We start from the raw sequence: 72,089 nt of genomic DNA on the forward strand, positions 1-72,089 counted from the left end.
AATGCTAATACTTTGTTTACAGTATTCGACCTTAGCCATCCTGTCTCAATGTTTTCAAGCGTTGAGGAAATTGTTTTAAGTGTGTGTTAATCGTTTTGTCTGATTGGTTATTAATGGTCTCGAATCTCTGGGGTTTGAACCATAGGTGTGTCATTGATCTCGAAAGAGGTTTGAGGGGCCAGGAACGTTTCCTTAGCTATGCTAATTTTAGGTGTCTCCATGGGTTGTTTGACTGTTTTGGAAGTGCTGATTTCGATGGGGTGGGGATTTAGTTCCTGTAGGTGCCATCCTGTCCAGCTTCCCTTGTGTGCTAACCCTCATTTGCATTCTAAAAGCATGCTCTTGCCTGCTAATCTGTGTCTGTTTGTGATTTTTAGTGGAGAGGCTCTGAGTGTAACTTTAGTCTGCTTCCATATTGTGTGCCCAATTTCATAAAATTTGTTGTCCGATAACACTCAATTACAAAATAAAGGTTGGAATCTTAACAGGTGATCAAGTGTTTGCAGGTGCAGACAATGTGAGTGGAGAAAGGGTTAAGCACAGGTTAAAGAGGCATGAATTGTCTCAAACCAGGACAGTTAGTAAGATTTTGGAAGCCCAGGCAAGTCGTGGGGGTTACAGGTAGTGTGGCTTGAACCCAAGATCATGACATGAACCTTGTGACACAGCCAAAGTTGTCTACCTGATACGCTGCAGGAACGGATGTCCCGAGGCATGATATATTAGTGAAACCATGCAGACGCTACGACAACGGATGAATGGACACCACTCGACAATCACCAGGCAGGAGTGTTCCCTTCCTGTTGCGGAACACTTCAGCAGTCAAGGGCATTCAGCCTCTGATCTTCGGGTAAGCATTCTCCAAGGTGGCCTTCAAAATACATGACAACACAGAATCGCCAAACAAAAACCGATAGCCAAGTTCTGCACACGAGGACAGCCTCAACCGAGATCTTGGGTTCATGTCACACTACCTGTAACCCCCACGACTTGCCTGAACTTGCAAAGTCTCACTAACTGTCCTAGCTTAAGACAATACATACCTCTTTAACCTGTGCTTAACCCTCTCTCCACTCACATTGTCTGCACCTGCAAACACTTGATTACCTGTAAAGACTCACATTCCAATCATTATCTTGCAAATGAGTCTGTGTCTTTACATGCCCTGTTTGTGAACCCAACTCTCCACTCACCTGATAAAGGAGCAGTGCTCCAAAAGCCTGTGCTACCAAATAAACCTGTTGGATTTTAACCTGGTGTTACAAGACTTCTTACTGTGCTTCTCCCAAAATGCATCATTTAACACTTCTCTGAATTAAGTTCCACCTGCCACTTGTCTGCCCATTCTGCTAGTGTCTCTATGTTTTTGTTACAGCAACTAATATCGGAATTTCTCAAGACTGATATCGTTGAAAATTTTGCAATTTTCCTTCACACTCCAAGTCATTTATATATGGGAAAAAAAGTGGTCCAAGCACTGATCCTGGAGGAACACCTGTGTCTACCACCTTCCAGTCTGAAAAACACTCATTTTCCACAACATACTGCTTTCTGTCCTTTAAGGCATTTTTTCATCCAATTTTTTTACTGATTTTCCTATTCCATAAGCCTCGGTTTTGTTGATTATGTTTTTATGTGACGCCTTGTCAAAGACTTTATAAAATCCATATAAACAATATCCAACTTCATCAACCTTCCCTGTTCAATGAATGTAATTTGATCAGTCAAGCATGATCTTTTTACAAGTTCCTGCAGGTTCTCCACAATTAACTCAGAACTCTCCAAATACCTGATATTTCCTTCTCCCTGATTATTGTTTTCAAAACCTTACCCACTGCTGATGTTAAACCAACTGGCCTGTAGTTTTTAGAATTGTTCTTACACCTTTTCTTATCTAAGGATGCCACATTTGCAACTTTCCAAGCCTTTGGAACTTCTCTCATATCATGGAAAGATTAAAGTCTAAGGCATTATGGCAAACCTTTCTGCTATCTCCACCCTGACTTCCTTTAACCATCTGGGATACAAACCATCTGGCTCAAGTGGCTTACCTTCCCGAAATGTAGCCAGCCTTTCGAATACATTGTCCCTTTCAATTTGCACACCAACCATTCTGTCTACCATTTCTACTTTTACTGTATATGTCAGATTCCTCATCCTTATAAAAATCATGTATTCTGGACTTGCCTTGCACCTCTTAAGAATATATCACCCTCTTTTTTCCTAATTGGACTCACTCCACCTATTACCTGCTTAATATTTACATAATGGGAGATTTTTCGGTTGACTACCATTCTCTTCTCATGCTTTCTCTTTGCCAGTTATATTTCTCCCTTCACCTCTTTTCTCAACCTCTGATGTTTGTTGAGGTTCTCACTTGGAAAATTCACTTGACATGCATCACACAATCTCTTTATCGTTTAATCATAATCTCCATCTCCCATGTCATCCCAGAGCATTCTGGGAGAAGTCCTCTACCTGACTCTACAGTAGGTAGAGGAAGAACTTGTGTCAAGGAGTGTCTCCAGCTGCAGCTCCTGGAAGCCCATGTTTTGGAACTCGAATGGCAGCCGGGGACACTGTGGAACATTTGTGAAGTGTAGAGTATCATGGATAGCACATATAGAGAGGTCCTCACACTGCAGATTCAGACTCCACAGGCAGGAAGAGAATGGGTGACCACCAGGCAGAGCAAGCAAGCTAGGCAGACAGTGCAGGAATCTCCTGTGGCTATTGTCTGCACAAAGGATATACAGTTTTGGATACTGTTGAGGGGAATGCCTTTCAGAGGAAAACAGCAACAGTCAAATCATAAGAACATAAGAACATAAGAAATAGGAGCAGGAGTAGGCCATCTAGCCCTTCGAGCCTGCCCCGCCATTCAATAAGATCATGGCTGATCTGTTGTGGCTCAGTTCCACTTTCCCGCCCTCTCCCCATAACCCTTAATCCCCTCTCTTATCAAGAACCCATCAACCCGCTTCTTAAAAATATTTAGCGAGGCAGCCTCCACCACTTCAACGGGCAGAGAATTCCAGAGATTCACCACCCTTTGAGTGAAGAAGTTCCTCCTCAACTCCGTTCTAAACCGCCTCCCCTTTATCTTGAGGCTGTGCCCCCTAGTCCTACTGTCTTTTTTGAGCGGGAAGAGTCTCTCCACCTCTATCCTATCCATCCCATTCATCATCTTATACGTCTCAATGAGATCTCCCCTCATTCTTCTAAACTCTAACGAGTACAAGCCTAGTTTATTCAGCCTCTCCTCATAGCTCAATCCCCTCAACTCCGGTATCAGCCTAGTAAACCTCCTCTGCACTCCCTCCAGGGCCAAAATATCCTTGCGCAGGTGCGGCGCCCAAAACTGCACACAGTACTCCAGCTGCGGCCTCACCAATGCCCTATACAGCTGCAGCAAGACCTCCCTACTTTTATATTCAATCCCCCTCGCTATGAAGGCCAGCATCCCATTTGCCTTCCTGACCACCTGCTGCACCTGCAAGCTGGGTTTTTGCGACTCATGCACAAGGACCCCGAGGTCCCTCTGCACCGTCGCCTGCTGCAGTTTTTCGCCACGTAAGTAATAGTCCTTCCTACCATTCTTCCTACCAAAGTGGACCACCTCACACTTGCCAACATTAAATTCCATTTGCCATTTCCTGGCCCATTCGCCCAGCCTATCTAGATCCTTCTGCAGACTCTCCACACCCTCCGCACAATTTGCCTTTCCCCCAATCTTGGTGTCATCAGCAAATTTCGACACCCTACACTCGGTTCCCTCCTCCAGATCATCTATATAAATGGTAAATAGCTGAGGCCCCAGCACCGACCCCTGGGGCACCCCACTAGTCACCAACCGCCAATCCGAATAGCACCCATTGACCCCCACTCTCTGCCTCCTATTTGACAACCAATCCTCTATCCACGCTAACACCCTACCCCCAACTCCATGTCCCCTGACCTTCTGCAATAACCTCTTGTGAGGTACCTTGTCAAACGCCTTCTGAAAATCCAGAAAGACCACATCCACCGGCTCTCCTCTATCCACTGCCCTAGACACATCCTCATAGAACTCCAGTAAATTTGTCAGACACGACTTCCCTTTAATGAAACCGTGTTGCGTCCGCCCTATCAAGCAATTCCCTTCAAGATGCCTCGCAATTTCCTGCTTAATGATGGATTCTAACATTTTACCTACCACAGAAGTTAAACTAACCGGCCTATAATTCCCCGCCTTTTGCCTGGCACCCTTCTTAAACAACGGCGTAACATTAGCCGTTTTCCAATCTTCCAGCACTTCCCCGGAATCCATTGCACCATGATTGGTTATGCTGCAGAGGGGAGGAATAAAAATTGTGGGAATGCAATAGTTATAGGAGATACATGTAAGAGGAATATACAGATGTTTCTGTGGCCGCAAATGAGATTCCAGAATGGTATGTTGCCTCCCTGGTGTTAGGGTCTCTTGGAGTGGCTGCAGGTCATTATGAGGGGGCAGGACGAACAGCCAATGTTCATAGTACATGTTGGTACAAATGACATAGGTTAAAAAAAGGGATGAGCTCCCAGTATACGGGGAGCTAGGAAGCCAGCTGAAAAATAGGACCTCAAAAGTAGTGATCTCAGGACCTTTGTCACATGCTAGTCAGAGTAGAAACAGCAGGATACAGAGGACGAATACATGGTTGAAAGGATGGTGTGATGGGGAGGGTTTCAGATTCCGAGGGCATTGGGGCTGGTTCTGGAAGAGGTGGGACTTTACAAATAGGATGTGTTATACCGAGGCACGATCAGGACTGATGTTCCTGGAGGGAAGTAGAAGGGGGTGGGAGGGTCTTGTTATAAGAGTTGGGGAGGGTTTAAGCTAATATGGCAATGGGATGGGAACTTTTGCAAGGATTCAGAGCCAGGGAATTTTAGAACAACAGGGAAAGACAGTAAGGAGAATAAAGAAAGTAATAGGCAGAGAAATCAAGGGCCAGAGTCAGATAAGGACTGAGTAAAAAATCAGTAGGAAAGGGAAAAGAAATGTTAAAAGTGCCCACCTTAATGTTTTGTATCTGAACGCACAAAGCATTTGAAACATAATGGATAAATTAGTTGCACAGATAGATATATAAAGGGGTGTGATATAATTGGCATTACGGAGTCATGGCTCAAGGTGAGAAAGGCTGGGAACGAAACATTGAGGCTATTCAGTGTTTAGGAAGGATAGATGGAAAGGAAAATCTGGTGGAGTTACATTGTTGATTAAAGATGATATTGATACAATATTGAGGAAAGATATTAGCATAGATGATGTGGAATCTGTATGGGTCCAGTTAAGAAACAATAAGGGGCAAAAAACATTGGTGGGGATGTTATACAAACCACCAAACTGTAGTGGTAATGTTGATGAAAGGTCTTCTAGACTCAAAACATTGGCACTATTCTCTCCCCAGAGATACTATCAGAAAATTCCACCCCTCATGTTTTTTTCTCAACAAGCTCGCCATCCTCTGGGTGAAGAAATTTCTCCTGAACGGAATTCGAAAAGTTTTATCCTGTATCCTTAGACTGTGACCCCTGCTTGTATATTTCCCACCATCGGGAACATCCTTCCTACATCTACCCTGTTTAGTTCCTGACAGAATTTTATAAGTTTCTATGATATCACCCCTCATTTTCCTAAACTCCAGCAAATATAACCTGAATCGACTCTGTTTACTGCCATCCCATGAATCAATCTGGTAAACCTTTGCTGTGCTCCCACTGTAATAAGAACATCCTTCTTCAGATAAGGAAACTAAAACTGCACACAATATTCCAGGTGTGGCCTCACCAAGCTCCTGTATAATTGCAGCAAGACATCACTGCTCCTGTACTCGAATCTTCTCACTATGAAGGCCAACATACAATTTGCCATCTTTACCCCTGCTGCACCTGCATACTTATTTTCAGTGTCTGGTATACGAGGATTCATTGCACATTCCCTTCTCCAATCTATGGCCTTTCAGATAATAATCTACCTTGCTGTCTTTGCTACCAAAGTGGTGTTGGACTCACATTTTTGACAGTTGGATTTATGAAAGATACTCTAAGAAAACAGACATTGTCGAGAGACTACTGTCAGGAAAAAGGAGCAAGACTTGAAAGGGCTGTAAATTCATTCCACCAAAGAAAATCTTCCACATGTTTTTTGAAGATAAGCAATGCTATCTCAGTTGCAGTGCAAAAATGGTCGCTTCTATCCTTCCCCATCAGTCCCCACTTTCAAATCTTGCACTGGAGTCTGACTGACACAAGGGTGCGCTCAAAAGGACAGAACACTTTATCTGTGAAAATATTCCCATTGAGGCTTTACTCATTACACGGGTAATTAAGTGGACTTTGTTGAGCTCCTGTTTTGGCCTGTCAACAAATATGTGAATTATCGAAGCTGTGAATGACCTCCCTCCTTCCTTTCCCCTGTTGCTACCTCACCTGGGGCAGACTTTGAAGACACCTGTTATTCCTAATGAAGATCTATTGCTCCATTTGCATATCCTGATTTCTATCTGAACTTCAGGGCAGAAAGGAACTGTTCAGTGGAGTGAAAAGATGGATAGAGTTACGTGTAACTCTATGTAATGAGGTGGGTAGAATTAGGGACCTTGTGGTGAAGGATCCTCTTGGGAAGAGTGATCATTGTATGGTGGAGTTTCTGTTGCAGATGGAGGAGGAGAAAGTGGGTTCCCGGACATGTGTCCTTTGTTTGAACAGAGGGGAATATGGTAGGATGAGAGAGGAATTGGCGAATGTTGATTGGGGGAGTGTGTTGGATGGTAGGTCTGCTGAGGAACAGTGGAGGATCTTTAAGGAGATCTTTCTTGGTGCTCAGCAGAAATTTATTCCGATGGTTAAAAAGGACCATAGGAGGAGAGGTAATCAACCATGGATAACGAAGGAGGTGAAGGAAACTGTTAAATTAAAAGCGGATGCATTTAGAGTAGCTAAGAGTAGTGGGCGAGAAGAGGATTGGGAGAGGTTTAAATGTCAAGAAAGAATGACAGAGAAGTTGATAAAGGAGGGTAGGATAAACTATGAAGCTGGGCTTGCGCTTAATATAAAAAAGGATAGCAAGAGTTTTTATAAATACATAAAAAGGAAGAGGCTGGCTAGGGTGAACGTTGGACCCTTAGAGGATGAGAGGGGGGACTTAGTGGTCGGGGATGGGGAAATGGCTGAGGCCCTGAATAACTTTTTTGTTTCGGTCTTCACGGAGGAGGACGTGAATAATTTGCCGGGTGTTAGCGATGGAAAGATGGTGGGAGTGGAGGGCCTGAATGACATTATTGTTACTAGAGAGGCGGTGCTCGACAGACTGGAGGGACTGATTGTGGACAAGTCCCCAGGACCGGATGGAATGCATCCAAGGGTTCTGAAAGAAATGGCGGAGTTGATAGTGGATGCCTCGGTGATTATTTTCCAAATATCGCTGGATTTCGGGGAAGTGCTGGAAGATTGGAAAACGGCTAATGTTACGCCGTTGTTTAAGAAGGGTGGCAGGCAAAAGGTGGGGAATTATAGGCCGGTTAGTTTAATGTCTGTTGTAGGAAAAATGTTAGACTCCGTGATCAAGGAGAAAATAGCGAGGCATCTTGAGGAGAATTGTTTGGTAGAGCAGACGCAGCACGGTTTCGGTAAGGGAAGTCGTGCCTGACGAATTTATAGGAGTTCTATGAGGATGTGTCTAGGGCGGTGGATAGAGGAGAGCCGGTGGATGTGGTCTTCCTTGATTTTCAGAAGGCGTTTGACAAGGTACCTCACAAGAGGTTATTGCAGAAGGTAAGGGGGCATGGAGTTGGGGGTAGGGTGTTAGCGTGGATAGAGGATTGGTTGTCAAATAGGAGGCAGAGAGTGGGGGTCAATGGGTGCTATTCGGATTGGCGGTTGGTGACTAGTGGAGTGCCCCAGGGGTCGGTGCTGGGGCCTCAGCTATTTACCATGTATATAGATGATCTGGAGGAGGGAACCGAGTGTATGGTGTCGAAATTTGCTGATGACACCAAGATTGGTGGAACGGCAAATTGTGCGGAGGGTGTGGAGAGTCTGCAGAAGGATCTAGATAGGCTTGGCGAATGGGTCAGGAACTGGCAAGTGGAATTTAATGTTGGCAAATGTGAGGTTGTCCACTTTGGTAGGAATAATGGTAGGAAGGACTATTACTTACGTGGTGAAAAACTGCAGCATGCGACGGTGCAGAGGGACCTTGGGGTCCTTGTGCATGAGTCGCAAAAACCCAGCCTGCAGGTGCAGCAGGTGGTCAGGAAGGCTAATGGGATGCTGGCCTTCATAGCAAGGGGGATTGAATATAAAAGTAGGGAGGTCTTGCTGCAGCTGTACAGGGCACTGGTGAGGCCGCAGCTGGAGTACTGTGTGCAGTTTTGGTCGCCGCACTTACGCAAGGATATTTTGGCCTTGGAGGGAGTGCAGAGGAGGTTTACTAGGCTGATTCCGGAATTGAGGGGGTTGAGCTATGAGGAGAGGCTGAATAAACTAGGGTTGTACTTGTTAAAGTTTAGAAGAATGAGGGGAGATCTCATTGAGACGTATAAGATGTTGAATGGGATGGATAGGATAGAGGTGGAGAGGCTCTTCCCGCTCAGAAAGGACAGTAGGACTAGAGGGTACAGTCTCAGGATAAAGGGGGGGCAGTTTAGAACGGAGTTGAGGAGGAACTTCTTCACTCAAAGGGTAGTGAATCTCTGGAATTCTCTGCCTGTTGAAGTGGTGGAGGCTGCCTCGCTCAATATTTTTAAGACGTGGGTTGATAGGTTTTTGATAGGCAAGGGGATTAAGGGTTATGGGGAGAGGGCGGGAAAGTGGAACTGAGACACGACAAATCAGCCATGATCTTATTGAATGGCGGGGCAGGCTCGAGGGGCTAGATGGCCTACTCCTGCTCCTATTTCTTATGTTCTTATATGTTAAGTGCTCAGCTAGTCCAGACAGCTGCTTTGCCTGGAGTGGGAATTGAACTAGAAATACTTTCATGGCTCTCTTTTAAAAAACAAAAATTGTACTTTCAGTAGGTACAAAATAAAAGCTTATATTTTGGTGCCCTATTGGTTGAGAGAAAAGAGATCTTTTTCAGCGTTTAATCATTTGGGAATTGCCACCGAAAAAATATTTACATGAATGAAAAAAAGAAAGACTTCCATTTCTATAGCACCTTTCATGACCTCAGGATGTCACAAAACATTGACAGCAAATTAAATACATTTGATGTGTAGTCATTGTTCTCATGTAGGAAACATGTTGCAAATTCACCAGAATAACCACAAGCCTGATTTGAACATTAGGTGGTTGAGTGATAAAGAGAGTTTAAAACCTCCTGAGGTTTGGTTATTTTAAATCCCAAGACTCATTCATATTTTGTCAGCTGTCTTCAGAAGCGGGAGAAAATTGCGTGACTTGCAGTATAACATCTGATCAGAACTCGGAAAGAAAGACCAGCATTTACATAACACCTTTCACAATCCCAAAACGTCATAAAGATTTTTACAGCCAATGAAATGCTTGTGAAGTGCGATCAATGTTATAATTCAGCAAACAGGGTAGTTAAAATTTCCACAAATAGATATGACCATACCATCTGCTTTAAGGACATAAGAAATGGGACCAGGAGAAGGCCATTCAGCCCCTTGAACTTACTCTGCCATTCAAAACAATCAAGGCTGATCTTTAAACTCAAATCCATTTTCCACACTGATTCTTATATTTCTTAATTTCCAAGTGTCTGATAATTTGTTGACCTCAGTCTTGAGTATAATCTGTACTAAGTCGCCATTGCTCTCTGGGATAATTTCAAAGACTCACAAACTTGTAATGCCTGACTCTTTATCCTGTGATTACCACCACAAGTTGTTGACTCTGTCACCAGGGAAAACATCCTCTCACCATCTCATCAGGTGGCATGATGGCACAGTGATTAGCACTGCTGCTTCACAGTGCCAGGGACCTGGGTTCACCCCCTGCTTGGGTCACTGTCTGTGTGGAGTTTGCACGTTCTCCCTGTGTCTGCCTGGGTTTCCTCCAGGTGCTCCAGTTTCCTCCCACATTCTGAAAGCTGGTTATGTGCATTGACCCGAACAGGTGCTGGACTGTGGAGACTAGAAGAATTTTACAGTAATTTGCAGTGTTAATAAAAATCTTACTTGTGACTAATAAATAAACTTTACTTTTTACTTTACCCTGTTAAAACCCTTTACGAGTTTTATACATAGCTCCAGAGATGACGCGCCTCCACCTTTAGGACAGACCCCACAGTTGAAGCTGTGGTGTGCACCTCCTCCCACTGCAGGTAAAATGCTGGTGGGCGATGGAGCCACTTAACGTCCTCAATAGGACCAAGGCTGCACCGGCTGCCCAACACTTCCTGTGCCCGCCCTAAAAATTCAGTCAGGTCGGAGGTGAGGAGCTTCCCCCTGCACATCAAACCTGTCGAAAGGATTGCATCAAATCCAGTCCCCTGACTCGGATTGTGGCATAAACTATCTGGTTTGCTAACATCCTTCAGGGAAGGTAGAAGCAAAATACTGCAGATGCTGGAATCTGAAATAAAAACAGAAAATACTGGAAAATCTCAGTAGGTCTGACAGCATCTGTGGGGAGAGATCAGAAACAAAGTTTCAAGTCTGGATGACCCTTCTCTAACCCTGAAATTCAGATAGAAATTAGGATATGCAAATAGAGTAATAATCTTCATTAGGAATGACAGGTGTCTTCAAAGTCTGCCCCAAGTGAGGTGACAACAGGAGAGAGGAAGGAGGGAGGTCATTCAGAGCTCTAATAATTCACATATTTGTTGACAGACTAAAACAGGAGCTCAACATAGCCTGCAATTAACCGTATAATGAGTAAAACCTCAATGTAGTTCAACTGAGGATTGACCTGGGTTGGAGGGGGTGGCGTACTCATTGACCAGGCTGGGGGTGAATGGTTCAGGTAATGATCAACCAGGCTGGAGTGGGGGGGTTTGTGCAGCGATTGACCAGGCTGGAGTGGGGGGGGGTTTGTGCAACAATTGACTGGGCTGGGTAAGGGAGTTCAGGCAGTGATTGACCAGGTTAGGATGGGGGGTTTGGACCAGTGATGGGTGGAAGGTGCATGTTATCCAGAGGGGGATACCTGTGCAACAGAACAGGGAGAGATCTGCACATGCAGATTTGTGACCTCTGGCGTGAGCAGCCAGCTTTCCAGTGAGCTAAGGCTCTGCCCCCTCCCCCTGCTGGTGGGAATCAGATTGTGCATTATTTTTTGCACAAAGTGGCGTAAGATTGCATTTTCAAACTCGCCCAAAGAAACGGATCTGAAACTGTCTTGTTTTCACACTGGTTCAGCACTTCAAATATTTGGTAAGATTGCCTGTTTTGTATATCACGTACCTCCATCCCAAGCTCAATATTTTCAGCCTGCTTTGAGGTGTAGAACACAGAAAATTTCCCAACCTTATTAATGCCCGTCACCTGAAAACAATTAACTCCCAGTTAACATACGGCAAACAATCCTTTTTCTCCTTCTATCTCACATGCTTCCTTAACAACCAGTACCTCACTTCAAGATCTATCGGTCATTTCATTGTGATAAAGCTGTAATTTTAAATATCTCTAATAAATATCCCCTTAACTTTCTCTGCTCTCCACATAACTGGAATCTCTCACTCTAGATAACGTTTTATTTTATTGTCTCTGCACCTTCTGTAGAAGTATACCAATGTTGATATATTCTTTCTTCTGAGTTCATGTGTTCTTCTTCAGTTCTCTCTACAGTGTTATCCTCTCGCTGCCTAAATATCTTTACAGTGTGAAGTGAGGACTTGATCCAGAATAATTTCCTGATGTCTATTGCTAGGTTGCATTTATAGAACTCTCTTCTTCTCTAATGTTTGTGGTTCAAACCAATATCACAGAATAGAATCACGGAGACCATTTGGCCCATTGTGCCTTTGATAGCTCTGCTGAAAAAGCTATCCAATTGGTCCAGCTTCCCATGCTTTCCTCCATAGCCATCCATTGTGTTTCTTTTCAAGTACCTATCCAAATCTCTTTTGAAATTTATAATTGAACCTGTGTCCAAGCAACACATTTCAAACCAGTTTAGTTGGATCGCTCTGCCCAATTTTGCGTTGTTAATTCTGAATTGGAATCATAGCTATTAGGTAGAAGGGACTCAAGTAATAGATCAGATTGAAACTAAGAAGGTAACATTTCTTTATGAAAGGAAATTAAAACAGTTCCCCTGTTCCATAAATACTGATCTGTAGTTTAACTCCGTCTATCCAACGCGGTGGCATAGCTCATACCCTAATAAAAATCTGTGATTTTCCATTTTAAATGCTCTAACTGTCCCCCAGACTTCCAGATTTCTACCATTGTCTGTTTGAAAGAAGATATTCTCTGGTGCACTCTTAAATGGCCTCGCTCTAAATATAAGATTGTGCCACCATGTGCTGAATTCCCTTACCAGAGGAAATTACTTCTATCTACCCTATCAAACCCCTTCATCATTTTAAATACTTCAATCAGTTCATCCTTCAACCTTCAAAACTCAAGGGACTACAAGTCAAGTTTATGTAACCTGACCTTGTAACCCTTTAAGGCTTGGTATCGTTCTGATGAATCTGTGCTGTATCCCTTTCTGGAGCGATATATCTTCCGTGAGGTTCAGCCAACACTGAACAGTTATTCCAGAAGTGTTGTAACCAAAGGTCTGTACAACATTTGTAATTAGCCAATGAACCATGAAAGGGCTGAAGAGGCCTATCCAAAGCAGATTAAACTGGAAACTTCCACACCTGTTTGCAGGTCCAATAGTCAGAATAAGGAAAGTTGCCTCAGTGAAGTGGTAGGAAGTATTTTTTCTCATTCATGGGATGTGGGTGCCCCTGGGTGGGCCTTGATTGCCCTTGAATGAACTGGCTAGCTAGGCCATTTCAGAGGGCATTTAAGAGTCAACCACAGTGCTGTGGCTCTTGAGTCACAGGTAGACCACAACAGATAAAGACAGCAGATTTCTTTCCCCAAAGGACAAGTAAACCAGATGTGTTTTTCCAACGATCAACAATGATTTCATGGTCAGCATTAGACTTTTAATTTCAGATTTTTTACTGAATTCAAATTTCAACATCTATCAGAGTCGGGTTTAAACCCAGGTGAGTGTTATCCTGGGTCTTTGGATTACTAGTTTAGTGAAAACACCACTCTGTCGCTATTTCCGACTTATTCAATGCCTGGCTAAATGCCACCCAGCATTAGTTTGCTGACTTAGCCTGCAGGAGCACAATGTTGCCAGTCTTCCACGTCATTAGAAACAGGACAAAGTTCCAGTAGCCTCTAGGGTATTGAGGACAGGCCTGGGACGCCTGTCAGTCAGTGGCTGCAACTGATCATTGGCTTCGATTAGGAGAAGCAAAGATGAAACCGGTAATTCCTTTCAAATGTGAGATTCCGCCAGGGGACAGTAGTTCTGAGCTTTGCAGAAATGACACCAGTTTCCATAACAAGTTTTATGCGTATGGAACTTATTTACAAATGTTTTAAATATCTCTGCAGTAGCAAAATGTCTGTCCACTTCCCGGGTGTGAGGATATCTGGGGCCGGTAGGATTGCAAGAGGCGAGAAATCGGGTGTGAATCCAATTTTTTGCCTCTTTTGAGATCTTACCAGCTTGCCCTATCTATTGACCAATGGGACAAGGAGGTAAGATTTCCCCTGGAAATCTCAATAAATCAAGGCTTCATACAATGAATCAGGCTCCTTATTCTATCCACCACTGGCTATCTGGTCATAACAATTGACTTTTTAAAGTTCAGTTTCGTTGACAATGCCAGCATTTATTGCCCATCCTTAATTGCATTTGAGAAGATGGTGATGAGCCACCTTCTTGGGTCACCACAGTCCATGTGGTGTAGATACATCCACCGTGATGTTAGGAACGGAATTCCAGGTTTGTGACCCAATGACAGTGAAAGAATGGCGATATATTTCCAAGACAAGATAGAGTGTGGTTGGAGTGGAATGTGAAGGTAGTGGTGCTCTCAGGTGTCTGCTGCCTTTGTCCTTCTAGGTGCTGTTGGAGGAGCCTTCGTTCTTTGGCTGAAGAAACTGACCTCCAATAATCATAGCCAAATTCCTTAGTGCTTGGTAGGACTCCAACCAGCAGAGTTTTTTCCCCCGATTTCCATTGACTTCAGTTTTGTCAGGGCTTCTTGATGTCACATTCAAATCAAATGCTGTCTTGATGTCAAGATGTCAAGGGCTGTCACTCTCAACTCACCTCCCCTGTACTCCTGAACATTGCTCTTTTTCAGGTGAGTCTAGTTCCCTTTTGAATGACTCAGTTAAACCTACCTCCACCACATTCTCATGCAAAGCATTCCACATCCTAATGTCAGGAAGTAAGGGTCATTTTATTGTTGAATATTAGGAATAGCTTATAGATTTAAGTGAATTTAATTTACTGTTTCTGTATAAGAATCTTTAGTTAGGTTCACGTTAAACTAAGGCGTTTGCATGTGAGGTTTTTTTAGTTCATTTCAGACTGTGTTTCTATTGTGCTTAGACAGTTTACGATGTTTTGATTTGATTTGAAATGATTTATTGTCACATGTATTAACATACAGTGAAAAGTATTGTTTCTTGTGCACTATACAGACAAAACATACCATTCATAGCGAAGGAAATGAGAAAGTCCGGAATGTAGTGTTACAGTCATAGCTAGGATGTAGAGAAAGATCAACTTAGTGCAAGGTAGCTCCGCTTAAAAGTCTGAAAGCAGCAGGGGAAAAGCTGTTCTTGAGTTGGTTGATAACTGACCTCAAACTTTTCTATCTTTTTTCCCAAAGGAAGAAGGTGGAAGAGAGAATGTCTGGGGTGGGTGGGATCTTCAATTATGCTGGCTGCTTTGCCAGGGCAGCGGGATGTGTAGACATGGATGTGAATCTGGTTTGCATGATGGATTGGGCTACATTCGTGACCTTTTGATGTGAAAAGTAAGCAAGAAGTGAGGGAAAGAATGCATTGTTGCTTAGCAACAAATGGCACCTTTAAGAAGAAAGAAGATTTGGGTGTACTTTAACTGAATCCACAGCAGAAGGAGCTTAACAGTAAGAGAGGGAACAGTTCACTCAGCTCAGGCAGAAACAGAAAAACAATGCAATGGAGTAATGGGCAAGAAAGCAAGTTTCAGAAATTAAAGAGCAGCTAGCGCTAGAATCCAGGAAATGAAAAGAGAAGTCCCAGGAAAACTGAAGTTAAAGAGACAAAGGAGCCAGATAAAGGTATTGTTAATTGAAATTAAAGACAGAGCTGCAAAGTGCAGACCAGGTGAAGTTGGCTAGAGAGAAGCCAGATATCTGAAGCAATCCTAAAGTTGGTAACCCAAGTATGGTCTATGAAACAATAGTAGTTCTTTAGGGGCGGAATACCTGTGAGATTGCGTGGAAACTTGAGCACGTAGCAGTTGAAAACACAGGAATGCTGAAAGGAGAGTTGGAAATCCTGAAAGTGGATCCTTACCGAGAGAAAGCATTGTGTAAAAGAAGATTCTAAGATGTGTATCTTCGATAGTGGAGCTTGGGCATATTTATGTGGAAGCTAGAGTCCTGTGAGACCAGTTGGCTTACAGCGCAAGAGTCATCGAGACAGGTTTGTGGACAAATCCACAGAAGTTGGATTGCATGGCACCTGTCACTTGGTTTTAGGGTAGGTTGCATCAGACCACAGTTAGCCGATTCACTTACAGGGACTATGTATTCACTGAGAACATTACTGCATAAGGTATCAGAAAGATGAAGCATGGTTCTAGTTTCATTGAGTTTTTTTGAGCTTGGTGTCGGGGAGTCTGGAGGCTTTATTTGTTTTCGTGCATCTTTAGTTAGATTTTACAACTTCTGAAGTAAAGAGATGGGTTGTAAAGAGGTTAATAGTTTTGCAACTTTCAGGAAAAAATATAACATGAAAAATTCTGTGCTGTTGTCTAGTAGTCATGATGTGGGAATGCCGGCGTTGGACTGGCGTAAACACAGTAAAAAGTCTGACAACACCAGGTTTTAGTCCCACCGATTTAATAATTTAGTCCAACTGACCAAATAAATCGGTTGGACTAAAACCTGGTGTTGTCAGACTTTTTACTGTGTTGTCTAGTGACAGTGGTCCAGAGATTCACAGGGAGGCAAAGAAAGACAGAAGGGCAGTTCAGTCAGTGTATGCATACCAGAAAATGAAGGCAGAAGGTCTAAATTCACCAGTAAGAAATCTGGCAAATCTTTTGGGGAACTGAATTTCGGCTTGCTTTGAAGTTAAACTATAGAGAATTTGAATTGTGTTTTTTTTGTGTTGTCTCAGGGAGAGATTCCAGCTAAGGAAAAAGCAATTAGTGAATGCTGAGTAATCTGCTGAAAGAAAAGCCATTTGCAACTAAGCTAGCCAGAGCAAGAAGCTATGGTGTTGAGAAGGTGGTAAATCTTCACTGGGGTTTTATGTCTGTAACAGTGTTGCTGAGATAAAGGAGTTTGAATCATTTTCTGGTATTGGCATTGAATTTTTTTAACTCTAGTGAAATATAGATAACTTTTCTTGTTGAATAAATGTTTTATTCTTTGCGTTAACAGTTTACTGACAAACTCTTGTGAGGCAAACCAGCCTCCCATCCATTGACTCTGTCTACACTGCCTGCTGCCTTGGCAAAGCAGCCAGTATAATCAAGGCCTTCACCCATCCCGGACATTCTCCCTTTCAGCTTCTTCCTTTGGAAAAAGATACAAAAGGCTGAGCTCACGTACCAACCGACTCAAGAACAGCTTCTTCCCTGCTGCTGTCAGACTTTTGAATGGAGTTAGCTTGCATTAAGTTGCTTTTCCGCTACACCCTAGCTATGACTGTAACACTACATTCTGCACTCTTTCGTTTCCTTCTCTATGAACAGTATAGTGCGCAAGAAACAATAATTTTCACTGTTTTTCCACACGTGACAATAATAAATCAAATCAAATCAAAGATGTTCAGGAACTGACCTCAAAAATTTCTAAGAAAAATGTTAAGATCTATCACTCTGGGATAGACCTGTCTACTATTAACGTTAGCTGGGATTGTAATACAACTGAGAACAGAATTGCACTGAGACTTCCATTCCATGAAGGAACTGTTGCCAAGTGAGACTGTTGCAGATTGCATTTTCAAATTAAAGAAATTCTTGTCATTGCGGTTTGACACAAACGCAAATTTAGAAACACATTTGTAGGACAGCTAAAGAACATTAAAAAACAGGCCAAGTTTTTGATTAAAGGCAACAAGTTGGTGTGGAAGGAGGCCCGTGGTAAGGCCACAGTGATGGAAACAATGGAAAGATTTAATAGCTGTTCTTCAAGTGAGGCTCACTGGATTAAGTGACTTGACGGGGTAGATGCTGAAAGGATGTTTCCCTTCATGGGAGAATCTAGGACTAGAGGGCATAATCTCAACATAGTGGATCACCAAGTTAAGATTCTTAGAGGGTTGTTAGGCTTTAAACTCCTTGCCACAGAGAGCTGTCAGGGCAGCATCCTGGGCCTAAATTTTACTACCCCGCCCATCACGGGAATCGGAGCAGGTGAGAGACGGACATTGGGAAGGGCAATTGGCCTTGGGTGGGATTTGAAGGTTTTAAGATGAGTGAGGCTTTAAAATCCTGCCCCTTGTGTATATTCAAGCCTCGGATAGTAAGGGAACCAAGGATAACAGGGAAAGGCAGGAAAGTGGATATGAGGAATGTCAGATCAGCCATGATTCTATTGAGTTATGAAGCAGGCTTGAAGGGCCAAATGGCCTACTCCTGTTCCTTTTTCCTATGGCCTTATTTCAGCGGGATCCTGACCAAGTCTGCGTCAACAATGTAGACACTGCCATTGCGAGGATAGTCGCTGAAAATTGAATTGCCTCCGTTTCCAGCCGAAATGCTTGTGGGAAAGCCGGCACGCGGGAGCAAAGGAAACGATAAAACTCCAGGTCAGAGGTATCGGTAAATCTAAAGCTCATTCAGGAGCCTGGAAATCCTCAAGTGTGCATGTGATAGATATGGAAACAAGAGTTGGTGTATTGAACAGGAAGATACGGAAAGCAAAAAAAACACGTGGAAAATGGGAATAAAGGAGCTGAAGACATACTGAGAAATTTGGCTGTCATATGAGTACCTTAAAGGCAATCACAGAATATAAAGATAGAGTTGGCTCAAGCAGCATGGGAAAAAAGGTTCAAATATAAAACTGTACAGAAACAGTGACAGACATTTAAGGAGATATTTCATAACGCTCCACAAAAATGTATTCCCTGGTGAAAGAAAGACGCTATGAGAATCATAAGAACATAAGAACATAAGAAATAGGAGCAGGAGTAGGCCATCCAGCCCTTCGAGCCTGCCCCGCCATTCAATAAGATCATGGCTGATCTGTCGCTGCTCAGTTCCACATTCCCGCCCTCTCCCCATAACCCTTAATCCCCTCTCCTATCAAAAACCCATCAACCCGCGTCTTAAAAATATTTAGCGAGGCAGCCTCCACCACTTCAACGGGCAGAGAATTCCAGAGATTCACCACCCTTTGAGTGAAGAAGTTCCTCCTCAACTCCGTTCTAAACCGCCCCCCTTTTATCTTGAGGCTGTGCCCCCTAGTCCTATTGTCTTTTTTGAGCGGGAAGAGTCTTTCCACCTCTATCCTATCCATCCCATTCATCATCTTATACGTCTCAATGAGATCTCCTCTCATTCTTCTAAACTCTAACGAGTACAAGCCCAGTTTATTCAGCCTCTCCTCATAGCTCAATCCCCTCAACTCCGGTATCAGCCTAGTAAACCTCCTCTGCACTCCCTCCAAGGCCAAAATATCTTTGCGCAGGTGCGGCGCCCAAAAATGCACACAGTACTCCAGTTGCGGCCTCACCAATGCCCTATACAGCTGCAGCAAGACCTCCCTACTTTTATATTCAATCCCCCTCGCTATGAAGGCCAGCATCCCATTCGCCTTCCTGACCACCTGCTGCACCCGCAAGCTGGGTTTTTGCGACTCATGCACAAGGACCCCGAGGTCCCTCTGCACCGTCGCCTGCTGCAGTTTTTCGCCTCGTAAGTAATAGTCCTTCCTACCATTTTTCCTACCAAAGTGGACCACCTCACACTTGCCAACATTAAATTCCATTTGCCATTTCCTGGCCCATTCGCCCAGCCTATCTAGATCCTTCTGCAGACTCTCCACACCCTCCGCACAATTTGTCGTTCCCCCAATCTTGGTGTCATCAGCAAATTTAAACATAGAAACAGAAACATAGAAGATAGGAGCAGGAGGAGGCCATTTGGCTCTTCGAGCCTGCTCCACCATTCATTCCAATCATGGCTTTCTCCCCATACCTTTGATCCCATTCACCCTAATTGCTTTTTCTAGCTACCTTTTGAATACATTCAATGCTTTGGCATCAACTACTTCCTGTGATGATGAATTCCATAGGCTCACCACTCTTTGTGTGAAGAAAGATCTCCTCATCTTCACCCTAAATGATCTATCCTGAATCCTCAGACTGTGACCCCTGGTTTTAGACTGCCCCACCATCGGGAACATCCTCTGTGCATCTACCCTGTCTAGTCCAGTTAGAATTTTATTAGTCTCCATGAGATTCCCCCTCACTTGTCAGAAGGATGCAAAATCCATTGTTAATTAGCTCAACACCACCCAGGACAAAGCAGCTAACTTGATTGACATGCTATCCAGATAACTGCCCCACAACCACCAACACATAGTAACAGCTGTGTCTAGCATCTACAAAATGTACTGCAGTAGCAAGGCACCATCCAAACCCACAACCACTAGCATCTAGAAAGGCAAGAGAAGCAGGTGCATGGGAACACCACAACCTAGAAGGTCCCTGCCAAGCCACTCACCATCTTGGCTTGGAAATATATTGCAATTCCTTCATTGTCACTGAGTCAAAATCTTCCAGCCCCCTCCGTCACAGCACTGTGGGTGTACCTACACGACGTGGACTAATGTAGTTCAAGAAGGCAGCTCACAGCACCTTCTCAAGGGCAATTAGGGATGGACAATAAATGCTGGTCAGCCAATGGTGCCCACGTCCCATGAATTAATTTTTTTGAAATGCATAAAGGAAGAATTAGAAATTTGTTCCTTTAGCTATTGCTTGTCAAATGATATTGTTGCTAAACACAGCCTGGTGTTAAGGAAATTATTTTTTATTTGCATGTAAATCACTATTGTCCTATTGGTCAGAAATGTTTTTATTGTGATTACTGTAATCAAGTATGCAAACCTATTATAATCATCAAATCCCATCGGTGCAGACAGAGGCCATTCAGCCTATCAAGTCTGCACTGACTACAGTCCCACTCAGACCCTATTCCCATAACCCCACATATTTACCCTGCTAATCCCCTGACACTAAAGGGGAATTTAGCATGGCCAATCAACTTAACCCACAGAACTTTGTACTGTGAGAAGAAACCAGAGCACGTGGAGGAAACCCACATCGACACAGGGAGAAAGTGCAAACTCCACATGGACAGTCACCCGAGGCCGGAATTGAATTCAGGTCCCTGGTGCTGTTAGGTAGCAGTGTGAAACACTGTGCCATTGTGGCAATTTTAAATATTGCTGATGTTGGTTTTGTCATTGTGTATTCTGTGAACTTGGATTTTAATGTTCAAGTTGTTTGAAATTATGCTTTGATAAATGAAGTCATGGCATCTTTTATGTTCAGACCAGAGGGAAGGCAGAGCACCAGTTTAAAGCTCTCAGACGGAACAGCACTTACTCAGCACTGCAGCCGAGATTATGGACATAGATTTTGATTTGATTTGATTTATTATCGTCACATGTATTAACATACAGTGAAAAGTATTGTTTCTTGTCCGCTATAAGAACATAAGAACATAAGAAATAGGAGCAGGAGTAGGCCATCTGGCCCTTCGAGCCTGCCCCGCCATTCAATAAGATCATGGCTGATCTGTCGTGGCTCAGTTCCACATTCCCACCCTCTCCCCATAACCCTTAATCCCCTCGCTTATCAAAAACCCATCAACCCGCGTCTTAAAAATATTTAGCGAGGTAGCCTCCACCACCTCAACGGGCAGAGAATTCCAGAGATTCACCACCCTTTGAGTGAAGAAGTTCTTCCTCAACTCCGTTCTAAACCGCCCCCACTTTATCTTGAGGCTGTGCCCCCTAGTCCTACTGTCCTTTCTGAGCGGGAAGAGTCTTTCCACCTCTATCCTATCCATCCCATTCATCATCTTATACGTCTCAATGAGATCTCCCCTCATTTTTCTAAACTCTAACTAGTACAAGCCTAGTTTATTCAGCCTCTCCTCATAGCTCAACCCCCTCAACTCCGGCATCAGCCTAGTAAACCTCCTCTGCACTCCCTCCAAGGCCAAAATATCCTTGCGTAAGTACGGCGCCCAAAACTGCACACAGTACTCCAGCTGCGGCCTCACCAATGCCCTATACAGCCGCAGCAAGACCTCCCTACTTTTATATTCAATCCCCCTCGCTATGAAGGCCAGCATCCCATTTGCCTTCCTGACCACCTGCTGCACCTGCAAGCTGGGTTTTTGCGACTCATGCACAAGGACCCCGAGGTCCCTCTGCACCGTCGCCTGCTGCAGTTTTTCTCCACGTAAGTAATAATCCTTCCTACCATTATTCCTACCAACGTAGACCACCTCGCACTTGCCAACATTAAATTCCATTTGCCAGTTCCTGGCCCATTCGCCCAGCCTATCTAGATCCTTCTGCAGACTCTCCACACCCTCCGCGCAATTTGCCGTTCCACCAATCTTGGTGTCATCAGCAAATTTCGACACCCTACACTCGGTTCCCTCCTCCAGATCATCTATATAAACGGTAAATAGCTGAGGCCCCAGCACCGACCCCTGAGGCACTCCACTAGTCACCAACCGCCAATCCAAATAGCACCCATTGACCCCCACTCTCTGCCTCCTATTTGACAACCAATCCTCTGTCCACGCTAACACCCTACCCCCAACTCCATGTCCCCTGACCTTCTGCAATAACCTCTTGTGAGGTACCTTGTCAAACGCCTTCTGAAAATCAAGAAAGACCACATCCACCGGCTCTCCTCTATCCACCGCCCTATGCAGACAAAACATACTGTTCATAGGGAAGGAAACAAGAGAATGCAGAATGTAGTGTTACAATCAAAGTTGGGATGTAGCAAAAGACCAACTTAATGCGAGATAGGTCCATTCAAAAGACTGACAGCAACAGGGAGGAAGCTGTTCTTGAGTCGGTTAGTCGCTGACCTCAGACTTTTGTATCTTTATCCCAACGGAAAAAACGTGGAAGAAAGAAGGTCCGGGGTGCGTGGGGTCATTAATTATGCGGGCTGCTTTGCTGAGGCAGCGGGAAGTGTAGACAGAGTCAATGGATGTGAGGCTGGTTTGCGTGATGGATTGGGTTACATTCGCGACCTTTTGTAATTCCTTGCGGTCTTGGGCAGAGCAGGAGCCATACCAAGCTGTGATACAACCAGAAAGAATGCTTTCAATGATGCATCTGTAAACGTTGGTGTGAGTTGTAGCTGACGTACCAAATTTCCTTAGTCTTCTAAGAAAGTAGAGGCATTGGTGGGCTTTCTTAGCTATAGTGTCAGCATGGGGGGACCAGAACAGATTGTTGGTGATCTGGACACCTAAAAACCTGAAGCTCTCGACCCTTTCTACTTCATCCCCTTTGACATAGACAGTGGCATGTTCTCCTTCACGCTTCCAGAAGTCAATGACAATCTCCTTCGTTTTGTTGACTTTGAGGGAGAGATTATAGTTGCCGCATCAATTCACCAGGTTCTCTGTCTCATTCCTGTATTTTGTTTTGTCATTGTTTGAGATCCAACCCACTACGCTGGTGTCATCAGCAAACTTTAAAATCGAATTGGAGGGGAATTTGGCCACACAGTCGTAGGTGTATGAGGAATATAGTAGGGGAAGAGAACACAGCTTGATGGGAACTGGTGTTAAGGATGATCGTAGAGGAGATTTTGTTACCTATCCTTACTGATTGTAATCTGAGAGTTAGGAAGTTCAGGATCCAGTTGCAGAGGGAGGTGCCGAGGCCCAGGCCACAGAGTTTGGAGATTCATTTTGTGGGAATAATAGTGTTGAAGGCTGATCTGTTGTCAATAAATGCCATGTTGGGTTATTTGATTTTTAATTCATTCATGGAACATGGATGTCACTGGCTGGCCAACACTTATTGCCCATCCCCAGTTGCCTGAGGGCATTTGAGAGTGAACCAGATTGATGTGTCTCTAGAGTCATATGTAGGCCAGACCAAGTAAGGATGGAAGATTTCCTTACCTAAACGACACTAGTGAACTAGATGGGTTGTTTCCAACAATCGACAATGGTTTCACGGTCATCAGTAGATTCTTAATTCCAGATACTTTTTATTGATTTCAAATTCCACCATCTGCCGTGGCGGGATTTGAACCTGGGTCCACGGAACATTAGCTGAGTTTCTGGATTAATAATCTACAACAATACCATTAGGTCATCACCTCTCCTGTTATAATGGTCACACAATCATAATTGCTAGGCAATGTGAAGCGATTCTGCACATACCCTTATATCAGAAATAGCAGTATCAAGTCTTTACTTGGTTCAATCTTTTCTTCCTACTGCTCCATACACACTTGCAAGCACATGTTCCAACATCAGACATCACCTAAACCATTGCCAGTGCGCACTTGGGAATTAAGTATCAGCATACACCAACTGGATACCCTTTTCCTTCACTGTATATTCTATGTATTTCGATCTAACACTATGATACCATTGTGAGAACACATTCATTATTTGGAACTAAAGCAGTTCATGAAGGCAGCTCACGGTCACCTTCTGAAAAGGCAATCAGAGAAGATCAATATAGGATGGCTTTGCTGGTGATATCCATATTCTAAATAAAAATCTTTTAGTCATCTGGGCTGTATGAATGGACCCACCAAGAATTTCCTGCAACATTTTTAATCGGGACTTATGTAGTGTCACACAAATCTGAGAGAAGATGAAAGCATTTTATGCAAATAATTTCTTGACAAATTATCCCTTAGATTTGTTACAGCTAGGCATCACCATGTCAACCTTGGCTTTAATGGTATAGCTTTTGCCTCTCAGTTAGATGATTACTATCCTCCCTAGGAACATAAGAACATAAGAAATAGGAGCAGGAGTAGGCTCCTGGGGAAAACCCATCTGGTTCACTAATGTCATTTAGTGAAGGAAACCTGCCATCCTTACCTGGTCTGGCCTACTTGTGACTCCAGAGCCATAGCAATGTGGTTGACTCTCAAATGCCCTCAGGCAACTAGGGATGGGTAATAATTGTTGGCCAGCCAGCAACGCCCATGTCCCATGAATGAATTAAAAATCAAATAAGCCAACATGGCAAGGGGCAAGTCCCATGGCATTTATTTCTCCAACCTTACTGACATGACTTTTGGCAGGATAGACAAATACAATAGGGCAAAACATACATTTTGAATTTATTGTCTTGGAAAGCATTCAAGGCTTGCCATTAAGAACTGACAGACAAATTAATTTCATCCATTTGAAACAAGGTGAGTTGCTGGGTTTACTTTGCTGAGTTTAGCCAAACACACTTTGATACACAATCCTCAATACCTTTCTCTTGGCTGCTAACGTGAGTTGCCAGGGTTTACTTATAGGCTGGATAGTGATACAAATTTCATGTTGTGCAGAGCAAGAGAGACTTGCAATTTTCAAAAGGGTTAAAAAGCCTGGAAGCATCATTAATAACTGCAAACGGAGTGAATTCTCCTTTGCAATTCTCTGAAGGATGATTGGTAATGAGGTAAGTGAATAAATTAAAATGGGTTCTTTTTATTCTTCCATGCTCAGCTGTGTGACTCAGCTTGTTAACATGTTCTAGCTCATTGACTTCCCGTACAGCTTCTTACAAGCTTTCTCCTTTTCTCCTGTGTAAAAAGAGGAAGGAAGACTGAAAAATAAACAAAACAATTAATAGGGACATAATCTCTTCCTATGATAACAACGTGGAGGCTTTACTGAGTGAATGCTGTGGTGCACAGGGCCTGACTTTCATTAGTTGCTGTTGAGTTTTCCCCTATTACCACACTCTCCAAACCTACCCTCCACCCCCATTCCACTTTCCCAGGAAACCCTGTAGCCCACAAGTGCTGTCATCTGGCATGAATGGTTTTGCCTTCCCACCTTTGACAGAGTTGAGAAACAAAAGGCCTTTAGCATTTGGACATTAAGAACCAAATAGGCCAAACTTTAGTCAGCACTGTTTTAAGGAAAAGATTGGAAGTTTGCACCCAGCCTAAAATTTGGGAGCTGCTCAAGTTTTGCATTCAGTGTCGTGTTGAGGTCCTTTTAAGATGTTCCAAAATCCGCTTCACATTTTAAACAGTTAAATGTTTAATTCATTCAAAGGCTTAATCGCTTCTGCCATTCACTGAACCTATTCACAATTCAATGGCTTCATTTAATTGTCCTGAAACCTCAGGCTCGGGCAAGAGATTATAGTCAAAAGGAGAAGAAAATAAAAAGCAGGACAGGCCAAAGTTTGATTGGTTCCAGGATCCCTGTTTCCCCTCCATCAGTTGTAAAGAGGAGAGGGGGCCACGAAGAAAGAGAGATTGTTTTCTCATGACCGCTCCCTTGTTTGCTTTTCAGAAGTGGACTGTTTGCTCCTGGCTTGCTCTCATTGCTAATTAAAAAATGCCCAAGAAGCTTTTGGCTAATTTTGCGATCATAATGTTGAGGTTTGCAAAATTTGCCGACAATTGACAAAGTAATCTGCACTCAGAAAGTGACTATTATTTAAATCGTTACAGAGGAAAAGAAGAAAGCTTGTGAGCACTTGCAGGGGGTGTTTATGTCAAGAAGGTGCACAGATGGATATGTACAACACTAGACTTGGGCGCACTGTTGTTGCATTTTTTTTACATTTTAAAAACAAACTCGCTCCCTTGTCCTTTTATATTTACTTTCGCTGTTAATTACTGAAAATTCTGTACGCCTCTAATCCTAGCACATATTGTCCTCGCTTGAACAGCACAGCCATGCTTTCTACACCCACTCACTATGAATTTTAAGTAAAAGGTGGACCCTGTTTCTTTGTAAGTCTTTCCTCATTACCACAGCTTCATTACTGAGTTAAGGTCATAAGCAGCATGCTTTGCTAAAGGACTAATTTTTGATTTACCCCTGCGATCATTCCCCTTGATCATTTATTGTGGAGTCGAAACAAATTGGCAATTTGACTTTGAACCTACGAGGGAGCGAACTATCTTAGATCTGGTGCTGTGTAACGAGGCAGGTAGAATTAGGGATCTTCTTGTGAGGGATCCTCTTGGGACGAGTGATCATAGTATGATTGAATTTCAGATGCAGATGGAAGATGAGAAAGTAGGGTCCTGAATCTGTGTCCTCTGTTTGAACAGAGGGGAGTATGATAGGATGAGAGCGGAATTGGCGAATGTAGATTGCGGGTGCAGAGTGGTTGGTAGGACAGCTGAGGAACAGTGGAGGATTTTTAAGGAGATCTTTTTCGGTACTCAGCAGAAATATATTCCGATGGTAAAGAAGGACTGTAGGAGAAGGGATAACCAGCCATGGTTATCGAAGGAAATAAAGGAGAGTATTAAATTAAAAGCTGATGCATTCAGAGTGGCTAAAAATAGTGGGCGATTAGAAGATTGGGAAAGATTTAAAAATCAACAAAGAATGACTAAGAAGGTGATAAAAAGAGGAAAGATAGAGTATGAAGCTAAACTAGCTCTATATATAAAAAATGTCAGTAAAAGTTTTTACAAATATATAAAGAAAAAGACACTGGCTAGAGTGAACCCTTGGAGGATGAGAGGGGGGATTTAGCAGTGGGCGATGAGGAAATGGCAGAGGCTTTAAATAAGTTTTTTGCCACGATCTTCACGGAGGAGGACACAAATAGTTTGCCGGATATTAAAGATGGAGGATGGTAGGACATGAGGGCCTTAATGCGATTACTGTCACTACAGAGGTAGTGCTTGATAGACTAACGGGACTGAAGGTAGACAAGTCCCTGGGACTGGATGGAATGCATCCCAGGGTTCTGAAAGAAATGGCAGAGGTGATAGTGGATGCCTTAGTAATTATTTATCAAAATTCGCTGGACTCTGGGGAAGTGCCAGAAGATTGGAAAACGGCTAATGTTACGCCGCTGTTTAAAAAAGGTAGTAGACAAAAGGCAGGGAATTATAGGCTGGTTCGTTTAACGTCTGTAGTTGGAAAAATGCTAGAATCTGTCATCAAAGAAGAAATAGCAAGGCACCTAGAAAAGAATGATTTGATCAAGCAGACGCAGCATAGATTCGTTAAGAGGAAGTTGTGTTTAACTAATTTATTGGATTTCTATGAGGATGCGACTAGTACGGTAGACAGAGGAAAACCGGTAGATGTGGTGTTTTTAGATTTCCTAAAGGCGTTTGATAAGGTGCCTCACAAAAGGTTGCTGCAAAAGGTTAGGGTGCACGGAGTTGGGGGTAAGGTGTTAGCGTGGATAGAGGATTGGCTGTCTAATAGGAAGCAGAGAGTTGGTATCAATGGGTGCTATTCTGGTTGGCAGTTGGTGACTAGTGGAGTGCCGCAGGGATCGGTGCTGGGGCCTCATCTGTTTACCATTTACATGGATGATCTGGAGGAGGGGGCTGAGTGTAGGATAATGCAATTTGCTGATGACACGAAGATGAGTGGAAAAGCAAATTGCATGGAGGGTGTGGAAAGTCTGCAGAGAGATCGAGATAGACAGAGCGAGTGGGCGAGGACCTGACAGATGGAGTATAATGTTAGCAAGTGTGAGGTTATCCACTTTGGTAAAAATAATAGTTGGAGGGATTATTATTTAAAAGGCGAAAAGCTGCAGCATGCTACGGTGCAGAGGGACCTTGGGGTCCTTGTGCACGAATCGCAAAAACCCAGTCTGCAGGTGCAGCAGGTGATCAAGAAGCCGAATGGAATGTTGGCCTTTATAGCGAGGGGGATAGAATATAAAAGCAGGGAGGTCTTGCTGCAACTGTACAGGGTACTGGTGAGGCCGCAACTGGAGTACTGTGTGCAGTTTTGGTCGCCGCACTTGCGGAAGGATATAGCGAGGCATCTTGAGGGGAGTTGCTTGATAGAGCAGACGCAGCACGGTTTCGTTAAGGGGAAGTCGTGTCTGACAAATTTATTGGAGTTCTATGAGGATGTGTCTAGGACGGTGGATAGACGAGAGCCGGTGGATGTGGCCTTTCTTGATTTTCAGAAGGCGTTTGACAAGGTACCTCACAAGAGGTTATTGCAGAAGGTAAGGGGGCATGGAGTTGGGGGTAGGGTGTTAGCGTGGATAGAGGATTGGTTGTCAAATAGGAGGCAGAGAGTGGGGGTTAATGGGTGCTATTCGGATTGGCGGTTGGTGACTAGTGGAGTGCCCCAGGGGTCGATGCTGGGGCCTCAGCTTTTTACCATTTATGTAGATGATCTGGAGGAGGGAACCGAGTGTAGGGTGTCAAAATTTGCTGATGACACCAAGATTGGTGGAACGGCAAATTATGCGGAGGGTGTGGAGAGTCTGCAGAAGGATCTAGATAGGCTGGGCGAATGGGCCAGGAACTGGCAAATGGAATTTAATGTTGGCAAGTGTGAGGAGGTCCACTTTGGTAGGAATAATGGTAGGAAGGAATATTACTTACATGGTGAAAAACTGCAGCAGGCGACGGTGCAGAGGGACCTCGGGGTCCTTGTGCATGAGTCGCAAAAGCCCAGCCTGCAGGTACAGCAGGTGGTCAGGAAGGCAAATGGGATGCTGGCCTTCATAGCGAGGTGGATTGAATATAAAAGTAGGGAGGTCTTACTGCGGCTGTATAGGGCATTGGTGAGGCCGCAGCTGGAGTACTGTGTGCAGTTTTGGTCGCCGTACTTACGCAAGGATATTTTGGCCTTGGAGGGAGTGCAGAGGAGGTTTACTAGGCTGATACCAGAATTGAGGGGGTTGAGCTATGAGGAGAGGCTGAATAAACTAGGCTTGTACTCGTTAGAGTTTAGAAAAATGAGGGGAGATCTCATTGAGACATATAAGATGATGAATGGGGTGGATAGGATAGAGGTGGAGAGACTCTTCCCACTCAGAAAGGACAGTAGGACTAGGGGGCACAGCCTCAAGATAAAGTGGGGGCGGTTTAGAACGGAGTTGAGGAGGAACTTCTTCACTAAAAGGGTGGTGAATCTCTGGAATTCTCTGCCCGTTGAGGTGGTGGAGGCTGCCTCGCTAAATATTTTTAAGATGCGGGTTGATGGGTTTTTGATAAGAGAGGGGATTAAGGGTTATGGGGAGAGGGCGGGAATGTGGAACTGAGCCACGACAGATCAGCCATGATCTTATTGAGTGGCGGGGCAGGCTCGAAGGGCTAGATGGCCTACTCCTGCTCCTATTTCTTATGTTCTTATGTTCTTATATTGGCCTTGGAGAGAGTGCAGAGAAGGTTCACTCGGCTGATACTGGAGATGAGAGGGCTAGCCTATGAAGAGAGACTGAATAGACTGGGACTGTATTCATTGGAGTTTAGAAGGCTGAGGGGCGGTCTTATAGAGACATATAAGATAATGAAGGGGATAGATAGGATAGAGGTAGAGAGATTCTTCCCGCTTAGAAAGGACAGCAGGACTCAAGGGCACAGCCTCAAGATAAGGGGGAGGCAGTTTAGATCGGAGTTGAGGAGGAACTTCTTCACTCAAAGTGTGGTGAATCTCTGGAATTCTCTGCCCGTTGAAATGGTGGAGACTACCTTGCTGAATATATTTAAGTCACGGGTAGATAGGTTCCTGATAGACAAGGGAATTGAGGGTTATGGGGAGAAAGCGGGAAAGTGGAGCTGATCCACTTCATTGAATAGTGGGGCAGGCTCGAAGGGCTAGATGGCCTACTCCTGCTCCTATTTCTTATGTTCTTATGACTTTCCACAACCTCCTCTCGTCCATAACGATCCTTTGTAGAGAAAAATAATTCTGCCGTACTCTCCATTTCTTCATTGCTAGTGGTTCATGACTTTGCTATTTACAAAATTACAGCTCAATTTAAAGAATAGATACGTACATATACACATTGGAAAAGATGGTGGAAATAGTTTCAATCATAATTTCTGTAAAGGAATTGGATAAATACTTGGAAAGATGTTACAATCCCAGCTGATGTTCCTACTGAACAGTCATGTCACAGAGTAGAACTGCACTCTATTGGTCCCAACTTTTTATTATTTTGTTCAGAGATATGGATGAACAGCCACAGGATTGCTGATTAGCATTAAACAAAAGAATAAAATCTTTATTAAACAAGAAAAGATTAATTATAACACACTACTCCTTCTCACCACCTATACAGATATACATAGATTTGTGAAGATAACATAAGTTACACACTCCATTGCACACTCCATTGTTCTCGGTAAGTACACAGTCCATGTAAACCTACAGACAGCATGTGGTCCGAAACACCAGACTCTGAGACCACCCTAAAAGATGCTCCACAATTCAATTCTTGGGATTTCTCAGTAAATCCCCCAGGTGCCTGTCATGCTGTGAGCCACCTGGTCTAACTAGACTTCCACATGACTGCTTTCAAACTCCACTCTTGGAGAAGAACACTTTGGAATCTTCTCCCAAATAAACACATGATCGAGATGTTGAATTAGTTAGAACAGTGACAAAGAAATGGATCCAAATAAATTGAGTGAGTTCGACTGTAAGAGTGCTGGGTAGTGTATCCAAAGATTTATCAGATAAACATGAGGGAAATGGAAATTTCCTCCAGAACTGCTAAACCAAGGAACTTTGCATTTATGTGGCAACTTTGACATTGTCACATGTTTTACATTTAAGAAAGTGCACTTGAACTGTGGTCACCATTGTAATGTAAAAAACACAGTAGCCAATTTATGCCCAGCAAGATCCCACATAGGAACACAGGATATAGGAGCAGGAGTAGGCCATTCGATCCTTTGAGACCTCGACACCATCCAGTAAGATTATGACTGATCTGATTGTGCTCTCAGCTCTGTCATTTTGTCGCCACTCCCTTCCCCCCACCAAACCCCACCCCCCGCCCATTCTCACCACACCACGCATAATCCTTGACCCCTGCCTCCCGTCAATTAAAACTCCATGGAACTCAGCCTTTAAAATCTTAACGAGTCAGCCTCCAGTGTTTTAATGGCAGGGAATTTCACAGGCCACAGACTAATGATCCTCATCTCTGTCTTAAAAAGGAGAACGGTGCACTCTAGTCTCTCCTCCAAGAGGAAGTACCTATCCTAACCCATCCCCTCAAACAGCAATGAGGTAATATCCAAGGTAATCTGTTTTTAATGATGTTACTCGAGGGATAAATATTGGGCCAAGGCAGTGCAGGAAAAGTCTGCTGCACATCTTCAAAATTGTGCCATGCGATTGTTTGAGAGGTCAGACAAGGCCTTGTCCAAGGAACAGCACCTCCAGAACTGGAGTGTCAGCATAGATTGTTGTATTCATGTCGGTATACTGGGCCTTGGGCCTTCAATCTATGACTTTGAGACAGGAATGCTTCCACTAAGCTGGAGGCATCCTTCATTCCCAACTGCTGCTGCAGTGCAAATGGAATCAGTGCCTTTAACCTGTTGATTTTTTAATTTAATTTTGCAGCTTTCAAAGTTTGCCTGTTGCAGTTGCGAACTTGTTTCTGCGGCGGTGCAGCCAGCACAGCTGAGAGAGGCTCAGGGGTCTGTACAGGGGACCCAATGTAGAAGAATTTTTCAGCAGTGCTCATGGAAGAGTTCAAATTTACAACATTTGGATGTTTTAAGATTGAAAAAACAACTTGCACATAAAGACTTATTGCAAGGTACATCCTAGAGACGCAAGGAAACTGGACAATAAGCCAGACATGGAGAGACAGGGCGGCGTGGTGGCACAGTAGTTAGCACTGCTGCCTCTCAGCGGCAGGGACCCAGGTTCAATTCCTGGAGTGCATCACTGTCTGTGCGGAGTCTGCACATTCTTCTCATGTCTGCATGGGTTTCCTCCACGTGCTCCGGTTTCCTCCCACAGCCATGCTAAATTCTCCCTCAGTGTACCGGAACAGGCACTGGAGTGTGGCGACAGGGGATTTTCACAGTAAGTTCATTGAAGTGTTAATGTAAGCCTACTTGTGACACTAATGAATAAACTAAACTCATTTGGGAAAGAGTCGGCCATCAATAAATTGTCAAAAAACAGTGGAGGTGAGCAGACTTTTTTTTTCCAGAATTGTTGTGACCTGGAATGCACTGATTGAAAGGGCGTTGGAAGCAGATTCAGTGGTGACTTTCAGAAGGGAATTAGCTATATGACAACAATTCAAATTTATATTGGATTTTAAATGTAGTAAGACATCCCAAGGAGATATTAGGACAGATGATCAAGACTTTGGTCAAAGTGGATGGTCTTATAGAGCTGCTTAATAGAGGAGACAGATTTGTAAATTCTTGAAACATTTGCAGGTCTTTGGGAAAAGAACAGGGAAGGGGGGTAAATTGCATAGCTCTTTTAAAGAGCTAGCATGGGCACAGTGGCCAAATGGTCTCCTGTGATTCTATAATAATAAAACCTATGCTGAAGTAGGTGCAAGCACCTGAAAATCAGAAATAATGTCAAAGACATGAAGGTGACAAGGAATCTTTTTTGACTGTGCCTTGTGATTAGCTTCTACTCTGGCTTAGAATATAAGAGGCATAACTTTCCTCGTCTCTCGCTCTCCGCTCTGCATTATCAAAACATTTCTGGGGCCACATTCCATTTCATGTTTTAAATCTCAGTAACTTGCCCAGTGGATGTTAAAATCTACAAATCACTTAAGGAGATCACTTGTAAGTAGATAAATGGATTAGAGGGCACAGAGAGTTTGATCAAATGCATTATATTGCTTAAAGCACATTCCCCACCGCTTACATTTTGCTGCCTTAATGGAGTTTATAAAATCATAGAATGTATGCAAGGGAATTAAAAATTTCCTTGCAGAAACCCTATCTGCTCCCAATCAGTCTGTTTGCAGTCCAGGGCACTGCCTCCACAACGGGAAAGTGCACTCATGCCGAGCCAGGATCAAGTCCAGATCTAGCCATGTTGCTTTTGTCAATGAGGCAGATTGGCAGGGGACATGATTAGAAAGTGCCGACTCTCACAGACAGGTATCCACCCACCCAACCTCCCCCCTCACTCCAGTAACTTGCCTTGAGAGTATCATTGCATCCCCGCTTGGTGTTTGAGGGGGAGAGAGAGAGAGGGAGAGAGAATGGTGGCGGGGGGGTGGGGGGCAGATAGGGTGGTAACTCCCTTTGGCCTTATCTTGCTTCAGAAGGTATCCAGCTATACAGCTGTCAGCTGTATCCCCTGTTACCTGATCCAGGTTGAAAGGGGCTCATTGAACCTGTGATAAATTCCATTTGAAAAGTAGCCGCAGTGCTCTGCCCCCAGGTGTGAAGCTGAGAGCTGCCTGGGATGTCAGATAGGGGACAAGCAACTTCCTTACTGATTACACCAATGACACACACACACCTGAAGAAAACAGAATACAAAAACAACATTTCAATACACTTTTACTCATCCCCACCTCCCCTTTCCCATTGTCCCATCTCTAAAATGCATCTTACCTTAAATTCTAATTGTTTTGTACAAAGAACAGTATAGCAGAGGAACAGGCCCTTCAGCCCACCTGCGCTGACACATGATGCCTTTCTAACCTTGTTCCTGTACACAGTCTGTATCCTCTATTCCCTGCCTAGTCATGAATCTGTCAAAATGTCTCTTACCAGTAATTCCTATCATTTTCTGGGATCATGCTTTGCACAGAATTACTTCCATGTTTATTGACATTGTGACAGATCACTGTATTTATCCATTGATGTATTTTAAGATGTTTCATGCACTATGATGCGCTAAGCTACCCTCACTCGCACTTCATCCGAGACAGATTAATTTGTTGATTACCTTGTCCTGATCCATATTCATTGCTGAGTTAAGTTTAATAAAAAAGGGCAGATTATCCAGACAGCATCGCATTGCCGTTAGTGTGAGCTTACAGTGAACAACTGAATATTGCATTTCTTACATTACAGCAGTATCTACTAGCAGTACGATGGCATGGTGGTTAGCACTGCTGTCTCACAGTGCCAGGGACTGGGGTTCGAGTCCAGCCTTGCACGGCTATCGAGAGTTTGCATGTTCTCCCCGTGTCTGTGTGGATTTCCTCTGGTGCTCCAATCTTGTCCCAGAGTTCAAAAATGTGAGACTTGGGTGGATTGGCCATGTTAAAATTGCCCCTTACTGTCCCAAGATGTGCAGGTTAGGGGGATTAGCAGAGTAAGAGTGCGGCGTTACGGAAAAAGGTGTCTGAGTATGGTGATCTGTCAGAGACTCGGTGCAGATTTGGTGGGCCGAGTGGCCTCCTACTGCGCTGTGGGAATTCTATGACTCTGTGACTATCCTTTAATAACGATAGAATATTCTGGAAATACTGAGCACGTCAGGCTGCATTTGTGAAGAGTGAACCAGATTTAACAGAGGGAAGTGCAACCTCCCCAAAATGGGTGTGTTTGTGTCCATTGGATTAAAGTGAAAAATAATTGCAAACCCAAATCCAACCTGTTCAATGCTAATGGTAAAGGAGAGGTGACAGGCACCCAACTCCCAGGAGCCAGATTGCTAATTTAAATACTTTTTATACAAGTTCTCTTCCTTGAATTTCATGGTCTGAATTTTACGCTCTCTCCCACACTTCTGTCCATATTTCCTGCACCCTTGGAAAACCAGCCAACATAATCAAGGACCACAAGCACCCCGGACATGCTCCCTTCAATGTTCTTTTGTCAGGAAAAAGATACAAAAGTCTGAGATCACGTACCAGCCAACTCAAGAACATCTTCTTCCCTGCTGCTGTCAGACTTTTGAATGGACCTACCATATATTAAGCTGATCTCTCTCTGCAACCTAGCTATGACTGTAACACTATATTCTGCAGCCGCCCCTTTCCTCCCCCCATTACTCTATAAGCAATATGCTTTGTCTGTATAGCACGCAAAAAACAATAGTTTTCACTGTATCCCAATACGTGTGACAATGATAAATCAATTCAGTTACATTACACCAGTGGCTCTACTTCATTGGCTGTAAAGCACTTTGGGTTGTATCTAGGCTTTGAAAGGCACTATACAAATTCAAGTCTTTCTTTTTTCTTTTCAGAAATTACACCCCAGATTTTATTATTTCCCCCAAGCCTCAGTAAACCCCATCAACAAATTTGCTGTCATTCTGGGTGGATATGGCAATATGCCATGCATTCCACAGAGAACCTTCCAGTAGGTTGTGGGATCAGTTTGCAATCTTGTTTTTGTCGGGCTCATAGCTGTAGGAAGGCAACTGGTTGAACTTAAATTCAATTAATAAAAAGCTAGTCTCAGTAAGGGTGATGGTTCACTAGTGCCTTTTAGAGAAAAACGTTACCTTGCTTGGTCTAACCAACCTTTGACTCGAGATGTGTTTGACTCTTAACTGCTCCCATTCAATTGTAATTAGAGAATTGTTGGCCTTGCGATGCCCACATTCCATGAAAGAATGAAAAAGTTGCCCCAGCCTTTTTTCTGCTGGGCACGTAGGGTTAAAAATCCCATGTCCATCAGTATTCCCCACACCCACCTTCGAACTCTCTGCTCCCAATGTTGATCTCACAAGGTTGTGTTTCCCCTCTTATTTGAAATGTTTAGTGAATGGGGCTCGTTCCGTTTGCAGTTGACACGTCAGAGCGTGAAACAGTGAGTGAGTCACTTTTGTACAAGTGGCGAGGGAAGCTTTATGTTCTTTTATTAAATTCTCCTTTTCATTGCTCTGTGTCCTTTCTCTCACGTAAGCCCTTCGCTGTTGCCAAACGTTTGCCTGTCAGATGCGAGGGATTGTGGCGGTTGTCAACTGTTCTGCAGTCAGCAGTCACACAAATCCTGAGCCAGCCAGCAGGAAAGGTGTCTCAGGATTTTCAACGACAATTTCCTCTTTCTTCCCTTCCATCCCATCCTCTGACTATACACTGGAAAGCCTGAACTGAAAGGAACCAGCTGAGATGGAATGCTATTCAAACACTGGGCCTTGAGTGAGCAGGCAGATTAACTGCAGAGTATTACTAAGTAGTTCTTCATGCAAGGTCTTTTTTAATAGCTTTTTTGCATCATCGTCTCAGCTGCTTATCAATTTGCCTCCATCTCACTCCTCAGGCAAATTAATAAACTGTCCATGATAAAGGCAAAATACAGGGGAGGTGGCTTAATTGTGAAAGTATTAATCCAGAACACAGCTAATGTTCTGGGGACCCGGATTCAAATCCCGCCATGGCATTTGGTAGAATTTGAAATCTCTTAAAAATATTTGGAATTTAGAATTGACTGATGACCATGAAACCATTGTCAATTGTCCAAAAAACTCCAACTGGTTCACTATTGTCCTTTAGGGAAGGAAATCTCCTATCCTTACCTGGTCTGGCCTACATGTAACTCGAGAGCCACAGCAATGTGGTTGAGTTTCAAGTGCCCTCCAAGGACAATAAGGGATACATCTAAGCTTACAACTCAGCTTTTCTTGTGTTTGTTTACTTTGCTCTGAGTCCACACCCAAGCTTAACCAGTTCAAGCACAGTGAGCATAGATAAGTTGCCAGATGCATAAACAAACTCAGATCAATTAAACCATTGAACATACAGTTGACTACACTGTACTGGCTACAGCTCAGCCTTCAACACTACTGTTCCAACAAAACTAATTTCCAAACTCCATGGCCTGGGCATCAGCACCTCCCTCTGCGACTGGACCCTGAACTTCCTAACTCACAAACCATAATCAGTAAGGACAGGCAACAACACCTCTTCCATTATCTAACAGAGAGCAGAGAGTTGGAATCAATGGGTGCTTTTCTGGTTGGCAGTTGGTGACTAGTGGAGTGCCACAGGGATCGGTGCTGGGACTTCAACTGTTTACCATTTACATAGGCGATCTGGAGGAGGGGGCTGAATGTAGGGTAACAAAATTTGCTGATGACACGAAGATGAATGGAAAAGCAACTTGCGTGGAGGCCGCGGGAAGTTTGCAGAGAGATCTGGATAGGCTGAGTGAGTGGGCGTGGACCTGGCAGATGGAGTATAACGTGAGCAAATGTGAGGTTATCCACTTTGGTAGAAATAATAGTAGGAGGGATTATTATTTAAAGGGTGAAAAGCTGCAGCATGCTACGGTGCAGAGGGACCTGGGGATCCTTGTGCATGAATCGCAAAAACTCAGTTTGCAGGTGCAGTAGGTGATCAAGAAGGCGAATGGAATGTTGGCCTTTATAGCGAGGGGGATAGAATATAAAAGCAGGGAGGTCTTGCTGCAACTGTACAGGGCACTGGTGAGGCCGCAACTAGAGTACTGTGTGCAGTTTTGGTCCCCTTATTTGCGAAAGGATATACTGGCCTTGGAGGGAGTACAGAGAAGGTTCACCAGGCTGATACCGGAGATGAGGGGGTCAGCTTATGAAGAGCTTATGAAGACTGGGCCTTTACTCATTAGAGTTTAGAAGGCTGAGGGGGGATCTTATAGAGACATATAAACTAATGAAGGGCTAGATAGGGTAGAGGTAGAGAGATTCTTCCCGCTTAGAAAGGATAGCAGAACTAGAGGGCACAGCCTCAAAATAAAGGGAGGGCAGTTTAGATCGGAGTTGAGGAGGAACTTCTTCACTCAAAGGGTGGTGAATCTCTGGAATTCTCTACCCATTGAAGTGGTGGAGGCTACCTCACTGAATATACTTAAGTCACAGGTCGATAGATTTCTGATAGACAAGGGAATGAAGGGTTACGGGGAGAGAGCGGGAAAGTGGAACTGATCCACTTCAGATCAGCCATGATCTTATTGAATGGCGGGGCAGGCTCGAAGGGCTGGATGGCTTACTCCTGCTCCTTTTTCTTATGTTCTTATGATCATCCTCAACACCAATGTCCCACAAGGCTGTGTTCTCAGCCCCTTACCATACTCCTTATACCCCTAAGACTGTGCGGATCACCAACAACTTGTCCCGGTCTCCCCATGCCGACTCTATAGTTAAGAAAGCCCACCAACACCTTTACTTTCTCAGAAGACTAAGAAAATTTGGCATGTCAGCTACGACTCTCACCAACTTCTACAGATGCACCACAGAAAACATTCTGTCTGGTTGTATCACAGCTTGGTTTGGCTCCTGCTGTGCCCAAGACTGCAAGGAGCTACAAAAGGTCGTGAATGTAGCCCAATTCACAACGCAAAGCAGCCTGCCATCCATTGACTCTGTCTACACTTCCTGCTGCCTCGGCAAAGCAGCCAGAATGATAAAGTACCCAACGCACTCCAGACATTCTGTCTTCCACCTTCTTCCTTCAGGAAAAAGATACAAAAGTCTGAGGTTACATTCCAACTGACTCAAGAATAGCTTTTTCCCTGTTGCTGTCAGACTTTTGAATGGACTTACCTTGCATTAAGTTGATCTTTCTCTACACCTTAGCTATGACAGTACCACTGCATTCTGCACTCTACCTTCTCTATGAACGGTATGTTTTATCTGTACAGCATGCAAGAAACAATACTTTTCAATGTATGTTAATACACGTATGTTACCATGTTAATACATGGTAAGCACAATAAGAAGTTTCACGGCATCAGGTTAAAGTCCAACAGGTTATTTGTTAGCACAAGCTTTCAAAGTCTTGCTCCTTCCTCAGATAAGTGAAGAGTTGTGTTCGCAAACAGGGTATGTGTAGACAGAGCCTCAATTTACAAGATAACGGTTGGAATGCAAGTCTTAAGTCAAGTCTTAAAGGTATAGACAATGTGAGTAGAGAAAGGGTTAAGCACAGGTGTTCATGAGATTTTGCAAACCCAGATAAGTCATGGGGGTTACAAATAATGTGACATGAACCCAAGATCCTGGTTGAGGCTGTCCTCATGTGTGTGGAACAGCTTCCAACCTAAACACGTTAAAGAAGCCAACCCCTACAGACAAGCCTTCCATGTACACAAGATCTGCTCAGATGAGAAGGATCGTAACAGACACTTTCAAACACCTCATAAGAACCGGATATGGCGCTTGACTCATTGATCAACAGTTCCAATGCACCACAATGAAAACTACACCGACCTCCTCAGAAGACAAACATGAGACACGGCGAACAGAGTACCCTTCACCATCCAGTACTTCCCCGGCTGGAGGAGCTGTGACATCTTCTGCGGAGCCTTCAACATGTCATCGATGAAGACGAACATCTTGACAAGGACATTCCCACACCTCCACTTCTTGCCTTCAAACAACCGCACAACTTCAAATAGACGATTGTTCGCAGCAAACATTCAACCTTCAGGAGAACAGTGACCACAACACCACACAACCCTGCCACAGCAACCTCTGCAAGACATGCCGGATCATTGACATGGATGACATCATCACACGTGAGAACACCATCCACCAGGTACACGGCATATACTCTTGCAACTTGGCCAATGTTGTCTACCTAATACGCTGCAGGAAAAGATGTCCCGAAGCATGGTACATTGGGGAGACCATGCAGACGCTACGACAATGGATGAATGAACATCGCTCGACAATCACCAGACAAGACTATTCCCTTCCTGTTGGCGAACACTTCAGTGGTCACGGGCTTTCATCCTCTGACCTTCGTCCTCCAAGGCGGCCTTCATGACACACGACAGCGCAGAGTCACTGAGCAGAGGGTGATAGGCAAGTTCCGCACACATGAGGACAGTCTCAACCGGAATCTTGGGTTCATGTCACACTATCTGTAACCCACATGACTTGCCTGAGTTTGCAAAACCTCACTTACTGTACTGTCTGGAGACAATACACATCTCTTTAACCGAAGCATAATGCTCTTTCCACTCACATTGTTGGCATCTTTAAGACTTGAATAGCAGGTTAGTTGTAAAGACTTGCATTCTAATCAGTAATCTGTAAACTGTCTGTAGTGTTACATGCTCTGTCTGAGGCCAGAACTCTCCATTCACCTGACGAAGGGGCGAACCCTGAAAGCTTGTAAGATTACTATCAAATAAATTGGTTGGACTTAAACCTGGTGTTGTCAGGCTTTTACCATGATTTCAATCAGTAAACCAGGGAATGCAATCCCAAGTTCAAGATTCTCCCACAAGGGAAAGCATCCTCTCCATATCCACCCTGTAAAGACCTCTTAGAATCTTACATGTTTCAATCAAATCACCTCTTACTCTTCTAAGCGACTAGGGGATTTGTATAGTAACTTCATTGCAGTGTTAATGTAAGTCTACTTATGACACTAATAAATAAGCTTAAACTCTTTGGAAGTGAGACAGATATTTCTTCTTTGATGTTCCTTCAATATATCCAATTGATGTTGTGATGAATACTTTCAATATTTGGATTGCTGATGATTTTGTATCTCACACTGCTCCCATGCAACTCAGAAAACAAAACTCCACCAAAAATGCTTGTGGAATAAAAAATAATAGGAACATTCATGGATAACAACATCTGCATTTATATAGCCCCTTAGTTCTCCAAGACGTTTTAAAAGCACACAAAACATGACATTGAATCAAATAAGGGAATTTTTGGATAGAATTATTAGCTATACCTTTTGTAATGGCCTCAAAAAAGCCCATGAGGTTGGCCTCTTAGAGTATGAGCTCCATGTTTGAGGTAATGATTGCCCAATCAGGGAGTATCACCTGCGTATGTATATTGAGGAGTGTCAAGTCTACTGAGAGTCAGTAGATTTTCAGTATCTGAAGAACTCTTAGGAGTGGGGATAATAAAGGGAATCTGGTGAAGGTATACCGGCCTCTGAAGAGTTGTTTCACCTTTGCTGCATATATTAAATCAGTGGCGTACAATGCGTTAGCCTCAGGCAGTTCATTGGCACTTCCGATGTTTTTTGGTATTTGTTATTGGGATTTGGGCGTCACTGGTAAAGCCAGCATTTATTGCCCATCCCTAATTCAGCAGATGACTGTGAGCACCTACAACTGAGAGGTTTGCTGAGTCGCTTCACACGCAGTTACAAGTCAATGACATTGCCACGGATCTGGAGTCACACATTGGCCAGACTTACTGCCCTGAAGCAGAGGAGAGACCCAGATGGGCTTTTGTGACAACCTGTAAACTATGAAATCTTTATTGATCAGCATTTTATTCCAGCTTTATTTATTAATATAATTTATATTCCTCTGATGCCATGGTAGGATGTGAACTCATGTCTTTGTGCAATTGTTGAAAAATAGTGAGATGAAATGCAGAGAGAGACGTTGTTCTCTTGATCAGTGGAAGCTTTACTTCCTCGGTTGTTGGAGGCAGACATTTATTCAGTAAAAAACAAAAGACTTGCATTCAGAAGGTGCATTTCATGAGTTCAGGGACATCGAAAAGAGCTTCACAGCCCAGGATGTACTCTTTTGAAATGTGATCACCATTGGAATGCTGGAAAAATGACAGGTCATTTGTGCACAGCAAGATCGCACAGCAGCAATAATGAATCAGGTTATCTGTTGTTGTTGGAGGGATGAATATTGGTGAAGGCATTGGAGAGAAATCCTCTGATCTTCTTCAAACTAGTGCCATGGATGGTACAAGGCAGTTAAGGAGAAACTGCCCCCACTCATAAAAGGATCGAGAACGAGAGGACACAGATTTAAAGTGATTTGTAAAAGAAGCAAATGCGATGTGAGAAATATCGTTTTCACCCGGCGAGTGGTCTGGAATGCACTGCCTGGAAGTGTGGTGGAGGCAGGTTCAATGGAAGCATTCAAGATGGCATTAGATGATTATTTGAATAGAAACAATGTCTAGAGTTAGGGCTGGTGGGAGGCAGGGGAATGGAACTAAGTTATAATGTCCATTCAAACAGCCAGGGTAGACGTGATGGGCTGAATGGTCTCATCCTGCACTGTGTCAAATCTGTGAGTCTGAGATTGGTTACACCCGAATATACACATCAGTAATTTCTATGTTGCAAGCAAGGTATTTTCAGCTAAAATGAGTACATATGGCTGAAATGGTTTCAGCAAATCTATAACTGGAGCCAGTCAGAGGTTGCAATTGAACAACACTGTGCATGAATAGGAAGAGGGATAAGGGTAAAATGCAGACAAATGGGGTTAGCTTAGGCCGTCTTTTTTAGTTGGCATGGACCAGTTTGGGCTGAAGGGCCTGTCTCCGTGCTGTTGATTCTATGATTCTACAAAAACTGGATGAAAACCCCAGCAGTTGCACACTGTTATCACTAGATGGAGCTTCAGGAGCTCCAGATTCCTGAACATCAGTCAGCCCACACCATCACTGGATTTCCTGTGAACAACGACAAATAATGCACATCAATAGCAAGAAATAATTAGCCATGTACCGGAATTGGCCATTCAGCCCATCGTATCTGCTCAATCATGGCTGATCAGACGTTTACACTCAATATCCTGTAACCTTTACGTTATTGTTAATCAGAAACCTATCAATCTCTGCTTTAAATGGTCATAGAATACCTACAGTGCAGAGGGAGGCCATTCAGCCCATCGAGGCTGCACTGACCACAATCCCACCCAGCCCCCATCCCCATAACCCCATGCATTTACCCTGCTGGTTCCCCTGACATTAAGGGGCAATTTAGTATGGTCAATCTACCTCACCTGCACATCTTTCGGACCGTGGGAGGAAACCGGAGCACCCAGAGGAAACCCACGCAGACATGGGGAGAATGTGCAGATTCCACACAGATAGTGACCCAAGCTGGGAATCAAACCCGGGACCCTGGCATTGTGAGGCAGCAGTGCTGACCACTGTGCTGCTCACAAAAACATTCTCAATGACTGAGCTTCCAAAGCCCTCTGGGGCAGAGAATGCTAAAGATTCACAACTTCCTGTGTAAAGAAATTTCACCTCATCTCGATCGTAAGTAGCTTCCCTTATTTTGAAATTGTGCCTCCTGGTTCTAGACACCCCAACCAAGGGATATGATCTTGATGTTGGGTGTAAAAGGCATTGAAATGTTCGATCAGCCATGACTGTATTACGTGGTGGGGCAGATTTGATGGGCTGAATGGCCAATTCGTGTTGCTATGTTCTGATACATGGTTATTTCTTGCTATTGATGTACATTACGTGTCGTTGTTTGAAGAAAATCCAAAGTTTCCTTCAGTGAATCAATAATCCTATGGGCTGACATTCAGGAATCTGGAGCTCCATCTACTGATGAAAGTGTGCAGCTGCTTGGAGCGACGTCCAGTGTTTTTCCAGTGATGGGATTTGAATGCAGGTGCATAATGCATGGCCTGCTTTGTTCATCACCTGCCCCCTAGCTCCCTGCCCACAAAAGTCCTTACTTATAATTCTGCTATGGTGGGATTTGAACCTGGGTCCCTGGATCATGCCCTCTCTTTCTAGTCTCCTGACAATGGCATTATGCCACTGCTCATTGCAATAAGCAGTGGGCATCCCAGCCCAATTTGCCGAGCTTATTTGTCTTACAAAATAAGTGAAGTCACTAATAGCAGGGGGCCATTAAATCCCAGAAGCCTATTCCCCACCATTCGCCAGATCACGGCTGATCTGAATCCTATCTCCATTTTGCCATCTTGGCTTCATTTCTCTGAATACTTCTGGTGAGTAACAGAAATGGTTCATCTCCAAGAACTCAGAACATTCTGGAAGAATTTGTGTTTTTTAAAAAAATGCTGTCCCTTAAAGGGTAAATGTTGGGACTCAGACCACTGCTGTTCCTGGAAAAGGCAGTGGCTGGGTTCTCCCCAAAAAATTCTAAGCCCCCAACTTGCATTAAAACTGGAGTAAATCCTGCTTTTTTTTAAGCAGCATTTTCAAAATGAATCTCCGACACTCTGTGCATCACAGCGTGTCCTAGCGGGATTCACGCTGGAAATCAGAGGGCGGGGCCTATTCCTGCTGGAGACCCCGACAGTCTCGCGCTCAGTGAGCCATTGCACGTGCACTGATCTGTCAGAGCGAAGATGGACATGTGCACAGTGGCCCTCCTGATAGCTCAATGTCTCCCGCGGTGCACTGTCACCTCTTGATTGTTGGCCAGCTCAATCACTGGCCAATCCCATAACCCCATCATCGTTGGCCTCCTGAACACCTCTGGCCAACCCCGAAGTCCCTGACCTGCTCCCCCTCCCTAGTACCCTCCCTTCCCACACCCCCAGCCAGCCCCTGGCAGTCCTAACTTGACCCCTCCACATCACCCTTCCCCCACCCTGATAACCAGCTCCGTCCCTTTCCTTCCTCAGCCACTGATCTCAACTGTAAAGTGGTAGTGGAAGCCCCAATCCCCACTGATCCTTTCCATAGGCTCCACCCCCTTGGCAATGCCCAGGGGACAGGGTAAGAAGTCTGACAACACCAGGTTTAAGTCCAACCGATTTAAGCTTTCGAGGCTAAACTCTTCGTCAGGTGAATGGAGAGTTCTGGCCTCAGACAGAGCATATAAAGCACGGACAGTTTACAGATTACTGATTAGAATGCGAACCTTTACACCTGGCCTGCTATTCAAGTCTTAAAGTAGCCGACAATGTGAGTGGAAGGAGCATTGATCACAGGTTAAAGAGATGTGTATTGTTTCCAGACAGTACAGTAAGTGAGGTTTTGCAAACCCAGGCAAGTCACGGGGGTTACAGATAGTGCGACATCAACCCAAATCCCTGTTGAGACCGTCCTCATGTGTGCAGAACTTGGCTATCTGTCTCTGCTCAGCGACTCTGCGCTGTTGTGTCTCGTGAAGGCTGCCTTGGAGACAGGGGACAGGGGACAGGGGACAGGGGACACCCCCCCTCCCCCCTTACAACCAACCTCCTTGGAGGCCTCCATGGCTCTGTTCAGTCCAGTGGAGTCAGGCCATCAGCTCTTGAGATTGGGTAGGTATTGTAAACCACATTGGTGTGAACCATTTCTGGTGGGCAGGGAGAGGTTAGCTGGCCCGGAGATTTCAGTCATAGCTAATCACATTTCAGTGCCAATTTTAATATTTAAATCAGTTTTGTGCCACTTCCTGGCGTGAAGCTGATGAGGCTGGAAATCCTGGACCAGGAGATGCCCGGAGGCTGTGGTGCCCAGTGAGGAGCCTGCTAAACGTCTCACTGTTGTCTCCTGGCCCATTGTGCTGCTCAAGCAGAACAGCGGGCTAAGAGAATTGCCCCCAGCATTTTTATAAGAAAAGGTAATCAAGCAGTTTTCAAGAAGCTGGAAACATCTGGACCCAGTGGACCGCTTATAAGAAGAGAGGAGGTGATGGCCTAGTGGTATTATCACTGGACTTTCCATCCAGAAACTCAGCTAATATTCTGGGGACTGGGGTTCAAATCCCACCATGGCAGCTAGTGGAATTTAAATTCAATAAAAATGATCTGGAATTATGAATCTAATGATGACCATGAAACCATTGTCGACTGTCCTAAAACCCTATCTGGTTCACTAATGCCCTTTAGGGAGGAAATCTGCCATCCTTACTTGGGCTGGCCTACATGTGTCTCCAGAGCCAGAGCAATGTGATTGACTCTTAACTGTCCTCTAAAGTCAACTAGCAATGGGCAATGAATGCTGGTCAACCAGTGATGCCAATATCCCATGAATGAATAAGACATGGAGCAGGATTTTATGGCCTCGCTTGGGAGAAACTGGAAATTCTGGCATGAAGTCAATGGAGATTTCTGTTCTCAGACGCTTACCCGCGCTGATTCCGTGGCTTGTGGGGTGGTAGAGTTCCGGCCATGATGCTTTGTGGTTTGGGGGGATAAAGATATATGCTTTGGAAAGCTGTGTTTGAAAGCTCATTGGCTGTTTTTGCTTTGGGAGAAAACAAGAAAGATCAACTGCTTGGGAAAAGAAGTCATTGGCTTCTGAAAATCCAAACCCACTCCCAAAACAAAAAGCGAATGGAAGTTGCTCCAAAGTTCCTCAATGTCTTGAAATAGACTGATTGCAAGATTTCCCCAGCTTCCACCGGAAGAATAGTGCAAGAGTCACCGATTGTTTCCCAGACCAGTGCTGAGAAACCAACGGTGTAACCCAGAGGCCATTTCAACCACTCCACCAGTTATCCTTTTCCCTTCAACCATTAGCCTTTTTCAACCATTTGGCAGAGTTCCTCTCTTTTATCTTTTCTTTGAGTTTGTGTGAGGAAGAATGATTTTTCTACTTCCATATTTCATACTGCACTTTAATAAACTTTGTCTTTCTATTCAACAAGTCTAGTTTTATAATAAATGAATAATTCTGCTATTTGTTGAAAATAACCTCGTCATTGTTTGAACATTCAGGGACTCATTGATAAAGAACATATTTGGAAATATAGCTAACTGGAAAAATCATTGAAATATCTGTTGTGATTCATAGACACAGGCAATGCACTCCTCCCATCTTTGTCATAACATGAGCAAAAGAACCATCAAACTCAATCCTGAAAGCTTTGACTGACAAACATCCACAACCATTTGGGGTAGTGTGTTCCAAATTGTATTGCCCTTTGTATAGAAAAGGAAGCGGTCTTGTGGTGCAATGAGCAGGTACACCCCTGCCCCTGAGCCAGAATCTCCAGACTCAAGTCCCACTCCAGGGCTTGATGTCCATGGAAAGTGCATTCATAACATGATCATTTTTTTTTCAGCACAAACAGGCCCTTCGGCCCACAAGTTGCGCGATCACATCCATACCTACCAAGCCATAGAACTATCTGTAACTCCCAATCCCATTAAATCCCATATACTCATCCAGAAGTATTTTAAAAGACCCCAGCGAGTTCGCCTCTACCACCACCAACGGCAGCCGATTCCACTCACTCACCACCCTCTGAGTGAAAAACTTACCCCTAACATCTCCTATGTACTTGCTTCCCGGCACCTTAAACCTGTGTCCTCTTGTAGCAACCATTTCAGCCCTGGAAAATAGCCTCCCAGAATCCACCCTACCTATTCCTCTCAACATTTTATAAACCTCTATCAGGTCACCTCTCAACCTTCGTCTCTCCAGGGAGAAGAGACCTAGCTCCCTCAACCTATCTTCATAAAGCATGCCTCCCAATCCAGGCAACATCCTTGTAAATCTCCTCTGCACCCTCTCAATAGCTTCCACATCCTTCCTGTAGTGAGACGACCAGAACTGCGCACAGTACTCCAAGTGGGGTCTGACAAGGGTCTTATAAATGTATTTTATAAATCTTCTAATGTATCTTAGATGTTAAATCTTAAATGTATCTTATACATCTTATAAAAATCTTATAAATATATATTGTTTGAGTACCAACTGGGAAACCCTTCCAATTTGCTTGAGGCAGGTAGCAAGAATGTGAGGGTCCTCAGGTTAGTTGTGCTTGATGCAGAATTGCACCCACGGCCTCTGGTGACAAGCTAGGGACTTAGTCCAGGCAACACTAACTATGGAATCAGCTACAACCACGTGCTTTGTCTGCCTCATCTGTCTCTCTCCCCTGAGTGCAGAAGGATATCAGTGGACTGGTCATGTGGGTAGAGCAGTGGCAAATGGAATTCAAAGCCAGAAATTCCCGACATGTATGTTTTCAAGATGCAGTTAGATATAGCACTTGGAGCAAAGGGGTTCAAAGGATATGGAGGGGAAGGCAGGATCAGGCATGGAGTTGGATGATCAGCCATGATCATAATGAATGGCAGGTCAGTCTTGGCGGGCTGAATGACCTACTCCTGCTCTCAATGCTTCTAACACTCGCCGCCCTCTGTGTGAAGATATCTTTCCTAATGTTCCTCTATTCCTTCTCCCAATCGCCTTAAATCTGTACCTCCTCCAACAATGGTTTCATGACCATCATTAGACTTTTAATTCCAGACTATTATTGAATTCAAACTTCACCGTCTGCCATGGTGGGATTTGAACCACCATGCAGAGAGATAATGCAGAGGGATATGCAGAGTCCCCAGAGCACTATCCTGGGTCTCTGGATTACTAGTTCAGCGACAATACCACTACACCACTTCCTGCCCATATTCCATTCTGATACAACTGCATCAAATATCAGACTCTAGACAGGAAGGAGAGTGACCTTTTCCTGGTATGGCCGATCATTTGCAGCCCTCTGAAGTCACTTCTGCATGATATTCCGCTCCACTGCCAATATTTAAGAATGGGACACAATACCTCCTTTTCAGACCAGTTACGGATGGGCAATGAATCTTTGCCAACGATGCCAACATCCCAAGGACAAAGTATCTTTAAAAGTTTGCAATGAGGACAGAAAACTTTTGACATATCTGTGATCTTAAAACAAGTTCTTAATGTTGACACAGAATCTTGAAATTGTGGCCAACTGACTCAAGAACAACTTTTTCCCTGCTGTCATCAGACTTTTGAATGGACCTCCTTTGCACTAAGCTGATCTTTCTCTGCATCCTAGATATGATTGTAACAATACATTCTGCATTCTCTCTTTCTGGATGAACAGTATGCTTTGTCTGTATAGCACATAAGAAACAATACTTTTCTATGTATGCTAATACATGTGACAATAATAAATCAAATCAAATATATTCAGGCTTAGTTGTGGTGGGGTCTTCTGTAGTTAGCTGGAACAACTTGGTGCCAAAATGATTATGGGGTTTTAACCGAGCCAGTCACTACTTGATGCTGGGTGATATTGGCAAGTTGTTGCAGCCTAAGCATCATCTGTGCCTGGGGGATACTGAAATGGGAATATCATCAGCTACGCCATCATTTTCAACAGGGAGGTGTTGCTTTGCAGCTTTGGACTGAAGGAGTGCTCCTGCCCCCTACTGTTCCCCTCAATGAGAATATCTATGGGTCTGGATAATAAACTAACCAGCCAACGTCTGAGGTTATGCTGGAGGACCAATCACAGAATGCCAAGCAGTTGACACATTTTACTAACCGCTCATTAACATTGCGATTCACTTCCTGCTTCATCAACAACAAAAAAAGTGAGTTTATGTCACGCCTCGACATTGGAAAATCCCCCAAAACTCTTAAAGCATTAAATTCTTAAATTGAGCTGAGAAAATTCTCTATTCGCAGAGAAAGCTGAATTACTCCAGGAAAAAAGGTTTTTAAAAAGTTCAGCACTATTTCAAAAAAAAAACCCAGTGAGAAAAGATTCCTGGGTAGCACTCTGAAAGATTTGTGTAAAAAAAAAACTGAGCACTTTTGGATTTTCAGCCAGATTTGGAGATTGAAAAAGGAGGAAGATCTCTTTAAATTCTGTGAACGGTTAATTCCAAATAAGAAGTTGTTTCTTGTTTTGCCCCTTTGGAGTTTGGTAGTCCCTTGGGTAGGGGTAAACAAATATCAAGTGTTTACATTATTTTCTCCTTTGCCTTTTTTTAAAAAATCCTGCCTCTTCTCCTAACGGGATCAATCTTCCCACCCCCTCCCGCCCCCGCCCTGCCCGCCCCCAACCCCCCGCCGCCTTCTCTGCATAGCAGAGTGTAAATGTGTTCAGTGTGTGGGGAAGGACAAAGAGAACAAACAATACATCACAGGAGACAGGCCCTTCGGCCCTCCAAGCCTGCGCTGCTCATGCTTCCAACTAGACTATTCATTCGTACCCCTCTATTCCCAGCCTGTTCATGTGGCTATCCAGATAAGTCTTAAACAATCCCAGCATGTCCGCCTCTACCACCTTGCTTGCCAGTGCATTCCAGGCCCCCACCACCCTTTGTGTAAAATACATCCCTCTGACATCTGTGTTAAACCTTGCCCCCCTCACCTTGAACCTGTGACCCCTTGTGTTCCTTACCTCCAACCTGGGAAAAAGTTTCCCACTGACAGCAACTGGCGTTCCCCTCCCAGTCCCACACTACTCAAGCTTCAGTCATTGACAGCCCCATGATAAACTCGTGTCTCCACTCTGAGAGGCTGCCTATTGTGGACAGGCAGCTGAAACCCCCCCTTTCCGCTGCTATTTGCTTTCTCCTGATGTAGAGATGCCAGCGTTGGACTGGGATAAACACAGTAAGAAGTCTCACATCACCAGGTTAGAGTCCAACCAGTTTATTTGATAGTTATCCCACAAGCTTTTGGAAACGGTGTTTCTTCGTCAGGTGTGTGGAAGGTTCTAATTTCCTTTCTCCGACATGCATTATTGAGGATCGCATAAAAGACCAAGAGCCCATTTATTCACTAATTTGCATTACAATAATCCATCACTTCACGCAGTTGGGGGGGGGAGGGAGAGGGAGAGGGAGAGGCTGTTCTGGGTGCTAAGGTATTTTTAAAGTTCCTCACACAAATAAAAAGACAAAAAATACAGACTATAATTCGTCCACACATCCCTCCTCCCTCTCAAAAAAGTTTTTTTCTCTCTAAACATATTCAACATTTTATTCACAAATATTACCGTTGACCTAGCAATGCTTGGTTGTCAGAATCTTCAAGTATCAACGTTGCCTTCGTTACTCAGTTACTGTCTCTTTGCCCCAAGTACTGGGAGCTAATTTCAAGCTGTGCATGGCTCAACTTCTCGCCCCCTTTTCTCTCCCTTATCGAGGGGGAAGTGTTATCGTTAAAGACAGTTTGAGCATCTCCCACCTTTACGAAAGGAGAACACAATGCAATTTTAAAAGCTGAGAAGGATTTGTATTTGTTTTTTATAATGTTCACTGGAATATTTGATTGAGGGTAAAGTTAGCGTTCGGAAATTGGGTAGGGGAAATGTCTTGTTAACTTGGAAGACAGGCCGGCAAATAGTGGGTCCCGCTGTTGTGAAAAATCAAGCTTTCATTACCGAGCCCACCTCCTCACCCCCGCACCGCCCCCAACCGCCACCGATAAATTTGGTGATATTATACATGAAAAAAAAGACGCGTGAATTTCGAAACTGAGTCGAATAAATATGACTTTTATAATGGATGCAGAGAGAAGTTTCTAAACTACTAATTTTCATGTGAGACACTTCGAAAGTATTCTCATCAGAGTTCAATAAAGTGCCAACTATTTTAATAAACTATTGTTTCATTGCTCAGATGTGCTGCTAACTTCTTTTTTAGCCCATCTTACCATGAAATTGGTTTAATGAATCGGAAAGCTATGAAGTATGAACGTCCGCATTTCATGTGGCAGCAGTTCATTCCTGGCCGCTCTCAAAGTTCCCTCCGAAGTGTGGATCCGCCATCTGAAAGATTTTTTATCTGCACGCTTCCAATCAATAATATTTACTTTCCTCCCATTCCTCGCCAGACCATCAATCGCACAGAGATTTCTACCCGTCACAGAAACTCGAAACAAAAGCTCCAAAAAAAGGACGACTCTCAGTTCAATTAAATCAGGAAATATAATTGGAATTTAATGAGTGCTATGCAAATATTTGTAATCTGCTAATGGATATCTAATAATGAAGACTGATGTAGCTGAAATTATTCATCAAACACCAACAAGCTGCATTGAAAAGGAAGTCTATCGGTTAATATAAAACAGACTCAAACTGCTTTTTAAAGTTTATTTTATCAGTCATACAAGTCCGCTTACATTCACACTGCAATGAAGTTATTGTGAAAATCCCCTATGCGCCACACTCCAGCGCCATTACTCAACTAGTACTTGGTCCTTGGTCCAAAGGAAACTTCTGAATATGTTATTAAGCATGCTGGCTATTAGCATGTTCAAGACTCCATACAGATATAAAGCATGGAATTTCAGAACCCCACACAATCTGCACTGCCTTTTACTTGCATGCATTTCAAGATTTTAACACCAGTTGATCTCTCTCTGCTGGCTGGTAGCACAAAGGATGGTGGTTGCAATGGTTGGAGGTCAATTGTCTCATTGCCAGGACTTCACTGCAGGAGTTCCTCAGGGGAGTGTCTAAGGCTCAACCGTCTTCAGCTATTCCATTAACAACTTCCCCATCATTAGGTCAGAAATGGGGATGCTTGTTGAAGATTAAACAATATTCAACACCCTATGTGACTCCTCAGAAACTGAAGCAACCCCGTCTATAAACGCAGCAAGACCTGGACAATATCCAGACCTGAGCTTATGAAGTGGCAAATAACATTCGCGCCACACAATTTCCAGGCAATGACCATCTCCAGCAAAAGAGGATCTAACCATCATCTCATGATCTTCAATGGTACCACCCCATCACTTAAACCCCCTCTTATTAACATTCTGGGGGGAAGGGGGGGCTACCTATGACTAGAAGCTGAATTATCTATATAAATATTATGGCTACAAGAGCAGGACAGAAGCTTGGAATCCCGTGACAAGTAACTCACCTCCTGACTCTCCAAAACCCGTCCACCATCTACAAGGCACAATCAGGAGATGTGATGGAATACTCTCCACTTGCCCGATGAGTGCAGCTCCAACAATATTGAAGCAGCTCAACACCATCAGGACAAAGCAGCCCACTTGATCAGCACCTCATCCATGAGCACTCACTCCCTACATCAACAATCATCTTGTACCATGTACAAGATGCAGTTCAGGAACTCAGACAGCACCTTCCAAACTCAGAACCGCTACCACCCAAAAGAATTAGGGCAGCAGACGCATGGGAACCCCACCACCTGGAAATCGCTTTCCAAGCCACTTATCATCCAGATTTAGAACTATAATCGCTTTTCTTTCATTGTCACAGAGCCCAAATCCTGGAACACTCTCAGTAACGGTATTATGGGTATATCTACACCTCAGGGCCTGCTGCAAACAACCACCATCTCGATAGCAATTAGGCAAGACAATAAATTTAGGCCTCGCCATAAATACCCACGTCTCATGAATGAATAAAAAGTGAGTGAATTATATAGTTTCCAACAAATTACAACATTGTGATTACCAGCATCAAGAGGAGGAAATAAAAAGTAGCATATCTTACATCTCAATTCTGAGTCTCTGTTTTGTATTTTCATCCAGTTATTCTCCATTCCTTGAAAGGTGAAGCCCAATCTGACAGGGAAAGTAAACACAAAAATTAAGCAGAAACATTTGAAAAGCTAGGCTGTCAGATTCCAAAAATATTAGGATCCTAAATACATGTTTGTTGTGAACACTAACTAAAACAGAAGTAACAAATTAACTACGCTGCTACACCACAGTGTGATAATTAGTGCACAAAACAAAGCCCAAAGTAGAATATTTGTCTATTCCAATAATTCTTGATGGAAAGTAAACAAGACGCTTTGTTAACAATGAATTCTTGAACTAGGTAGGTGTGGCCTGAATGTAGGAACAACATGATGCCACAGATTGGGAGTTGCACTCAGAGTGCTTATGATGTCAAAATGCAGGAACAAAGCTTCCAATCGAAAAACAAAGAACAAAGAAAATTACAGCACAGGGACAGACCCTTCGGCCCTCCAAATGTGCACTGACCATGCTGTCCAACTGAACTAAAACTTCCTACCCTTCCGGGGACCATATCTCTCTGTTTCCACCTTATTCATGTATTTGTCCAGATGCCCCTAAAATGTCACTATTGTATTTGCTTCCACTACCTTCCCCGACAGAAACCCACAGGCTGAGTCAATGCCACAAAAATAATACCGACTATTCTTCTGTTTTTTTTTGCTTTACATAAAAGCAAATTTTGAAAATGCTGCAAATGAAAAGACATGCAAGGAAAAGGAACAATGATAAAGTAATTCCATCTGCATTTTCAGTGCAGTCAAAATAGTGTTCCAACAGCAGTTACTATCAGAAAAATATTGATATTAAATCAGGTTTAATTCACATTCTAATTTCACATACCAAACTCAAACTTTATTTTCCCATATGAACAAATATAGGTGCATCAGCATTTCTTAAATTTTGTTACGGTCCATGTATAACAGAGATATCTGTACCTTGAATAAAATGGCAGGTACTATACCACAATGCATTCCATTTTAGAACAAATAGATTCTTACTTTTTAAGCACCTTGTACCAAAGCAACTTCATCTGGAGAAGATGAGATGTACGTACACTGGTGCCCTTGCTGTTTTACTAAACCATCCACTTTGTCCTTTTCTTTTACTTGAACAGTGTGGCATTAAGACAAAGCACAAAGAAACAGTTCCTCTTTTTCCTGAAAGCACAACAAAAATTGCACCCAAAAGTGAAATTTTAAATAACATGCAAATGTGTGTAAAATAAATAAAAAACTGTCAGTTTGGAAATAATTTTAAACAGCTGCATAAGTGCCCATTACACAATCAACTTCAAACAAACCTAAAAGTTTGTTCACCTCCATTCAGTCTGCAAGTAAAGCATTGAGCTTCTGCTGCTTGCCATATTAATTTTTTATCCCATTCTCAGTCATTGCCCCACTATATAGTACCAATGAATAAAGAATAGTACAGCACAGGAACAGGCCCTTTAGCCCACCAAGTCAGTGCCGACACAGATGCCTCCTCAATCTAATATTTTCTTGCCTCTGTGGTTCATATCCCTCTCTTTCCTGCCTATTTATGTACCTATCCAGATGCTTCTTGAATGTTGTTACAGAATCTGCTTCCACCACCTCCGCCAGCAGCGAGTTGCAGGCATTCACCACCTTTTGTGTGAAAAACTTGCTCCTCCTCTCACTTTTGACCTATGCCCTTTGACCCTGGGAAAAAGACTGATTATCCACTCTATCCAAACCTATTTAATCTTGTAAACCTCTATCAGGTACCACCTCATCCTCCAATGCTCCAATGAAAACAATCCAAATTTGTTCAGTCTTTATAGTCCATATCCTCCGAACCAGATAACATCCAAGTAAATCTTTTCTGTACCTTTTCCAATGCATCAACATCTTTCTGGTAGTGTGGCAACTAGAAAAATTGTACACAATATCCAAATGCGGCCTAACCAGAGTCTGAATAGCTGCAACATGATTTTCCAATTCCTAGACTCAACACCCTGAGTGGTGAAGGCCAGAATGCCATATGCCTCCTTGACCACCTTGTCTACCTAAGTTCCCACCTTCAGGGAACTGTGGATCAGCACATCTAGATCACTCTGTCCCCTAATATCACCCACAACCTACCGTGGCCGGTCCTCCCATTGCTGACACTATAGTTAAGAAAACCTATCAATGCCTCTACTTTTTAAGAAGACTAACGAAATTTGGCATGTCAGCTACAACTCTCACCAACTTTTACAGATGCACCACAGAAAGCATTCTTTCTGGTTGTATTACAGTTTGGCACGGCTCCTGCTCTGCCCAAGACCACAAGAAACTACAAAAGGTCATGAATGCAGCATAATTCATCATGCAAACCAGCCTCCCATCCATTGACTCTGTCTACACTTCCCACTGCGTCGGAAAATCAGCCAGCAGAATTAAGGACCCCACGCACCCTGGACATTCTCTCTTCCACCTTCTTCCGTCAGGAAAAAGATACAAAAGTCTGAGGTTGCGTACCAACCGAGTCAAGAACAGCTTCTTCCCTGTTACCATCAGACTTTGAATGGACCTACCTCACATTAAGTTGATCTTTCTCTACATCCTAGCTATGATTGTAATACTACATTCTGCACTCTCCCATTTCCTTCTTTATGAATGGTATGCTTTGTCCGTGTAGCACGCAAGAATCCCAAGGCTTTTTATGCATTTATAAGGAGAAAAAGGGTAGTGAAGGAAAGAGACCTATTGTATACGTGGCAGTAATAAATCAAATCAAACCACTTTTTTTTTATCTCTCATGTCCTAGAATGTCAACATCGTCCTTTATATATTCACCATCCATCACATCCTTCTCCTTTGTGAATACTAATGGAAAATACTTGTTAAAGACCTCACCTAGCTCATCTAGCTCCACACACAAATTCCCTCCACTGTCCTTGAGTGGACCTACTCTTTCCTTCACTACCCTTTTTCTCCTTATAAATGCATAAAAAGCCTTGGGATTCTCCTTATTCCTGCCTGCCAAGGACATGATGTGGATATGCCGGCATTGGACTGGGGTAAACACAGTAAAAAGTCTAATGAGTTTACTATCAAATAAATTTTACTGTGCCGAGGACATCCCACATCTTCTTCAGCCCTCATGAGTCCCTGTTTAAGCTCTTTCCTGCTATCTTTGTATTCAAAGAGCCTTATCCGTTTTCAATTCCCTTGAATTTATGTATGCCTCCTCCCTTTTCACTTAAGCTCACAATCCATTTTGTCATCCAGGGTTCCTCAATCTTGCCATCTTTATCCTTCATTTTAACATGGAGATACTTGTCCTGAATTGTTAACAACTGATTTTCAAAAGACTCCTGTAGACCATATGTGGATTTATCCTCAAACAGCCACCCCCAGCCTATTTTTCCTAGCTCCTGCCTATAACTATTGTAGTTTGCCTTAACCCAGTTTAGTACTTTCACTCTGGGACAACTTCTATCCTTTTCTACAAAAATCTTGAAACTTATAGAATTGTAGATATAGAACATAGAACATAGAACACTACAGCACAAACAGGCCCTTCGGCCCACGAGTTGCGCCGATCACATCAACACCTACCAACCTACAGACCTATCTATAACCCTCAATCTCATTAAACCCCATATACTCATCCAGAAGTCTTTTAAAAGACCCCAGCGAGTTCGCCTCCACCACCACTGACGGCAGCCGATTCCATTCACTCACCACCCTCTGAGTGAAAAACTTACCCCTAACATCATTTCTGAACTTCCCTCCTTGCACCTTAAATCTGTGTCCTCTCGTAGCAACCATTTCAACCCGGGGAAATAGCCTCTGAGAGTCCACCCTATCTATTCCTCTCAACATTTTGTAAACTTCTATCAGGTCGCCTCTCAACCTTCGTCTCTCCAGGGAAAAGAGTCCCAGCTCCCTCAACCTAACTTCATAAGGCATGCCTCCCAGTCCAGGCAACATCCTTGTAAATCTCCTCTGTACCCTCTCAATAGCTTCTACATCTTTCCTATAGTGAGGTGACCAGAACTGCGCACAATACTCTAAATGAGGCCTGACAAGGGTCTTATAAAGTTGCAGCATTACCTCCCGACTCCTAAACTCAATCCCTCGATTAATGAAGGCCAGTACACCATACGCCTTCTTGACCACCTCCTCCACCTGCAAGGCCGATTTAAGAGTCCTGTGGACCCGGACCCCTAGATCCTTCTGCTCTTCAACACTACTCAGACTTCTGCCCTTGATAGTGTACTCGTTCATCCCGTTGGTTCTGCCAAAATGAACGACTACACATTTATCCGCGTTGAAGTCCATCTGCCACTTCTCCGCCCAGTCCTACATCCTATCTATGTCCTGCTGCAACTTTTGCCATCCTTCCAGACCATCCACAACACCACCGACCTTAGTGTCATCAGCAAACTTACTTACCCATCCCTCCACTTCCTCATCCAGGTCATTTATGAAAATGACAAACAACAAGGGTCCCAGAACAGATCCTTGAGGCACTCCGCTGGTGACTGACCTCCATTCAGAAAAAGCCCCATCCACAACCACTCTCTGCCTTCTGCAGGCAAGCCAATTCTGGATCCACAAGGCCAAAGGCCCTTGGATCCCATGCCCTCTCACCTTCTCAAGAAGTCTTGCATGGGGGACCTTATCAAATGCCTTGCTGAAGTCCATGTACACTACGTCCACGGCACTTCCTTCGTCAATGTGTTCAGTCACATTATCGAAGAACTCAACTAGGCTTGTAAGGCATGACCTGCCCTTGACAAATCCATGCTGACTATTCCGGATCATGTCAAACCTCTCCAAATGCTCGTAAATCTTGTCCTTCAGAAGCCTCTCCATCAGCTTACCAACTACTGAGGTCAGACTCACCGGTCGGTAATTTCCCGGGCTATCTCTGTTCCCTTTCTTGAAAATAGGAACTACATCCGCAATCCTCCAATCCTCCGGAACCTCTCCCGTCTCCATTGACGACGCAAAGATCATCGCCAGGGGCTCTGCAATCTCTTCCCTCGCCTCCCACAGTATCCTGGGGTACATCCCATCTGGTCCAGGCGACTTATCTACCTTGATAGAATTCAAAAGTTCCAACACATCCTCCTCCTTAATATTCACGTACTCAATCTTTTCCATCTGCTGCAAATCCATAACAAAATCTCCCAGATCGGCTTCCACTGTGAATACTGAGGCGAAGTACTCATTAAGCACCTCTGCCATTTCTTCTGGTTCCACACAAACCTTTCACCCCTCACCTTTTATAGGTCCTATCCCTTCTCTTCTTATCCTTTTACCTTTCACATATTTATAGAAGGCCTTGGGATTCTCCTTAATCTTACCCGCCAAGATCTTCTCATGACCCCTTCTGGCTCTCCTAATTTCCCTTTTAAGTTCCTTCCTACAGTCCTTATACTCCTCAAGATCTTTAACCTCTCCTAATTCCCTGAACCTCTTATACACCTTCCCTTTCCTCCTGACTAGGTTCAACACAGCCTTTGTGCACCACGGTTCCCGCGACCTACCAAAACCCCCTTGTCTCATCGGAACGTTGTCATTCAGAGCTCCAGACACACATTCCTTGAATATCTGCCACCTTCCTTCGGTACTTTTCCCTAAGAACGCCTCCTTCCAGTTTATTTGTCCAAGTATCTTCCTGACTTCTTCGTATCTCCCCTTACCCCAGACAAACACCTTCCTAGCCTGCCTGATCCTATCTCGTTCCAATGCAATTGTGAAGGAGATAGAATTATGGTCACCATTTCCAAGATGCTCTCCTACCGAAAGATCCATCACCTGCCCTGGTTCATTCGCCAGTACCAGGTCAAGTACAGCCTCTCCCCTCGTAGGCTTATCCACATACTGTGTCAGGAAACCTTCCTGAACACACCTAACAAACTCCTCCCCGTCCAAACCCCTTACCCTAGGGATATTCCAGTCGAATTGTGATCACTGTTCCCAAAATGGTCCCCCACTGAGACATCAAACATCTATCTGGACTCGTTTCCCAGAACCAGTTCTAAGATAGCTCCTTTCCGAGATGGACTATCTACCTACTGCCTCAAGAAGCACTCTTGGACACACTGAACAAACCCTGCCCCATTCAAGCCCCTGGCACGAAAGGAACCCCTGTTTATGTTGGGGGAAGTTAAAATTGCCCATCACGACAATCCGATTGTTTATCCATCTTCCCTGTGGCACAAGGCTTACAATCGGAAAGATTTAGATAACTAAAAGTCACATTTTTTTAATGCAGCAATTTGTGATTATCTGGAATGTGCTGCCTGAAAGAATGAAGGGATTAGATTGCAAAGCTTGTTTCAAATGGAAATTGAATAAATATTTCAAAAGGGAAAAAAAGGCACTATGAGGAGTTAACTAACTGGATAGCTCTTTCAAAATGATAGTACAGATATGATGATCTGAATGCATCTTTCTGTACTGTATCCTTTAAAAAAGATATATCTTTTTATCACTTTCATCACGTTTCCTTATCACATTCACTTTATTGTGAACCTTTATCACTTATTTCATTTAGTAACTCCTGCTTTCGGCTCCATCACAAGCTGCTCCCTATTGTTCTTTCATTGCCCACATTTCCCTAACTTTCTGCTTCTTCAGAAGCTCAGAGCAGGTTCGAGGGGTTGAATGGTTTACTCCATGTTCATATGTTGTTCTTTATCAGAAACATCTTTCAGTTCTAATAAAGGTCATGGATCTGAAACATCAAAATGTGGCCTGACCAGTTAAACATTTCCAGCATTTTGTTTTTATTTCACTTTCAAAGTTAGCTCCCCTACAAGAGGCTTTATTTTTGTCCTTTTCTAGTAATTCATGAGTTTTCTAGAACAACCCTGTTCCATGCAGGAGAGATAAACAGCATGCGCAATAGTCAATAACACAACTGTCTAAGCTGGCTCTTGAATCAACCTGAAATTTAAATAAAAACAGATGGCTGAAAAGAATCACTCTATGCAAACAAGCAGCATTTTATTCCTGGGAAAGGCTTTGAAAGATAGATCATTTATACCAATTAAAACGGTTAACGAAAGACAGAGAGACACAATAAGAACAAAATGGTGCATTAACAGAATTATCTTTCTCCTCCTATCCTCCCGCTAAACGAGGACAACCATCCTTTTATCACCAGCAGATACTGAGACAGTAAAATCTCAGCAGAATTGGGAAGGTATCTGAAAACGTAATGAAGCAATGCAGACTCAGTGGGCCAAATAGCCTTCTTCTGCACTATAGAGTTCTATGATTCTATAAGGAATGGGCAGAGAAATTGAATTGGGTATAATAGGTAGCTTCAGTTGCCAGCCTGCAGTAGCAAAGGTACAATACCTCAAGTTACCTCCATGGTGCCTCTTCAATGATATAACCATTTTCAATTTCTGTGCAAAAACATTCCATTTAAACTTGATTAATCTTAATTGTGCAGGTTTGAAATTCTGGTTAACAAGGAAAATAATTTTAGTCATATAGCACCTTTAACATAATGAAAAGTCCCAAGGTGCTTCAGGGAAGCATCAAGAAGTATGACACTGAATCAGCAAGATATTGGGCAGATTTCAATTTGCGTGACAGGGTTCTGGTTCACCAGTTGGAGAGTGGGATCCTTTCATTGCTTCTCACTGTGAGGCCCGACGCTATACAAGTCTAATCAGGCACTTAAAGTGGATAGCAGGGGCCTTACACTCTGGAAATTTCCGTTCCAGGAGCTGCCGGTTAGCCAAAGGTCAGCAGCACTCCATTCGTGGCAGCAATGTCTACTGTCAATGATGCACTGAAGCTTTCACAAGGATCATCATTATATCTATGAAACAAGGGCAAGGATGGGATGAAAGGGGAGGGTTTGGCTTTCAGCACCCACCACCCACACCCCTCCTTCCATCAGGCACTGGATACCTGAGAACAAAAGATTATCACCTCCAGCTCCTCACTGCAGGAAGTCACAGGCAAACACAACATTGCTGTGTGAGTCCAGTTAAATCTCTGCGCACTCATTAGATTTCAGCAGGCTCAGGAATAATTTGTGCATATGGTTCAGATTCTTCACGACTTTCACTGACTGTGGGACACTTTCCTGCTGCCAGGAACTGGACATGCAGCCTCTGCATATTTTTCCTGGCTCTCTACCATCTACGCCCCCCCCCCCCCCCCCCCCCGCCCTCCTCCACCCCCCATTCATGTCTGGCCTGGCAGCCTCCATAAGGTCCTACCCATTTGATCAAATAATCAAAAACTAAGTCAAAGAGATAGGTTTCAAGAGGGACTGAAGGTGGGAAGCCAAGCAGAAAGGCAGGGAGAGGTAGAAAGGGTAATCTGGAGATGGAGGCCAAGAAAACTAAACTCACGACCACTGATGCTGAAGCAATGAAAATTGGGTTACGCACAGGGAGCTCACTCATGGTCAAGAAGATGTTATATTTAGAATAAGGAAAAGGCAGCTGAGATTTTGTTACCTTTCCAGCCATCCCACAGATTCTACTATGCGGACCATCGTTTGAAGAGATGCCATCCATAACACACAAATCAATGCCTACGTTTTTATACCTGAATCCATTAATGCAACATTCAATAAATTCCATGTTGTTCATGGTCAGGGTCCCAGTTTTATCAGTGAAAACATACTGGATCCGCAAGCAGGAGAGTGGGAATTTAGAGGAAATAAAAACACATTTAAAATCTCTGCAGGTCAATACACAAAGGTAGAAAGCATGAAGTGTTCCATACTACAGAAGGTTCAAATATAAACTAGATATAGTTCAAACAGTAAAATTTGATTCTGGAAATGGTTAGCAACTGAAGATCAATCAAAGCAAAATTCAGCAGTGATAGTTAGATAAGGCAAGAATATCTTTGAAATGTTAAGTTAATCAGCAAAGTGAGTTCTGTTCAAGGCAAACTCTCACAGGGGCTACAATTATTCATTCTCAAACTTATTGAATTATGTGAAATTGCAGTTGCATCTTATCTTGCTAAAATTACAGATTAGTTGTGCAGGGAAATTATTCACTCATGCAGAAGACAACATGATTAATTCACATGAAGGAAAGTTCTTATGTTGTCACAACAGATTATGTATTCTGGTACAGACCTGTCCCCAGTTCCTCATTGAGATCAGATGTGTTTACCAGTGCTCCTTCACCCAAATGGTCATCATGTCCTTGTCCCATGTAATAAAGTAAGAACCCAAGAATTTCTGCATCTCCACGGTTACGTACATAGAGACTGGAATAATGAAGTTGAAGAGCACCACGCAGGACAGGAAATCAGTGAACATCTTCACAAGCTGTAAAAAGAAGCTTGTTTGCTAAACGTCCAGAAACAATTGATCAGCTGCTTATTTTACTCTCCCATCTACATTTTAAAATTCTATCGTTTGCCTTGATAGCAAAGAAAATAGAAGATAAACGTACAGTTAAGAATTTGTTTCAACCAACAGAATGTGATACCCCTCCCCCCACCATTTATTGGCAACTTCAAGAGAAACACAAGGGCTGTATTCCATAGTCAGCAGTGAAGCAATGGCAGTCACTGCTGACCTCCAAGAGATCTTGTCATCCTAATTTAGTTATTTTGGTGACGTGGATTTCTGCTTTCCCAACTGCAGTTTGAATCTGCCATCAATACAAGGGTATCGCTCGCCATCCAGTGATGTCAGCAAACAGCAGAAGCAATCACATCAAAAATTCTCAAATGAAACCAGCAACTTATCTTCCTGATCTATAAAATATTTCTCCTTATTATCTTAAATCTGAAAAGCAACTTAGAATAGGAAATTCAAATTAGCAGTTACTTACCAGCCAACAAAATTACTGTTTTCCTGTGATGTCTTTGTCCCTTGCAGGTCTGGCTCAGGGCCTCACTTGCCTTCAAGGAACGGAGACAGCGGGACCTGCAATTTATTTACTGGGAGAGGGTCTTCGGGCCTAAACGCTTATAGGTCCTGGAAGAGTGCAGTTAAGGCTCAGAAGTCATGGAGAGCTGAGCAAGTAGCAGAAGGTTCCTGGTGAAGGATGGGGTTTAGAAGAAGGTTGGGAGCCATTCATAGCTCAGTGTAGCTAGGATACTGGAGGTCAGAGAAGCTTGTGATCTGCAAGAGAGTTGGAAGTCTGCCAGTAATTAGAGGTGAGCGTGCAGTTTTGTGAATCGTAGCAGGAGAGAATGAACCATTGGGAGGTGAGCAGTCATTGAGGCAGTCCAAGTCAGAATGGCTTTTGAGGGAGTTCGGAGGCTTGAACTTCGAGAGTGAAGAGTTTAAATCCTCATGAGGCAGACAGAAATTTTGATTCTCATCACTGGGTGGGTTGCTGAGAAACCTGTTGGATGTGTCTTGGTCACACCTGCCATCTAATCACAATCTTTGCAGTGCAGAGGGAGACCATTCAGCCAATGAGCCTGCACTAGCTCTCTGATAGGATATTGTACTTAGTCCTAGTGCAATGTGTTTCACCATTATTTGCTTTTTGCTTCATATTTACCTTATGTTAATGTTGGTTTACATTGTATAGTACGGTTTGTTTAAAAACCACAGTGGGATTTCAAATGTTGTCTAAACAAAAGGTTACTGGTCCCTAACTGGATCGTAACACCACTGGCATGTTTTAGGGACATTACGGTAATGTCACTGGGCTACTAATTCATAGGCTCTGGCTGATGTAGTGGAGACACTACTTCAATCCCACCATGGAAACTGGTGGAATTTTAACCTCCGTTAATAAAAATCTGAAGTGAAAGCTAGTCTCGGCAATGGTGACCATGAAATTATCATTGTTGTAAAGATTAATCTGGTTCAATAATCCCCATTAGGGAAGGACATCTGCCATCCTTGCTCGGCCTGACTTGCATATGACTTCAGACTCTCAGCAATTCGGTTGATTCAAGTTAGGGACAGGTTAAAAAGTGCTAGTGGTGCCCACGTCCTACAAACAAATATTTTATAAAAACCTCAGCTCCACTTATACTACACCACCCTTTTCAAACTCTTAAATTGCTTGTCTGGTTTCCAGTTATGGTTCTCTCCAGTTGAGCATTGGGCAGAGTCGTGCCATCATGTTTTGACATTACCACAAACACCATTCTTTTCTTTTGCTCACTTCTTCTAGTATCTCCACCTTGACTTGCTTGTTTGCATTCTTTGTGTCTGAAGCACCATTGAATCTTTCTATTCTGGTAAACATGGTATTTAAAGACAAATTGTATATATAACTTTTAGTTTTTCCAAATTCAACTTGTATTTATGTAGTGATTTTTAAAGTAGTGAAACTTCCCAAGAAACTTCACAGGAACTCTATCAAATAACATTTTCCACCACATTTTGGGACAGGTGACCTAAAGCTTGGGAAAAGAAGCCAGAATTGGAGGAATATTTTGTGATGCTGAAGGAGATTATAGAAATAGGGAGGGACAATGCTGCCACGGAGGAACTTGAGCATGAGGATGAGAATTTTAAACTTGTGGAATTGCTGGATTGAGAGTCAATGTAGGTCAGTGATCACAGAGATGATGGGTCATTTGGTGCAAATTAGGAGGTGAAAAGCAGAGTTTGATGAGTTAAAATTTATGAAAGGCTCAAAATGGGAGGGTGGCTCGGAGCATATTGTATTAGATGAATCTGGAGGTAATGAGTATGTATTAGAGTTTCAATCGCAGATGGGCTGAGGCATGGACAGACACCTGTGAAGTTACAGAATTGGAAGTAATGAAGGTGAACAGAACAGACCAGCAGCTTAACTCTGAGTCTACTCGAATGGCAAGATTGCCGACCTTAGCATCAAACTAATGAGCATGTCTATAGAAAGTGTTTGATGCTCAAGGAACTCCAGCTCAGAGTTGATGAGCTGAAGTCTTGCGCTTCGGACCCTGAGACACATCAGGAAGGGAGAGGTACCTGAATACTGTTTCAGGAGCATTCATGCCCCTTTGATTAACTACCTTGAATTCGACCAGTGGTCAGGAACAAGAGGGTGTGACTTTGAGGGAGGCAGGAAGAAAGATCCAGGAAATGGAATTGCAGGAGCCTCAATCCTAGTCCAACATGTTCAAGATTTATGCCCCCTGTGTGGTCGAGAGCAGGAACTATAGGGAGGGTGAGCAAACTAATCACAGCACTGTGATGCAGGGAGCAATTCAAGTGTAGGAAGAAAAACGTAGTCGTAATCTTTGATAGTATAGTTTGGGGCATAAATACTGTTCTCTGTGACCAGGATTGAGAGCCCTGTAGGTTGTGTTGCCTATCCGGTGCCAGGATTCGGGATATCTCATCTGGGCTTCACAGAACTTGGCATGGGAGGGTAAAGATCTAGTTGCCGTGATACACTAGGTACGAATAACATAGATAGAACAAGGAGAGAGATTCTGCCAAGGGAATATGAGCAGCTTGGGGCTAAATTAAAAAGCAGAATCAAAGGGATAGGCAACTAAATAGTCATTGGTAGAGAGGTGAGAATTAGAAAATCCAAGTTAAAGGAGAAGGTAGGAGTGCAAGTTGAAGGGTTATGCAGAATGGGCTGGAAAGTAAGGAGATAGATTTTTAATTAGCGATGGTTAGGGGGTTACGTGAACAGGCAGGAATGTGGAATCGAGGTCAAGGTAAGATCAGCCATGATCGTATTGAAGGCAGAGATGGCGCGAGGGGCTGAATTGCCCAGTCCTAATTCTCATGTTCAAACAAACAGATAAATTGAAACCAAAAAAATCTTGTTACACTCCACCCATCTCCATGGTGACTTGGTCTTTCAGGATTCACCAAATTAAACTAATTCAATTGTAATGCCCAAAACAAAGCAACTCTCAGCTACACTTCTTTGCAAGAAGCGTAAGCAGCAGGTCTCCAAATAAGCATAGTTCAGGTTTCAATCCTCAGTTATGTAGTAAATTTCTTGCAATTGGTGCAGTAACTCTTTTTCTAACATGCCAACATTTCAAGACATATTGCCACAGAAATATTTGTGCTGTGTATGATTCTAAACAAAGATATTTTAAAAGATGAGAACTGATGGGCCACTGAAAAGCATGGGGAAATTTTGATGGCATTTTAGGAATGAGAACACCCAACTCTAGAACTCAAAGTCAACCCTGAACAATGAGGGAGATTTACATTTAAGTTGGGACAATAAAACAGATTTCATTAAACCAAAATATTAACTATGCACCAGTCATCAAGATAAACTTTTTAAATAAAAACAGTTTGAAAGTGAGAGAGGATACAAAATACGAGTAAACCAACTGCATGTTGAGAATATAAAAAGAAGGAAAGAGCAAATAACTTTCCTTCTTTAAAAATTGTATTACATTGTTAGTTTCCGCCATTCCTTCATTCAAGAACTCGATGGTAGTTTAACTTTTACTAATTCCTTTGTTTTAAGCAACATACATTTTTTTTTAAGATGTGTGATGCAATCAAAGACAACTAGTAACCTGGTTTCTATAAAGAGCTCAAGAAATACTTGGTAATTAAGATATGGAAAAGCTATGCAGTTTGAAGAACCCCTTTCCATCACCTTTCAGTTGTGAATTTTTCATCTATCCACATGACAAAGAAGAAACAATTTAACAGAACAAGTCAACAATTTGGGAGCAAAGTCTATTGCTGTGATTTGGCTGTAGCTCACATTAAAGCAAAGCAACTTATAAAACAGATTATCCAGTATTGTAATGGATTTCTAACAGAAGCTCATTATGAGCAAAGGCTCTGTCAGCCAAACTGGTGCAACAGTTTGAAACACAACTAAATATAGAAGATGTATTGTTAATGGGCAACATGCAGTTTAAAATCAATTTGTTCGGGTTTATCCGAGGCCCTAGAATCCTGGGCAAGTTGAGAGCACCAGACCTATGATTTTAACTGGAACTCCACTTCAGCTTATTTTCACAACTCATCTAATCATTCGCCTCTCCAATTAGCAAGAAAAGCCCAACATTAAAAAAAACACAATTCCACACACAGATTAAATGATCGGCTAAAACACATGCTGCAAATCTCCATACACTTCATCCCAATTCCCAAAATGTAATATTGAAAAGATTAACATTAAATATTCAGCGATTATTTCAATTCAGTTAATTCTGACCAACTGATCCCACAATGATGTAACTGAATCAATTCAATCTAGAGGATTGGATTATTTTTAATATTTTTTCTCAGATTGTAATTAATGCTGGCAAGGCTGCATTTACAACCCATCGCTAGAAGCTCCAAGCTGGTACTGGGCCCTTCTGAACTTCTGTACTCCATTGTGCAACTCCACAGGCACAAAAAAGACATTTTTTAATCCAGGAGAGGTATTATGTTAAAGTATTCAAAGGGATAGAGGTTAAGTAGCTGATCAAATGCAGTTAACATTCTTCTTGAACATGCAAATCTGTACAAAATACACCCTTAAATTTCCTTCTAAATTTAAAATGTGCAAAATGAACAAGCTTGTTTGGTAAAGGTACAATATGGCATTCATGTTGCTTTAAAAATTATAGATTATCAAGGGTTTTAAGTGTCGACTAGGTGGGGCAACCAGACATGAGGGTTCTTCATTGTTCACATGGGTGTGTTCAGGTTCTTCAGGAGGACAGTAAGACGCACTGACAGCAACTAAACCCAAATTTCCTGGTGCTCCCATGACACGCAGAACCCCACAAAGTCTTTGTGTAGAATGAGGGGCTTAGCATATATTCCCATCATTAAAAGCTCAAACTCACCAACATTTTCCAAGTGTAGAAACTTTGAGATGAATGGAGCAACTTAAGACAAGTGATGAGGAAGGCCGAGGAAAAGACAGGGGGCAAAAGAAAATTGATTAGAGCCCTTTGGTGGCGCGGGGTCGGGGGGGGGGTGGCGCAGTGGAAACAGTCATCCTTGGGCCAATGCTATACTGTATTAAGATTCCCCTATATGGTATTTAGATTACTCTTTGGTCACTAAACACTGGAAAGCCTCAACAGTCACTGCAAACAGTTACATTCTCAAATCAAACAAAAAAAAGGATTTTTGTGAAAAATGATGTCCTTATGGTGGAATCCCGACCACCAAGAACATAGGATCTGGTGGGAGTGATCAAGACCACAGTAATGACAATTGAATATGACAGTTAAATCTTTTGAATGGCTTTGTAATACACAGTCTTTAGTCATTGCAGTAACACTTATAATAACTGACAAAATAAAAGTTACACTTTTGTGTTGGTAAACATTATAGTTTGTACTTCCAAGGTCCTCATTTCTCACACCATAACTTATGTTTGCACCACGTACCATTTTATTCCAAAATCTGAGCTAAAACTGCTAATATCCTCAAATTCTGCTCCAAACGATGTTCAATTTTCACTGGTAGGACCGATTATGAAACACTAGTTCATGTCAGCAATCTTTTGCATTTTAACAAAAACATTGATCGATATTTGAACAGGTTAAACTAAACAAAGTTCAAGGTCTCATTTCAGAGTAGATACACTGGCTCCATTAGGTAGTGTGCAAGGGGTCTTTGTCAATGGTTGCAGCCATTACAGTTAACAAAACTGCCCAAATGAAATTTGCAAGCCGTACCAGTTCCAATTAATTATATCCAGCTAAACCCCAAATGACATTGGCCATCATTCACAGCTAAATGAAACTGGAGTACTGATCCTAATAGGACACAACCTGAAAATTACAGTTTACAATTTAGTATAAGTTTGGCATCATTTAAACCAGCCATCAGTATTTAAGTCTTTTCAGTAACTAAAATTACATACAGGGAGTTCAGTAAGTTAGTTTAAACGTTGCATGTGTAGCTCTTGGCCCATCTGCCTTGCATAATGTATACGACCCTCAGATCAAAATTCTCATGGAACCAGTGTCTGTGCCATTGTCACATTTGAATGCCAACCATCTACTTTGGGTGGGATAGAACCTACAAAACTTAGTACAGTATCAGGATAGTCCAAGAACTCTTGTGGTGGAAAAACTGTATTTAAAAGACAACTTACATTCAAAAAATAATAACCATTATACCTGCAGTATGTGCTTTTTTCTTCAGACATACTCAAAGCAAGCTTCTCGAGGAAGGAAATATATTTGAACAACCCAAAGTCATTTAATATTAGCTCTAAAACGTTCTCACCATCCAAGACTTTGACAATTCCAACACATTCCTGGCAGGTATCGCACATTTATTTTTGTTATCTTGACATCAGCAAAACTCGAACTGCCCATGTCTTAACTCAAACTAAGTCCCATTTACCCATCATTTCTATGCCAGGGGACTTAACACTGCTCCAGGATTAAGCAACATTTTGATTTTAAAAACCTTATTTTCAAATCCCTCTTGCTTTCTGAAATCTCCCGCAGTCACACAACCTCCAAGATATCTGTGCTCATTTAATTCTGGACTCAACTATTTATAATCTTTCCACCATTGGTAACTAAGCCTTCATTTGCCTGGGCATCAAGCTCATGAATTTCCTTCCTAAATCTCTACGCTTTTCTCTAACTCTCCTCTTCTAATACACTCCTTAAGCTGTACCTCTGGCCAAACTTCTGGTCATCTGACCTAATAGTTCCTTTAGCAGCTGAGTTCCAAATCTTGCTTTACAATGCTCTTTTGAAGCACTTCAGGATTATTTTAATATATTAAAGGCACAATTTATGAAGGAGAGAATAAAGACAAATACATACAATGTAATCTTGTATTTACTTTAACACGACAATGCCTTTCAAATGAACAAAGACTTTGAGGGGCTAAACGGCCTTCATCTGTTCTGCCATTCAATGAGATTAAGGCATATCTTTGACCTGGTTTCAAATTCCCACCTTTGCCCCAAATCCTTCAATATTTTTGATTTGCAAAGTTCTATTGGTTTCGCATTTAAAGTTGGCAATTTATCCCTATACACAATCTCCAACAAACCTGACCACCCAGATGAAAACAAATAGCAATTTCCTACATATAATTAATATGAATAAAAGTAGAAATGATAAATGTGCTTTCACAGCATTCAGTTTTTGTCTTTAATATTCTGTCAGGTTTACAGAAGAGGGATGGGTGGAGTAGAGAGAGAAGTTTCACAGTACAGCTTTAATGGAAAAAAAATTGGGCAGAGGGGTTCCTACATCAGAATTACAGTTCAAATCACCACTGAGCTTAAATGAGGTTTATTGAGGAAGAAATGCTGAATACAACTTTAAATATATTAGTTTAAAATCCAGCTCAGACAAGATGGGCAGAATCCAATTTGCTGGAGATCATCTGTCAAACTTTATATATAGGATCAGTAAATCACGGGTAACCAATCTTCAAAAAAGATAGCACACAAAAAGGAAGCAAGCCACTCTGCTTTTCTGCCTGATCTTGCAATAATCTGGCATTGCTCCAAAGAAATTAATGCAGCAGCTGTTAATTTAGTAGACTGACAAGAATAATTAGTCTTCAGGAGACTTCCCGACCTATTTAGACCACTTCACTGCGCAAAGTATCTGAACAAGAGAGCGACCTAAATGGGACAAGCCAGGTCAGTGTCTCGACATCACAAGTATGCACCCTACTGTCTGGAAGGAAAACAGAGGAGAATGTGGCATTGTCGACAAGCACAAATATAGTAGTGCATGGTTTCCTGCATTATTTTTGTACTACTCAGAGATGCTGCACAAAATCATTCCCAATTTGTGGAAACAAGTGGAGCAGTGAGCTGTTCCAGCAGCAATGTAGACCAAGTCACTGTTTGATTCAAATATCAGTTTAACTTCAAATCTTCTTTCAGTACAAACCTATCACTCAACTGGGAATGCCTGCATTTTAATACAGGTGCAAGAATTATCTTCCTGAACTCAAATCTACACCAATTCTCGAAAATCAAAGTGAGAAGAATAACTGTTGAAATTTAAGTTGATTTTGTCCGGTTGATAAATATTAGCCCCAAATTGGAAAGGGTGAAAAAAACAGGAGAACAAATCCATGATAGAGTCAAATCTGGCAATACAATGAAAAAAAAACTAGTCAGATTTTTGCCCTAGTAGAGCTGCAACTCTTGTACCAGGCCAGCTCCTGAACATAAAGCTGATGCAACAGCTTTATCTAGTAAGTTGTAAACACATTCTTGCCTTCTCACTAGTTTGCATGGAATGTCTGTCTCTCCACCAACAAAGACAACCATAAGAGACATATCTTTTTAAAAAAAGCACAAATCTCATTAAATATAATGCAGCCTCTTCACTTTCTCTGCAATTGCAAAATCAAGATCTGGAGACAAAAAAAAAACATTTTCAATGAATTGATGGGAAAACCAGGATTTTTATTCCCCTTCTGTACTGTCTTGGGTATCCTGCCAAGAGAGACAAACACTCAGATACCAGTATCAACTATATGCAAAGGTAGAGGCTCAGCTGTGAAAGTGAAGGCTCAATTTCGCAACACGTCAAAACAGGCTCTGAGGAGAACCATGCACACAGACTGTAAGAGTAAAGATTGCTTGGAAACTTTTTTGGCAGAATGGGAGGAAAGGAACAGAACATTGCCTCAGAATTTATCAGGGAGCAGAGGACAGATAAAAGTAGATTTGGCTGAATTTTCAAGAATGAGAACTAAACGCCTGCTAACTGAGGTGAACAGAAGTGAACTGTGGCACTATTCACTCGGGCTTTTTCTGACTCTCATTATCCTCCATACCTCTCCTGAAGATGATGATTCATTGTCCCCATGTGGTCACACTTCATTTGTAACCCCAAAGAGCACATGAGTCAACCACAGGCAGAATGACAGCAGCAGCTCAATCAGACCTCCCAGACTTCCATTCATGCTAAATTTGCAAGGTATTATTCAATAGCATCAAGAGCAAGATCAATAGCCAAGGACACCTTTACTGATGTGCTGAGCACAATCAGCTAACTCAGCACAGACCAGGAGTCAAATCTGTTCTATAGTTATGATTGTATGTGCTTTTCCCATACAGATCACAGATCCAGTGATGCTATTTACCCACCAAGCTACCAAATGATTCAAGAATATATTTAATGAGATGAATACTGGAAATAAGATTCATATGTTGCTGCAAAAGATAATTGTTTCATTGGCAACCATTGTGATTTTTAATATGCAACATTTACAATACTATTCTACTGATGCTA

Source organism: Carcharhinus amblyrhynchos, chromosome 4 (assembly GCF_965287045.1).
Source record: "Carcharhinus amblyrhynchos chromosome 4, sCarAmb.v2.hapA, whole genome shotgun sequence".
NCBI lineage: Eukaryota > Metazoa > Chordata > Chondrichthyes > Carcharhiniformes > Carcharhinidae > Carcharhinus > Carcharhinus amblyrhynchos.